Source organism: Elaeis guineensis, chromosome 11 (genome assembly GCF_000442705.2).
Source record: "Elaeis guineensis isolate ETL-2024a chromosome 11, EG11, whole genome shotgun sequence".
Classification (NCBI taxonomy): domain Eukaryota; kingdom Viridiplantae; phylum Streptophyta; class Magnoliopsida; order Arecales; family Arecaceae; genus Elaeis; species Elaeis guineensis.
The window spans coordinates 15,406,976-15,479,064 of record NC_026003.2 but is presented as its reverse complement, the minus strand read 5'-3'; the positions used below and the strand labels follow the sequence as shown (position 1 = coordinate 15,479,064).

At 40.0% G+C, this 72,089-nt stretch overlaps 3 protein-coding genes across 4 annotated transcripts; 1 reads left to right on the top strand and 2 right to left on the bottom strand.

Moving 5' to 3' along the window:
* Nucleotides 1–23,981: 23,981 nt before the first annotated feature.
* LOC105061547 (NAC domain-containing protein 22) lies at nt 23,982–26,317 on the top strand. The gene is made up of 3 exons (XM_010945631.4): nt 23,982–24,197; nt 24,633–24,916; nt 25,677–26,317. Exons 1-3 carry the CDS (start codon nt 23,999–24,001, stop codon nt 26,034–26,036), a joined length of 843 nt encoding a protein of 280 aa, XP_010943933.2. The 5' UTR covers nt 23,982–23,998; the 3' UTR covers nt 26,037–26,317.
* A 2,850-nt stretch (nt 26,318–29,167) lies between these two features.
* Nucleotides 29,168–30,037, bottom strand: LOC114912598 (uncharacterized). The gene has a single exon (XM_029260837.2). The coding sequence runs from the start codon at nt 30,035–30,037 to the stop codon at nt 29,444–29,446; it is 594 nt and encodes a 197-aa protein (XP_029116670.2). The 3' UTR covers nt 29,168–29,443.
* On the bottom strand, nt 29,618–35,190 carry LOC105061548 (josephin-like protein). 2 transcript variants are annotated; one of them, XM_010945635.4, is made up of 5 exons: nt 35,031–35,186; nt 34,355–34,403; nt 32,881–32,967; nt 31,153–31,238; nt 29,618–30,558 (listed from the first exon to the last, which is right to left on the bottom strand). In XM_010945635.4, exons 4-5 carry the CDS (start codon nt 31,228–31,230, stop codon nt 30,100–30,102), a joined length of 537 nt encoding a protein of 178 aa, XP_010943937.1. In that variant the 5' UTR covers nt 31,231–31,238; nt 32,881–32,967; nt 34,355–34,403; nt 35,031–35,186; the 3' UTR covers nt 29,618–30,099. The 2 variants fall into 2 exon arrangements, with proteins under 2 accessions (XP_010943937.1, XP_010943936.1); XM_010945634.4 differs by lacking the exon at nt 32,881–32,967 and having other exon boundaries at nt 35,031–35,190.
* Between the last annotated feature and the right edge of the window lie 36,899 nt (nt 35,191–72,089).

Here is a 72,089-nt window from a genome sequence, read left to right as displayed (position 1 = left end):
TTGGAGCGCAGTGGATACAGCTTCAGCAGTAGGGCTAGAAGCGGAGTACTGAACATCTCAATGGAGCTATGGTGGTGATGAGAGGCAGGAGGTTGGACAATAACCTCTATCGCATGGAGGGATCTGTGGTGACCGAGAGTCTGATGCAGCACTGCAGCACAGACCAGCAGAGAGCTTACAGGATGTGGCACTACCGCCTAGGCCACATGGGTGACAAGGGGCTGAAGGAGTTGAGCAGGAGAGGACTCATCTCTGATCTGGAGGATGGTGCTACAGGGGAGATATGTGAGCCTTGCCAGATGGGAAAGCAGAGGAGAGTTCAGTTTAACATCAGTACAGCCCGCAGTGCAGCCCCTCTGGAGTTAGTACACACGGATGTGTGGGGACCAGCTCCAGTTTCAGCTAGGAATGGGGCCAGATACTTCATGACCCTGATTGATGATTTCTCAAGAAAACTATGGATTTACTTCATGAGAGAGAAGTCAGAGGTCTTCACCAAGTTCAAGATCTGGAGAGCTGAGGTGGAGAAGGAGCAGGGGAAGAGCGTGAAGTGTCTGAGGTCAGACAATGTGGGGAGTACACCAGTAGAGAGTTTCAGGATTACTGTGAGGAGTGTGGGATCAGGAGATACTTCTCAGTTAAGGAGACTCCACAGCAGAATGGGGTGGCCGAGAGGATGAGCAGAACACTTTTGGAAAAGGCACGATGCATGAGGCTGCAGGTAGGGCTTCCAAAGGCGTTCTGGGTTGACACAGTTGACGCAGTAGGTTACTTGGTCAATCGGTCACCTCACACCAGATTGGATGGCAAGCTTCCAGAGGAGGTGTGGTTGGGAGGATAGTTGGGCTGGGCCATCTACGGGTATTTGGATGCACGGCCTATGTGCACATTGGAGCTGGTGAGCGGAGCAAGCTAACGCCAGATCATGCAAGATGGTGTTTCTAGCTATCCGCGAGAAGTTAAGGAATACAGGCTGTGGGATCCCTTGGAAAAGAAGGTCGTCATTAGTCGAGATATGACTTTTGACGAGGAGTCAGTCCTACGGAGGCGAGCAGGCATGGAGGAGCAGCAGGAGCAGGAGGAGGTCCAGCAGGGCGCTACTGGACAGCTTACCTCTTTGATTTTGCCTCTTGCAGGTACTACTGGAGGACATGAATTCAGGTGGAGCACCTACCTAAGGTGTCTCCACAGGTGGAGAGGACTCGGACAGATGATCGAGGCGAAGAGGTCCAGCAGGAGCGAGCTGGACGAGGACTGATATCGGTGTTGCCCTACACAAGGCCAAGAGGACCATCAGGCAACCGGACCGATATGGCTTCGAGGAGATGCTGTCATATGCCCTGGTGACAATGAATGGAGACCATATACGTATCAGGAGGCTATTGAGAGCCAGGACAGAGAGCGGTAGGTCCAGGTGATGTCCGAGGAGATGCAGTCTCTCCACCAGAACCAGACATGGTGATTGGTGCAGTTGCCACAGGGAAGAGGCCCATTGGCTGCAAATGGGTCTACAGTCGCAAAGAAGGGCCTTCAGAGCAGGGAGGTATCAGATTCAAGGTGAGGTTAGTGGCCAAGGGATACTCCCAAAAAGAAGGCATCGACTTCAGCGAGGTCTTCTCTCCCGTCGTCAGACATACTTCCATCAGAGTGTTGCTGAGCATTGTAGCAGCTCAGGATTTAGAGCTGGAGCAGATGGATGTCAAGACGGTATTCCTCCATGGGCATTTGGAGGAGAGGATTTACATGGAGCAGCCACCCGATTTCAGGATCCAGGATCAGAGGGAAAGGTTTGTTTATTGCAGAAGTCGCTGTACGGGCTGAAGCAGTCACCGAGGCAATGGTACAAGCGGTTTGACTCCTATGTGCGCAGCATTGGACTTTTCAGGTGCGAGTTTGATCCCTGTGTTTATGTTCAGTCTCTTGAGGATGGTTCTAGGGTGTTCCTACTCTTGTATGTGGATGACATGCTTATAGCATGCAAGAGTAGGAAGATTATGCAGGATCTGAAGGCATCTTTATCTCGAGAGTTTGAGATGAAGGATTTGGGCCCTGCAAGGAAGATCCTAGGCATGGAGATTTTCAGAGATCGAGCCCGGAGGTGCTGCATCTATCTCAGGGGGCTACATACAGAAGGTTTAGAGAGGTTCGAGATGAAGGGAGCAAAATCGATGGAGCTGCCACTTGCCGGTCACTTCAGACTCTCGAAGACCATGGCCCACAGACTGAGGTGGAGGCTCAGGAGATGGAGATGGTTCCTTATGCTTCAGGAGTAGGGAGCTTGATGTATGCGATGGTCTGTTGTAGGCCAGACATCGCTCATGCAGTGAGTCAGGTTAGCAGGTTCATGGCGCAGCCTGGTAGGGAGCACTAGAGAGCTCTAAAGTGGATATTCAGATATCTGACGGATCAGTTGGAGTTGGCATCTGCTACAGACAGCGAGGAGGTGCAGTGGGATACTCTGACATGTCTAGGGAGGCTCAGGGGCTGATTGGCAGTTATGTAGATGCAGACTTCGGTGGAGATGTGGATATCCGAAGGTCTACGACAGCTTCATCTTTAGCCTGTATGGAGGTCCTATTTCTTGGAGATTGAGTCTGCAACCTATCACGGCCCTATCCACTACAGAGGCAGAGTACATCGGGCTGACAGAAGTAGCTAAGGAGGTAATTTGGCTGAAGGATTTGTTGACGGAGATGGGCCTTACTCAGGAGGCCATTAGAGTGCATTGTGACGGCCAGAGTGCACTTCTATTAGCACAGAACTCAGTCTATCATGCAAGGACAAAGCACATCAACATTCGGTATCATCGGATCAGGGAGCTTGTGGAGGATGGCGAGGTGGAGCTGGTAAAGGTACACACCAAGGAGAACCCAGCTGATGCACTTACGAAGATACTTCCATGGGACAGCTTTCAGAGATGTGTTGAGCTGATTCGGCTGATGGACAGAGTGGAGCTGGTTGAGGCCTTGGGACACCAAAGTGGAGATTGTTGTGATTCAGGTGGTTCCCAAGGCCCAAGAGACCAAGCTAAGGCCAAGGTCCATCATTCATGAGAGCTTCATGGAGGCTCTAGGGCTAGTTGGGCCCTAGGTTGAAAGGCTGTGGCCTTTCGGGTTCTTGAGGTCTAGGTTATGTGGGCCTCAAGGGACCAACTCTTTATGGGCCAGGTCTGGGCCCAGGATAGGTGAGATTAGGTCGAGTCATGGGTGTACATGGGCTTGGGTTAACCTAATCTCTCATAGAGTTGGTCAAAGGAGTTTTGGGTTTGGGTCACTTGACCCTGTGTTTATATATACATGCACTGTATAGTTTGATTAAGCCAAAGGAATACAAACTCTTTCTTCCAAGTCTCTCTCTCTCTTCTCCCTCTCTCTCCAGTAATTCTCCATGCCCCAGGAGTAAGAAATCCTAGGGTTTCTTGCCGCCAGGTCCCAAAAAGGCAGGAAAGCAAGAGGAGGCGCTAGCCCCTCCCCCTTGTGCCGCCATCCCTTTTCCTCTCTCCCTCTCTTGCAGCCACCCAAACATCAGGTCCAGGACCTGGAATCTCTTGCGAAGAGGTTGATACAAGTTCTTCTCAATCTGGAGTTGATCTGAGGTCGTTTGAGTCACGGGTGAGATCTCCATCAACAGATCTACAGGAAAGGCTGTAGCAGGCAGATCTGCAAAGTCTGTCTCCATCTACCTTCTTCCCTATTTAGAAACCCCATTCGAGATCTATGAATTGAAAGACCTCGGTCCAGGCCTGATCTGATTGGGTACCAGATCTTGGATTTTTTAGAGGTGATTTAGAGGGTTCTTCATCTGGAACGAAAGGTGACGAAGAAGACAACAACCAGGCTGATTTCGTAAAGGGCCTTCAATCGAGTCCAGAAGTCTCAGATTTATTCGTTGCTGGTTCCGTGCACCCAAGGTCCGTGGGAGGAGCCGGGATCGTGCTCCAACAATGATGAGGTTTGACAATTTATCCATGACCTGCCATCAAGTTGGGACTCACATAGAGGGACTGAATCATATGTTAACTATATCTAGAGGTTCATTTCAGTTCTATGAGTTGCCATTACATACTGCTAGATGTCATTGGTAGATTGTGAGAACTCACTAGAATTATTTTGGATCAACAATTTTTGTTGAGTTAGAGTGGAATTGTTTCGACCTATTGAAAAGAGTTTTCATGATACTTTGATAGAGATCATTGTATATCTCACTACTAGATAGAATTGAATTATGGGGTCACACAATAAAGAATTAGATCTGGAATAAGCAATTGAGCTTATGAAGTATCAATTAGGTTTAGAAAATTCATTGGATTTATAATAACCTTGCTAGCACATGGTTGGATCCAATTTCTCTTTTATTGGGTATTTATTTGATAAAATAATTCTAACTTAATTATCTACTAATAACCTACATGAATAAGATTTATGAGACTCCAATTATTGGGTGTCTAAAGTTATAGATCATATAAATTAAAGGTGCAAGTCTTTAATTAAATTTTTTGATAGTTATTCTTGGGCGTCACCTTGATTTGATCAAGTTGGGCGTGTTCATTGATTAGAGGACCTTTAGTTCTCCTATGGGGTGTTTCTTGGGTGTCTAATTTTGAGTACAAGGGCTCCAATTGTTGGTGCCTAAAGGGTCTCCTAAAGTAAGTTGGATAACTTAAGTTAATAGGAAACTCAATACAAATAGGATTTATATTATGAGGTTGAATAGGATTCAATTCTCATGCTTATTTAAAGAGACCTCCCCTAAGGTCCCTAGAGCATCCAAACTAGCAGCCCCCAAGCCCATAGAAGGTCTCCACGCCTCTCTTCCTCCCTTTTTTCTTCTCTCTTGGGCGTTCTACATGCCTCTTCTCTTGGGGTGCGCATCCCAAGGTGTTCCACACCCAAGGCTGTTGCGTGCCTCTTCCTTGCTGGTTTCTAGCATCTGGTAAAGCACATAGCAAGGAAAAACTCTAGAGAAGAGGAAAAGAAGAAGATCAAAGAAAGAGATCAAGTATTGATCGCGATCCAGACTTCATTCAGATTCAGCAAGCTGAATTTTGGAGAAGAAAATTCAGATTAAAGAGGATTTTCAGACTGATCCTGAGTAGATACTCGTAGAAGTCAGACACTTGTGTGGCTAAGAGAGAACCTCTTCTTTCGAGATTTAGATTTGAAGAAAAAGATTGCGAAATAGGTATGTGATTTGATCACAATCTAAATTTCAGCATATATCAATTTCAGCATATGAGATAGATCTATGTGTTTTATATTTTCATACATGCATAATTCAGATTAAAATCATTTTAATCTTGTTCTCCACTATGATGTTTAAAAATAAAATATTGAAATATATATGCATGCACCAAACCCCGAATTCCAACAGTGCCAAGAAGAGATCTTGCCCACTTTTGAGAAAGTGCACAACCCATTATCGTGCTACCGTAAAGAACATCCTTGGGGCATTCTAACCGAAGGAAAGCTCATCGATAGTAGCTTTGGTCGGAGATTATACTTCGTATTAGCTATCGGAGGTGTCCCCACAACCCTCTTTGTTGGTTTTCAAAAGAAACAAAGTTGGAAGGCCAAGCGTGGCTCTTGAGGATGTTCAATAGGAGGCAGAAAATCCTTGATGAGATAAGATGGGATGGTATGGTCAAGGCAATAGGGATGGCCTCTTCCGGACACTCTATTTATGGCTCCCTCCTTTGATGATGGCATCAAGTGACCGACCCCTAGTCGGCTGATCCTTCATCAAACATTCTTCCAATCTCGCGGCCAACTCGCGATTGACCAACTACTTCTTCCTGAGCACCACAATCTAAAATCAATGGCCTGCCCAGTGACAGTTGGCACATGACAGTCCCACCTCCGGCAGTTCAATGCGCCACTGACTCCAATCGCTTCAGTGCCAGACAGAGGCTAGCTGCAATAGGGGCATACAATTTGGATCGGAAGAAGAAACAAGCTCCAAAAGATCTACATAAAACTTTCTAGTAAGGGGTTCTTAAGCCATCATTTTTTACTTTATTTTCTTTCCTTCTGGAAAAGACTGCAAGCCTATAAGCATCTAAATTAAGGTCGACGCCGAAGCAAAAATCCTCAACCAGATCTGAGATCACTTCGACAAGATCTGAGGTGCAACAGCAAAAATCTTCGACTATATCCGAGGTCACTTCGGATTAGTGCAATAGCAAAAACCCTCGACCAAATCCGAGATCACCTCGACAATATCCAAGGTGCAACAGCAAAAGTCCTCAACCAGATCTGAGGTGGGGTGCAGACAAAAGCCCCGACGAGATCTGAGGTTACCTCAATGAGATCCGAGGTGTGGCACAGATAAAAGTCCTAATGAGATTCGAGGTCACCTCGATGAGATCCGAGGTATAGCAACGACAAAAGCCACAACGAGATCCAAGGTCACCTCAATGAGATTCGAGATACAGCAATGACAAAAGCCATGATGAGATCTGAGGTCACCTCGATGAGGTCTAAGGTGCGCACAGACAAAAGCCTCGATGAGATCCGAGGTCGCCTCGACGAGATCTGAGATGCGGCAATGATAAAAGCCTCGACGAGATTTGAGGTCACCTTGATGAGATCTGAGATGTAGCAACAATAAAAGCCTCGACGAGATCCGAGGTCACCTCGACGAGATCTGAGGTGCGGCGCTGACCAAAATCTCGACGAGATTCGAGATCACCTCGATGAGAAAGCTCCTCCGAACAATGAATCGACTATGATCTCGACAAGATCGAGACTTCGAGGGATAGACGATTCGGAAAGCTCCTCCAAACGATGAATCGACCATGATCTCAATAGGATCGAGAATCCAGAGGGCAAATGATTCGAAAAGCTTCTCCAAACAATAAATCAACCATGATCTTAATAGGATCGAGACTACAGGGGGAAGATGACAAGAAAAGCTCCTTCAAATGATGACATCTTTATACTCGAAAACTTACCGAGCAACTTGGCCGTTTGACACCTGATCAAATAATTGCATTGTTAACTAATATCCGATAAAATATTATTCGGCTAACACCCATTTAACGTAGTCGTAAGGTTCGGCAACGCAAGTGTACATGCTACGGTCTAAGGATCGCAAGTATATAAACCACGGTTTGTATGCAGATCCAGATGAACAAAGTTGTGGTTAGTCGGCTTGCTACCAACTGATCAATGATCAATCAATCTGAAATAAATCAAAGTGATTAGTTGGCTTGCGACCAACTAATCAAGGATCAATCGGTCCAGAATAAATCAGAGTGGTTAGTTGGCTTGCTACTGACTGACCAAGGATCAAACGATCCAGAATAAATCAAAATTTTTTTTTTAAGATCGATTATATCCTAGCTTAATGGGATGATCTATGATGGAATGACCTACGACTATGTTCCGATTTGATGGAATGGTCTACGATTATACTACGCTTCAAAAATGATGACTTGTTCTACGAAATGATAAGGTGGCTGATCGTCGAAGAAGCAACTCGGATCCACACGGTGACTAACTCCCTTCGTCTGATCAAAATTGCAAAATCAGACTCGGGAGTCGGGAGATAAGTGTTGGGGTAGATCTTCGTCGCTAAGCCGATCTCATCGGGAGGCCGACCTCATCAGAAAGTCGAAGTCATGAGAAAGCTGATCTCATCGGGAGGCCAACTTCATCAGAAGGTCAAGATCATCAGAAGGTCGACCTCATCAGAGGATCGAGATCGTCAGAAAGCCAACCTCATCATAAGACCCCCTGTGGCTTAGTCACATCATCCCTGAGAAGCCTATGCCGTTCTTAGGGCCCTATCAGATGGCTCTTGCCCCTAACTACGACAGTCCCCCACGTGCTATGAAGTGATAATACTCAAAAAGTCAAAAGACCAGGTACGATGCTACTCAGAGAGATAATTAAGAGCAAAAAAATCTTTTACAGCCTCCCTCTTCTCCTCAAGGCTCCAATTTCACTTATAAAAGGTAATCTGAGGACTCCAAGAAAGGTATGCCTCCTCTTCTTCTTATAAACGCTCATTTTTTTCACCTATTATGAAAATCTGACTTAAGTGTCAGAGGATCCTCGTCAGAGCCAACTCCGATGGAAGCTTTTCTTACAGGTCTGGCCATGACCGACGTATCGGATGTCGCTCCACTCTAGCGCCTCTAATCCAGAATGGATCCCAGATGCAACACCACCAACTACTAGAATCCATTCTGTCGTCGGCCAAAAACAATCACCTCCGTTACTCTCAAGTAATCCTTTTCTCTCACCCTCTTCCACTTCCCCACAAATAGAGCCCAATCCCTCCGATCTTCAGTTGAGCAAGTACCAATTTCTTCATATTTTTATTTTGAGATTCGGCCATTCCTGTTGGCCATCACCACTGCTGGTTGCCTTGGCTAGCTTGTGACCCACCCCACCACCATAGTTTGGGGACAGTCAAGCCTCTCTCTTCTCTTTCTTCTCTGCTCTTACTTCTCTTCCTCCTCCCCTCTTCATTTTCTTCTTCTTAATTTTTTCTTCTAATTTTCTTCATTTTCTTCCTATTTACTTTATATATTATTTTCTATAATTTCTTGTTATTCTCTCATTTGACTCGTGCACCATATATTGTGGTCACCGATGGATCGAACCTTGACTTTGATGGAATCTAAGTGGAAACCCTGGATCGAACCTTGTCTTCGATGGAATCTAAGTGGAAACCCAGATCTAGTTAGTGAAGAGGTGTGATCACAACCTAATCCATTATATTAATTTGTTTTGATCGATGTTTCATGATTAATGAATTTCATGAAATTTTAGAACGAAAATTATATGTTATCTCTATCCCTAGCTAGTATATTTTATCATGCACATGGTCTGATTTAGCTATTGCAATGATATTTTATTTAAATTAAGTACTTTATATGCTCTATATGAAATTAACGTGTAAAATATTGGATCAAATATACATAATTTTTTTAGACATGAATTATATTTTATTGCATCAAAAATATATTGTGTTGGTTCTGCTGCTCTTTAATGTGACTATGATCACATAGATTTAGGATGTATTCTCTTTTCGAGCCTCCAGCAGGATGATCACTGGTGTATACCAGCTGACGGTATATTATAGTCAAAAGTTAATTTTCTTTTTGACCTAGTGAAGTGATGACGGTAGAAGCATATTTCTCTATGTGAAATCATAGGTAGTTTTCTTTTGGATCTCTAGTGGGACGATCACTTGTGCATACATGATCAATGAATAATATATTATAATTAGGATCTAGTCTCTTTCGAGGCTAGCCATGCACAGGACGATCATGGTCATAGTCGAGGGGATTAGGAGATAAGAGTGGATGGTTGACCTTTAATTATCTTAAAAAAATTATTTTAGCCCAATATATATTTTGAATTTATATTGATCGACATGATATATACATGTACTCATAGATATGTTTTTTAGAAAATCATAAAATATAAAAATTTATTTTTTATATATAAAATTTTTTATTGAACTAGAGGTTTTGGTAGTTTACTAGGTCTGTAAAGCTTATTACATCTTTTTTATTTTTTTTTAATACAGTAAAATAGATGGGGCTTGGGATCCCGCAGCGAGGATCTTAGGGAGTAGAAGATTTTTGATTAGCTGTTCTTTGGAAAAAAAAATTTGATTAGACTTATTCATTATTATTTAGTGGTTTTGATTAATTATTTCATTAAATTAGATTAATTATTTTTACCGCAGCTTAAGTTTGAAATGATGTAAATGTGTATGAGTGAAAAGACAGATCTTGCATATCCTGTGGGATCAAACTCTATAGATGTATGGCCATCCGTCGCATGTTCGGCTCAGACCATATAGTTGGGATGCGACAAATATTTTATTTTTTAATTTTCATGGATATATTTTTTTTCCTCGAGTATTATAAATCATCCAATTTACCCCCAAGAAAAAGAAAGATCGTCGGAGTCCATTGGTATGATGATTTACATGGTTGTCATCCCATCCGCTGATTGTGGTATCGACCAAGCTTAGTGACGTCAGTCAACAAGATGGACCAGAGCAATGAGGAGGTCACCATTGGAGACTTGGACATGGCATACAAATCATTATCGGAGGACTTGTATTTGTGATGCCTTCTGCTGTTACTAAGCAAATAGAATGTGAGGTCATGCCGAAATTTTTGGGCGCTGAGGCGGCTAGAAAGTTAAGAGAAGACGAGAAATTAAACTATTTTTTAGATGAGAAAAATTAAATGTTGAAGGGGTATTCCATGGGATGAATGTTGGAGACTGCTGGGTTTGGTCACTTGTAGAAAGTCTAGACTCCATTTCTGAAAGGAAGAGAGGTTTTTACCAGTTTGGGTCAAGACCAGGGGATGGGGGAGGGCCGGGTCCAAGCTTCTCATAGATTGAAAACAAGGTTAACTCCATTCTAAAGTTTGAACTTGGAGGAAACGACGAATGGTGGAATATTTTCCAAGTTATGTCATGGCTCTTCCAAGTACCGGTCAAAATATCCTGGCCCTTCATCTTTATTGCTCATGATAATATATCATCATATATATCCTTTATCTTATAATTTGTTCATGCACCAAGAACAGCAGTTTAAGAAATGTTATCTGCCTGCCTGCAGCTGCTATATTATTGTACGTTCTAATAAACTAGAGAGCAAAAGTTTTGTATTAAAAATGTCATAGGGCTTTGCAGAAATAAATCCACTTTATTTTCATTTTTTTCCTGCAAAGATGGATTACTAGTTTAATCTTCTTAAAATGGACTATGTTAGAATTTATCATGATTTTCCATCCTCAAAGGATGCTCAAATTTTGGTAATGCTTACACAATACAGGTTGTTGCACAAGTAAAAATGTTATTAAAGCAACCATGAGTGTGCGGGAATATGATAATCCAATAATTCATAACAGCTAATTAATGTGAAGAGAGAAGAGCAACTAAGTAAGTCCGCAGAGGCTCTCAGGATGGTCATTTTGTGAAACAATTGAGGTTTAATCAATATATGTTGCTTATATGTGTAAAGATTGGTTCTAACAGGAAGATTTTCTGGTTTGAGGCAGATTTGCTGTTATATGTGTAAGTCGAGTTAACTAGTTCCTCAATTTAAAAGTGAATGGACAGGAGTTCTTGCAAATCTATTCCATCAGTATTGGGTTGTTGTAAATTATTGCGACCCTACAGTCTTTTGAGATGGCGCATGCTTAGAGAAGAAAATACTATAGCTGATTGGAGTGCAGTTTATAGCCAATCATACAAGGACTTATTTGTGGACTTCCATGGCTCTCACTCAATTTTTGAATATTTTGCATACAAACTCGGATGAAATTTATTTGTGCAATCCTCCTCTAAAAAATATCTTTCCATATTTTCCTTTCTTTTTGTTGTTGTTTCCAAATTAAGCAAGAAGACAAAGGATGGTTTGTTTTGATTGCCATTTTTCTTTTACTCCTTATATGTTAGCATTTTACATTTAGTTTTTTGTACTCAGTTAATTAGACCTCTTCTTGCACATTGTTATGCCCATTTCTATAGGCAGGATTAACCGTGTTGTACATAAGCCACTACAGATTAATCATAAAATGGTTGTCCAAACAAGAAGAATAAAATTTTTAGTCAAATATAGATTAAACATCAAATGCCAATTACTCTAACTAATGGAACTTGTTGGGATATACCGACCGGTCATTCTCACGCCGACTCATCGTCGGGCTGGCCTAACCGGTTCCCGACTCTACCGACCGCACCGACTGCACCGGCCGACCGAAGGTATGTCGGTCGGGAAGGCCCTCTCCATCTCTGACTGGCCGAACGACACGGCCCAACCCCCGACTTTGGCAACGTATCAGACCGACCATCAGGGGTGGTGACCGACATCCGATCCCAGCGATGCGCCGCACCAGCCGACGGTGTCCCTGGGTCCTCACCCGACATCCTACGACCAAGTGCCAGCGTATGGTCGGTCGGCTCTTCCAAACGCTGTACGACTGCTGAAGGCCGTCGGTCCTGACAGAGGCGTGCGGCATAGCCGCCCTAGGATGCCGTCCTACCCTAGACAAGGATCAATCCTAATGATTTGACAGCCCCACGATGATTTGACAGTCCCACGGTGACTCTGACAGTCTTCGATGATCTGACAACTCTCCCATTGCCTGCGCCATTAATGACGGCGCCATGCCACGCTCTACTATAAAACGGGAAAGGCAACAGTGCTGGAAGAGATCTTTTCGAAACCCTTGGGCTTACTCTCTCTCTCTCTCGCTGAGCTCCTTGATTCTTTTCTACTGTTGCCTAGTCTCCTCTCTGACTTGACCGTCGGAGGGTCCCCGCCAGAGTCACCTCCGGTCAGTGCGGACTTCTTTTGTAGGCGCTCGTTCCCGGCGATCAGGCGCGAGGGGATTGGCTGCAACAGGTTTGGCGCGCCAGGAAGGGGGGCTGCGATGCAGGGATCATGACCCCCACAGAACTCGAAACATCCTTTCAAGATAATAAGAACCAGAGCTCAGCGATCTAGGGCGACTGGATCGGCGAGGCACTCTTCCGTCGGAAAGAGGCCTCTCCTCCACCCTCCACGGCGGAACCTAGCTCTCCGCATCCTGTGGTGACACGGAGGTGCAGATCGCGGCGATCATGCGACAAATGACCGTGCTGACGGATGCGGTCAAGAGCCTTCAACAACAACCAACCCGGTTGCTGCACTCACCGGCGGAGTAACCGACGGCACACCCGATGCCCTCCAGGAGCAGCCGTCGATGCCCGCGTTGGTCTCCATTTCCTCCTCGGGAGCAGCTGTCACAGCACTCCCATCGAGAGGAGGAGAGGCGACCGTGGCTTGATACCCATCGGTCTCGACGGCCGTCTCCTTCCCAGCTGGAACGAGCAAGGAAGGAGAAGCGGCCACGAACACCGTCCGCCTCCCTCTCAGATTCATCGGGAGATTCCACCTCCGGGGTCTCTTAGCACCGACGGGCCGACGACTACGAATGCAGGTTCGAAGAAATCGACCGTCGGCTAGCCCAGCTGCAGGTGGACAGACAGAAGTCCTCGAATAACGTTGACTTCCAGACCGCCCAACCTCTCTCCCGACTCATCCTCGACGAGCCGATCCCTAGTCAGTTCAAAATGCCTCATGTGGAGCCCTATGATGGCTCCACCGATCCAATTGACCACCTGGAGAGCTACAAGGCTCTCATGATGATCCAAGAGACGACCGATGCTCTTCTCTGCATCGGCTTCCCCGCTACACTTCGCAAGACTGCCAGGGCCTGGTACTCCATCCTTCGCTCAGGAAGTATTCACTCCTTTGGACAGCTTGAGCACTCTTTCGTGGCCCACTTCAGCACCAGTCGGAAGTCGCCACGAACCTCGGACAGCCTTTTTTCCCTCAAACAGGGAGACAATGAGATGCTCCGACACTTCGTGACGTAATTCAACACGGTCACGCTCGAGGTTTGGGATCTCAACGAAGATATGGCTATCTCAGCCATGAAGAGGGGGCTAAGGGGGTCCCGATTTATATACTCCTTGGACAAGACCCTCCCCCAAATGTACGTCGAACTGTTAGAGCCGCGTACAAATACATGCGTGTGGACGAAGGAGCTTTCGATCGACGTCTGACTGAGGCCAAGGGCTCGAAGGAGAAGCGAAGGAAGGGTCGGGCCCCTGCCGAGCCTAGCAGGCCTCCAACCGATAAACGGGTCTCACCCCTGCGACGGAGCCCGAGATCATCTCGATGGCAGAGTTCGAGGCCGACGCATCTTAGGTATGATTCCTATACCCCTCTCTCTGCTCCTCGTGCGCAGATTTTGATGGAGATCGAAGGGGAAGAATATCTGCGACGGCCCCCACCTTTAAAGGCAAAGGGCCTCGACAGGTGAAAGTACTATCGATTTTATCGGGACCATGGCCACAACATCGAGCAGTGCATCCAACTCAAGGATGAGATTGAGGCCCTCATACTTCGAGGGTATCTCGGCAAATTTTGGAGGAACCCACCGACTCGACCCGTAACCGATCGATGACCCCAGCCGACTGAAGAAGCAACGAATAACCAGCCCACGGTCGGGGTCATCAACATGATCTCCAAACGACTGGGCCCAGGGACGACTGCTGGAGGGGAGCCGACGAAGAAGCTGCGCCAAGACGATGTAATTACTTTTACAGATGAAGATGTTCGGGATATCCAAACTCCCAATGACGACGCTGTTGTTGTCTCAGCAACAATAGCCAATTATGATGTAAGAAGGATCTTTGTTGATAATGAAAGTTCGATGAATGTTTTGTTTTACTCAACCTTCTCCCGAATGCGACTGTCGGCTGACCGGCTCAAGAGAGTCTCTACACCTCTGATAGATTTTGCTAGAGATGCTGTCACGGTGGAAGGGGAAGTTACTTTGCTTGTGACGGCTGGAACCGAACTACGACAAAGCATAGTCTACTTGACCTTTGCGGTTGTCCAAGTATCTTCGGCCTACAACGCCATACTTGGAAGGCCCAGACTAAACACCCTCAGGGCGATAGTCTCGACGTATCATCTGCTAGTTCGGTTCCCAACAAAAAATGGAGTCGGAAAGATGCGCGGAGATTAACAGCTCGCTCGGTGATGCTTCCGATCTCTGCTCAAAGCAAGAATTGAAGGGCTCCCTGACGGTCGACAAGTTGGACCAACGGGAAGAGGAAGAACGGGATGAACCGGCCGAACAGCTTGTTCCCATCCCGATAACAGAGAATCCCGAACGAGTGGTCTGGGTCGGGTCTCAATTACCCGACCCCGAGCAATGGCAGCTAGTGGAGCTGCTGAAGGCCAATGCCGACGTATTCGCTTGGTCGGCAGCAGATATGTTTGGCATCCCCCTAGAGACGATGACTCACAGACTCAACATCGACCCAGCAATAAGGCCGGTGAGGCAAAAGAAGCGGTCTTTTGCTCTCGAAAGACAGAAGGCCATTGACGAGGAAGTGGATAAGCTACTCGAGGCAGGCTTCATCAGAGAAATTACATACCCCGATTGGCTCGCCAATGTTGTCAGGGTGAAAAAAGCCAACGGAAGCTGGAGGATCTGCATCGACTATACCGACCTAAACCGCGCCTGCCCGAAGGATAGCTTCCCACTCTCAAAAATCGACCAGCTGATAGACGCGACGTCCGGCCATCGACTGCTCAGCTTCATGGACGCTTTCGTTGGATACAATCAGATCCGGATGGCGCCCGAAGATGAGGAGCACACAACCTTCGTGATCGCCAAGGACCTTTACTACTACAGGGTAATGCCCTTCGGACTGAAGAACGTCGGAGCCACTTACCAGCGACTCGTCAATAAGGTCTTCAAAGATCAAATCGGGCGCAACATGGAGGTGTATGTAGACGACATACTGGTAAAGAGCGCGCAGACTACAGATCATGTTCGAGATCTCAAAAAAACTTTTCGCACTCTACGACAACACTAGATGAAGCTGAATCTGAATAAGTGCGCCTTCGGTGTGACTTCGGAGAAGTTCCTCGGGTTCCTCATTTCTCAACGAGAAATTGAGGCTAACCCTGAGAAAATAAAGGCAATCATCGACATGCAGCACTCAGACACCAAGAAGGAGGTCCAGCAGCTGAACGGAAGAATCATCACACTCAGCCGATTCATCTCTCGGTCGGCTGAAAGATGCCCCCCGTTCTTCAAAACCCTGAGACAGGTGAAGGACTTTTCTTGGACAGATGAGTGCCGGCAAGCCTTTGAGGACCTGAAAAGGTACCTGGCCTCCCCGCCACTACTTGTGAAGTCGAAAGTCGGAGAGATACTGTACCTCTTTTTGGCCACTTCTCCTGAGGCGGTTAGCTCAGTGCTCGTTCGAGAGAACGAGAGCCGAATCCATCAACCTATATACTACACCAGCAAAGTGCTCCATGGTGCTGAAGCTCGATACTCAAAGATGGAGAAGATGATATTCGCCCTGATCGTGTCTGCACAATGACTCCGTCCGTATTTTCAAGCTCATGCCATCGTGGTCCTCACCGACCAGCCCCTGAGGGTAATATTGCACCGCCCCAATACATCGGGACGACTGGTGAAATGGGCAATGAGGCTCAGTGAGTTCGACATTCAGTACCGACCGTGACCTGCTCTGAAAGCCCAGGTCCTGACTGACTTTATTGCAGAGTGCCCGACAACTGACCAAGGATCAGAAGGTAGGAGCCTCAGAGAAGTTGCAACCTCCGAACCTGACCCCGGGTCTACCTGGGTGTTGCACATCGACGAAGCTTCCAACGCTCGAGGGAGCGGGGCTGGGTTCCTGCTCACCAACTCGGAGGGAGTGGTCACCGTGTATGCCCTCCGATTCGACTTTAAAGCCTCCAATAATCAAGTCGAGTATGAAGCGCTCCTCGCTGGCTTGAGGGTAGTGGAGGAGCTTGGGATCAACAGCCTCAGAGTCTTCTCCAACTCCCAGCTGATCATGGGGCAAGTTAAAGGTGACTTTGAGGTGCGAGACCCGACCATGGCAAAATATCTCCAGAAGGTGAGAGATCTCGTGACACACCTCAAGTATTTCGAGATCTCCCACATTCTCAGGATAGAAAATGCTCGGGCCGACGCACTCTCCAGGCTCGCGACATCCGACTATGGTACTTTGGGCTAGACACTCATAGAAAGTCTCGAGCAACCAAGCATCGACAAGACTGGAGAGGTGCTGCAATTGGCGACCGAGCCGAACTGGATGAATCCGATCATTCAGTACCTGACCGACGGAACTAATCCCGAAGACCCCGCAAAAGCCAAACGACTCCGATGGACGGCCTCCCAATACGTAATAATGGATGACCGACTCTACAAAAGGTCGTTCTCCCTTCTCCTGCTCAGGTGTTTGGGACCGACTGACGCGGACTACGCGCTCAGAGAAGTACATGAAGGGATCTGCAGAAATCACTTGGGGGGCAAATCCTTGGCCTACAAAGTCCTACGGCAGGGTTACTACTGGCCTACTATGAGGAAGGATGCAGCTGAGTTGGTTCGGAGGTGTGAGCCGTGCCAGAGGTACGCCAACATATAACACCGACCAGCCAGGCAAATCACCCCTATTGTCGCCCCGTGGCCCTTCGCCCAGTGGGGGATCGACATACTCGGTTCTTTCCCTCCGACATCTAGCCAAAGGAAGTTCATAGTCGTCGCAATCGACTACTTCACTAAGTGGGTGGAAGCCAAACCTCTGGCGCAAATCATCGAGCAGAAGATGGAAGACTTCATCCAGAAGTCCATCATCTTCAGGTTCGGATTGCCGCACACCAGTATCACCGACAATGGACGATAATTTGACAACCAGGACTTCAGAGACTTCTGTGCGAGATTTCATATCGCGCACAGGCTGACCTCAGTCGGACATCCACAGTCTAATGGCGAAGTGGAAGTAACCAACCGAACCATTCTACATGGACTGAAGACCAAACTGAATGAAGCCAGGGGCCTCTGGGTTGAGAAACTGCCCTCTGTCCTGTGGGCATACCGAATGACGCCCCGTGTCCCAACCGGAGAATCCCCCTTCAACTTGGCCTACGAAACGGAAGCAATGATCCCGCTGGAGATCGGGCTACTGTCGACCAGAGTCGAGCAGTATCATGAGCCGGGCAACTCCGAGTATCAGAGAGCCGACTTGGACCTCTTGCCCGAACTTCGATGCAAGGCACAGCTCCGTATGGCTTCCTACCGACAAAAGGTGGCCCGGTACTACAATGCTAGGGTTAAGCCGAAGCTTTTTCGACCCGAAGACCTAGTCTTAAGGAAGGCAGAAGTCTCGAAGCCCCTGGATCAAGAAAAGTTATCCCCGAACTGGGAAGGACCTTACAAGATAGCCGACACCTACCGACCGGGAGCCTACCGACTAGAGACCCTAGAAGGAACGACCATCTTCCGGACTTGAAATGCCGACAATCTGAGGTTGTACTACCAGTGAACTTTGTATCCCCTCGTCCAAAATACAAATTCAGTTTCAAAATTTCAGAGTCTGAAATCTCGACTCTTCGACTGTGGGTCGGCGCTCGCCAGAAGTACAAGCCCCGACGCCCCAATTTGGGCCCAACGTTCCGTTGGGAATCAACGGCCCGATTGCCAATGACACATCAGGCACTTACGAGGATCGATATATCCATAACGACGGGAGTTGCACTCCTTCTACAGTCAAACTCTCGAGCAAAATGACCGACTAACTTGCCGACTTGGTCCCAGCCACGAAAGGCAAAGCGCCAACGCGACCAATGTCGCATTCGCAACTTACTGACTAACTTACTGACGTATGTACCCGACCTAGGTGTAGGTAATGGAAACTCGACTTGTCATCATATCCCGACTGAATGCGTCGGACGCCATCCGGCTGAACGCGTCGGACGCCATCCGACTAAACGCGTCGGATGCCATCCGATTGAATGCATCGGACGCCATCCGACTAAATGCATCGGACGACATTCGACTATCGGATCCTACGAAATGATCCGGCCATCAAGCTATGTCCGGAGGTCTGTCGACCTTCGACTCGACGAACGCACCCGACTCACGTCTGGATGATGGGCGTTCGACTTAAGCTCTCTACTGTCGGGACATACGATAGTCGGGAGGCTGACCTAAAGTCGGAGTTCGCTCTGCCTTTGCCATGGTGCGCACTACCGACTATTTCGGATCGTTACCTAGGATCCTATCGAACGTCCTAACTAATACGTTGGGCTTACGACTTATGCGTTTGAAAGCATTTCGACGAGTCACACAAGACACATCCCAGGATACATAGAGACAGAGAAAAAGTTAAAGTTAAAAAGATTTTGATTTCATTGAAGCTCGAGCTAAGTTTACAAAATTAGGCCGAAGCCCGATTACAAGTATACCGAACAAAAGTAAAAACAAAAGACCGACTAATCCCTGGAGTCGGCTTCCTCCATCGGGCGAAGATCGGGGGCGATCAACGCATCCACTCGGGCTTCAGGGGTCGAGGCCGCTTCGGGAGTCGGAGCCGCCTGGCCTTCAGCAGCCTGGTCCGCGTCGGCCTCCACTACGACGGTGCGGTCTCCCGACGATGGGTCGGCCGTCCCCTTCGCAGCTTGGGCCTCTGACTCTGGCGGGACGATGCTACAAAGATCGAGCTCCGTATACAGGCTCCGGACGGCCTCCCGAGCGTCCTCGAATCCCACTCAGTACGAGAGGAAGCCGCTCTCTAGAAGCTCTTCCCGGTATTCCTCGGAGTCGCGGAAGTCCTCCACGGCCTGACCCATGGCTTTTTTTGCCGACTCCGCCTCCACCCTTGCTATGTCCGTGTCGGCCTGAGCGGTGGACAGGTTCTCTTCAGCCTTGGCGAGGTTCCTTAAGCTCATTCGGAGCTGCTCGTGTTCAGCCTTGAGTTCCTTGGCGAAGTCATCCCGCTCATGACGCAGCCGGCGAACGGTACGGGACTTCCGCTTGGCGTCATCGGGCCGACTGCAGCTCGGTCCCCGAAGCTGCCAGAGCGCCGCTAAGTCAGGAGACCTCCTCGGAGAGGCGGGAGATCTCCTCCTCAAGTCGGGCCTCCCGATCGACCCACTGCTGCAGCTGGTCGACTAACACCGCCTTGTCGGCTTCAGCAGCCATGGCCTTGTCTTTTCAGGCCGTCCGAAGATCGTTGAATCTCCAATATCCGGCCTCCAATTCAGACATATTATAAATTAGCTGCAGACAACAAAACCGACCATCAGAAGATCGAACTTATGAAAGGCAACGACGAAAATGAAAGGTAAAGGGAGGAGACTTACCTGAATCACGGTCGGGTAAAAGGAGGACAGCATGTCAGACACCCTCTAGTTCTTCATGACCTCATGATCGGCTGGGAGGATAACTACCTGACATAGCCTCCTGGCCAAGTTGTGGTTGGCCAGGGCCAACGCCCCTTCGAAAAACAGGGAGTCGGTCGACGCTCCACCGTCGGCCGACCTCCTGTCGTCGTCGGATGCCATCGGGGCCTTCCCTCGTGCGGATACCTAGGCCCTGACGTCGAAAAGGAAGGGCATGTTTGAGCCTGACTGGGTCCCTTCGAAGGCGCGGCAGCTGCTGACGCAGGTTGTTCAGGATCGCGTGCCTCTGCCCGAACCTCTTCCGCCGGCTGAGTAGCCGGCACACCCTCGACCGATTCCTCGGCCGCTCGTCCCTCGGGCGAGGCTGCTCCCTCGATCGATGGTTCCTCGGATGGGACTTCAACGAGCACTGTCGGCACCGACAGTGCAATGACCGGCTCCCGGTCCAACGCCCGTTCGGAGCCGGACTCCGCCTCCGCCCCCACTGGCTCGCTCGACGGAGCTACCTGAGGCCTCTTGGGAGGCCGCAATGGTTCGGCCCCTTGCGCCGGTCTCTTCCGCACCACGTATTGCCGAACATCAGCTGCCGTCAATCTCATCCTCGACGGCATATCTGCAATGACGACAGAGGATCGGCATAAAAAAAAAACAAAAAAAAAAAATAACAAAAACACAGACCTAGGTGAGGAACCGTGCTGAGACCGACGTCATACAGGGCCTGCTCGGTGACGAGCTCCTTCTGCTTCGCACCGAGATGTCCTTCAGACGGTGGAAGTCTTTCCGGTCCCCGCCTCCACCCAACTGTTCTCGTTTGCTTGGGTTCGGGGGTCCTCCCAACGGGTAGGGAACCCCCAAGGAATGAAAAAGAGACGAAGAAGAACTGGTTCTTTCATCCATGAATCGACGATGGAAGACTAGTAATAAAGGAGAGACCCCTCGAGGGTTGAAATACCACCATCCTCGGACTTTAGGGTGGGTCAGAGAATGAAAAAAGCTCGAAAAAGTGAAAGGCGAGGGTTGGTCGGCAAAAACGACACAACAGAGCAAAGCTGACTACCAGCCGAACCAAGTTCGGCGCAAGCTGCGCCGAACACAGACCGTAGTAGTCTAGCACGTTCCGGACGAACTCCAAAATCGGAAAGCGAAGACTGGTCCAGAGGTCCTCGATGTAGAAGGCCACCTGGCCCGCAGGTGGGTTGTTAACCCAACCATTGGCTCCAGGGGGAACAGCTGAAATTGCTTCGGGATGCAGTACTGCTCCCGGAGCCGATCAACGTTCGGCCCCGAAAGTGAAGAGACCTCCACCTGGGGTTGATCGAAAATCATCAGTCGGGTTCTCCGACCGACTTCCTCGTGGAGATGTTGCCATAGCTGAACAGAAGTCAAAGAATAAGAAGAAGAAGGAAGAGAACTACGAGGAAGCAAGGAAGAAGACGAAGGACAACGATGAAGGCTCCTAGGGAAAAAGATTTCCTGAGAGGGGAAATGGGACGATTACCTGAGGCAAGGGACCACTCAACCGGAGTCTTGACAGCAAGTTAGGAAAGTGAAAATCCGGATGCAGTGACTCTATATATATAGTACCCCCGACGGCTGAGATAAAAGCGCGACCAGCGAGGATCTCCCAGATCGTGACATGTGGCGACATCTGGGCCCTCCTTCGGTCTGACGGTTCGATGCACCTGCCCTCAGATCGGGCCACGTCACCGCCATCGCTTGAGCGGATCCGGCCCAATGGCCCCCTGCCACACGGCGGAAAAACCGTGATGGTTCGTGTTCCCGAAGAGACAGCGAAAAGGCGATTTTCATTTCCGATAGGATGCCTGACACCGACGGGATGCCTGACACCGACGGAATGTTGACACCGACGAGATGCTTGACACCGACGGGATGCCTGACACCGACGGAATATCTGACACCGATGAGTCGCCTGACGCCTGACACCGACGGGATGCCTGACACCGACGGAACGTCTGACACCGACGAGTCGCCTGACGCCCGTGAGACGTCTGTGCCGGACTGAACATCGGTACGGTCGTCAGAGTCGGAACATAGTGCGATGCGTATCCACTCCTTTCGCCCGCCGCCGCCGCCTACGCAAGGATGTTGGCCAGCACGCCATCCGACTCAGAGTGGGGGGGCAACTGTTGGGATATGCCGACCAGTCACTCTCACGCCGACTCACCGTCGGGCCAGCCTAACCGGTGTCCGACTCTACCGACCGCACCGACTGCACCGGCCGACCGAAGGTATGTCGGTCGGGAAGGCCCTCTCCGTCCCCGACTGGCCGAACAACGCGGCCCGACCCCCGACTTTGGCAACGTATCAGACCGACCATCAGGGGTGGTGACCGACGTCCGATCCCCGCGATGCACCGCACCAACCGACGGTGTCCCTGGGTCCTCACCCGACATCCTACGACCAAGTGCCAGCGTATGGTCGGTCGGCTCTTCCAAATACCGTACGACTGCTGAAGACCGTCGGAACTGACAGAGGCGTGCGGCATAGCCGCCCTAGGATGCCGTCCTACCCTAGACAATGGTCAACCCTAGTGATTTGACAGTCCCACGGTGATTTGATAGCCCCATGGTGACTCTGACAGTCTTCGACGATCTGACAACTCTCTCATTGCCTGTGCCATTAATGACGGCGTCATACCGCGCTCTACTATAAAACGGGGAAGGCAACAGTGCTAGAAGAAATCTTTTCGAAACCCTTGGGCTTACTCTCTCTCTCTCGCTAAGCTCCTTGATTCTTTTCTACTGTTGCCTAGTCTCCTCTCTGATTTGACCGTTGGAGGGCCCCCGCCGGAGTCACCTCCGATCAGTGCGGACTTCTTTTGCAGGCGCTCGTTCCCGGCGACCAGGCGACGAGGGATTGGCCACAATAGAACTTAATTTAGTCTTCCATCTATTCTCCTATTTTATGCAGCAATTGATTGAATAAGAAAAATGACCATTCCCTCGTAATATTTGATCATAGAGAACTCATTGTACTATCACATGATGCAAAACACTGATTATCTATATATGATCTGAATTATGTCCAATTAGTTTCTTATAATTAATAGTATCTTGTTAACTTTTAGGTCAAGTTTAATTGAGGGAAGTTAGACTCTGGAGTGGTAATAGGAACGAATGACTCTCGTTCCAGCTATTTGGTTGGGAGAGTCCTATTCTCATTCCAATTCTAAAAAAGAATGGAAAAGCTTCGATCTCTTAAAATTTAATCCTTACTATCTCCTTGTATTCAAATCCTATTCAATCCTGATTTAAATTCTAGCCACAAAACCAAATACAAAGATATGGTTATTCCAATCCATTCCAATTTTGATTTCGATTGTGATCCCTAACCAAATGCACTTTTCATGCATATCTTTTTGAGAATCATTAACATCTCATATTAAATCCATTTAGAGATTTGCTCTTAAGCTTCTCCTACTTTTCTTTTCTGGTAGTTTCCCGCTGTTCTTCCTTACACAAACGAACAAATGATACAATTCACTGTCCAGGGAAAGCAGCAAGAGCCTTAGGGGATAAGCTTAGGGCTTGGGAGTGGCTTGGCCGACTGAGTCCACTTCCAGGAAGCTAGAATCCCTTTGAATCAGCAAATAAGATTGCCCAAGAATAATAACCTTGCTATGTACAAAAGAAAAAAAAAAGAATAATATATTTGCTCTCAATTAATTAAATCCCAACAGCCCATAAGTGCTGGTTTTAAAGCAACAGGCCAGCATGTACATTTGGACCTTGCACATCCCAATCCAAAGGCCACTGTCACCCTACATCATCCTTAATTTCCCTCTAGCAAACCCAGTCACCGTGCACCCCTACCCCCCCGAGTAAATAATGGCCCCAAATCTTCAGCCTTATCCTTACTCGGCAACTAATATAATTTAATGAACTAGAACTGATCCTATTCCTTTTGGCATTCTCCATGGTTTGAAAGAGTCAGTTCCTTGGGCTTAATAAAAACTAGAAAAAGAAAAAAAGGAAATAAATAAAAGGTGAGGAAAACTCCACAAGTCCTTCCTCCCATCACCTTTATCTTGTGGGGCTGCGAGTGCAATGACTCATTGGAGTCCATCACATTTGTTTTTTTTTTTTTTTTTTTTTTCTCTCCAAAACGCGTTGGTCCATGTACATGGCCCCACTAACCATTTTCCCCTACTCCTCACTGCAGACAGGCCCTCTTCTTCTTATATATGTAAGACCTAAACCTCTAAGAATATTGGATGCTGAGAAGTAGAAAGGAAAGAAGTGAAGGAATGGAGAGAAGCGGTTCAGAGATGGAGCTCCCGGGTTTCCGATTCCATCCAACTGAAGAGGAGCTCCTCGACTACTACCTCAAGCGGGTGGCCCTTGGAAAGAAGCTCAACTTCGATATCATCGGCACCCTCAACCTCTACCGCCACGACCCTTGGGAACTCCCAGGTATACATACATACTCTTATAATCATCCTATTTAAACATGGGATTCGGATTATATCTTCCATAGGACAGAATAATTAATCTTCTTTCACGATCTCAACCATTTTGGTTGTGTTTTCAAAGCACAACGAACCTCCTCTTCTATTCATTGTGAGTTGTGCTGTGGATGAAAGGAAGAGATTTGTTGTGCTTTGAAAACTGTGCAAAGTGCAATAGAACAATTGAGATTATGAAAGAGGATCAATCATTTTATCATGCCAAAGATGCAACCCGAACCCTAAACAAGATCTTTGGCTTTGTGTGCTCATGTGGCTGCTCAAAGGGCAGCAGCATGTAACTGAAAGATGTAAAAATTATTTTCTCCTCTAAACTTATATGGTATTAATATATAATTTTCTTTCTGCATAAAGTTATATATTTATTATATATGGGTGGCAGGGTTGGCGAGGATCGGGGAGAGGGAGTGGTATTTCTTTGTGCCGAGGGATAGGAAGAGCGGGAACGGAGGGAGGCCGAACCGGACGACGGAGCGGGGGTTCTGGAAGGCGACCGGATCGGACCGGCCGATACGGAGCGCGGCCGATCCGAGGCGGCTTATCGGGCTAAAGAAGACCCTGGTCTTCTACGAGGGGCGGGCCCCTCGCGGCACCAGGACCGACTGGGTTATGAACGAGTATCGCCTCCCCGACGCTCCTCCTTCCAACAACGCTGCTACTCCCAAGGTACTCAACAACAATGTTACAATAATAACAACGCTTGCATGCATGCATGCATGCATGCATACATGTATGTGTGTATGTATTCTATATGTAGTTACGTCATGGATGATGTTTTGGATTCTTTAGATCTTGACTAGAAGGCTAGAATGAGGTGATCATGCCATAGAACATGAATATCTCTTTTGGAACAAAAAAAAAAAAAAAAAAAGACGACTCATGATGTCCACCCCTCGTTGACGAGCAGGTCAACATGGGCAAACTTTTTACCAAACAACCTAACAAGGTTAGCCTGCCTGCCTGAAATTTCCTAGACATGGTGGTGGGGCTTTGTTACCTCTGGCGTCTTAGGACATGGGTTGGTCTCCTCCGACTCTACGGGCCAATCGCCATGCCGTGTGAAGGCACTGGGATGTCATAGGACCGTGAACATGTCACTCTCATTAGAATGTTTGTATTGCTTGCTCCTTGTTATGTCGTCATCCTTGAAAAGTATTAAGAAGGAAATGAAGCTTGACTCACTATATATATATATATAAGTCAAGCTCTTCTCCATTGAATTTTTCCTAAGATGCCTCCTAAATTATTCCCATAGGTCTATATGGTATACATCTGCAGAGAAACAATAGTAAAATTCCATATATAGAAAAAAAAAAGAGTATAATTGAATGCACTGTTTGCACGAGTCTTTATTAGCAACTGAAGAAACTATCAATGCGAAGATATAGTGATGGAACTAATCTGGTTATGTGCCCAAATTGTGCAGGAGGATATAGTACTGTGCAAAATATATAGGAAAGCTACATCATTAAAGGAGTTGGAGCAGAGAGCAGCCATGGGAGAAGACATGAGAGCACCACAAGCCTGCATGTCCATGGTGGATAATGCGTCGTCAGATGATCAGGAAAATTATCAAAGTTCATCGTTGCCTTTGGACAATGGAGATCCAAAGGAGATGAAAGAAGAGACCCAGAAGGAGGTAGAAGTCACATCCATATCCATTCGACAAGTGGATCTCCCACTCCCAGAACTTCAAGTTCCAAAGTATAGCTTGGACTGGATGCAGGATCCTTTCTCCACTCAGTTGCGTAGCCCATGGCTAGACCAATGGTTGCCCAACTTCTAAATAAAAACCGCTCACTGAGTTGTGCACAAAGAAGGACTGCATCTGCTCATAGCATCTGAGTGAGGACTGGCTAAACATATATATCATCATAGATCAAGAGAGTGGAATGCGCTGACGTCTGTTTTGATATTTCTTTCTTTTACTTTAAGAGATGGTTAGACTGCTGACAGCTCTTTCTCCTATTTCTTAGTGAAGAGGAGAAGAGATGAGAAAAGACTGAGATTTATCTTTTTGTTCTTGCGGTTATTTTGTGAATAAGGTCCTCGTTATAAGTGTTTAAATTTGTATTTTGGTAAAGGATTTTATGAAGTACTGCTTATAATTAAGAAAAAACTCGTCTAGCCATTTTGAACAAACTCTCTAATAGGAATAGGATGGATAATTATTTGATCAGGCAACAAAGTAACAAGTGGCCCCACCTCTCATGCACCTAATTATTACTCTATTCCATCCAACCTTTGCAGGATCAATCTCAATCACCATAATCAGGATCTCATCACGAAGGTATGGATGTCAAAAACGAGAAGAAAAAAAAAATCATCGGATAGACTTGCCCATGGCTGCAAAGCCTGCCCATTTTTTTTTCAAGACCAACCATAATGGTACTTGAAACAATGTCTCAGAACATGATCATCTAAATCCACGTCAGCTCCAACTGCAACTATTTACTCTACTTGTTACAGTTAAGAGCTCATAATTTGATACATGAGATATTATCTATTCTGATCTATGAGTTTTACAATTTTATCCCTCTAAATTTCAATCTAAAAAATGCTAGACATGAGATTATAGTCTCTTCCTATATAAGTCAAGTTTTCTTAACTCATAACCAATATGAACTAATATGCTTTCCTTCCTACACCATAAATATTTATATCATTGATTGTGGTTATCGGTTAATCGGGCTATATATCACGAAAGCTTGCTTAAGTATCTCATTGGAAAACAAACTGCTCGAATTGTAACCAAATTAGAAAGGTTTGATGAGCCAATGCCCCATAGCGACCGCAATTCTATTCTCGAAGGATCTTTAAGGCCTTATCTTAGAAAAAACAACTTCCTATTGTCTCTTGGTCCAATCCACCAAGGTCCAATTTCCATGGGGCTATCATTTTCGAGACCCCGTGTAAGTCTGTTATGTTTTCAAGGCACGGGTACGTTGCAATTGCATATTACCTTCTTGGTAGGGCATCTCATGCATTTCAAAGCATGTGTGGTTGTTGGATGATCAAAACGTCCACCATGTGTTGGAAACACCTTGAAAGCACTTTGTTTTAGGAACCCACCCTCTTGGGAATTTCTTGTCGAACTGATATAGCTTAATTTGCTACTCATTTTTTTCCCTCAGGAATGAATCCAGAAGAATAAAACAAGAAAAATAATTGTCTCCTCTCCTTGATTGTAGGAAGACACTCTAGTTCCCACAAGATTAGCCACAGAATTATTTGGCCATAAATTGATGGCTACTTGTACACATAACTGGCCTCACAAGATGAAAATGACATTTGCCAGCTGCTTGCAATCTTCTACATTAACATGTTCTAAAAAGCAATTAGCTTCTAGCACGCTCATATATCATTCATGATAGGTTGACATAAAAAACTAATTGTAATATCAAGTTTAATTGGCAACACCAATTTCCCAAGAAAAAATAGTCACCTATTAGTCAACAAATTGCAGGAACTATTATACTTCTTCCTATGATGTTCTGGCTGCGATTCTTTTGCAGATGAATCGTGATATCTTCTATTGATTTTCTTGCTCGAAAGGTTTTTATCACATTCTAGCAGGTTTCTAAATTAGCCTGGATTGTTTCAATTTGTATCAGTAAGCAAATATATACTTTGAAGATGATCTTTTAGATTTCAAGATTGACCATTTGATGCACAGCCGATCTTTTTTTCAGTTTAGGCAATGATAAAGTCACGGTAAAATGATATCAATCCCTGATTGCACCATCTTTATCTATGTACCAGACTAATTTTTGAGGCTTAACATAAGCATGTCTCTTGCCAAAGCTGCCTTGACAAAGAATTTGTCATGTTCCCAGACTTTGCTAATCACATCTTTTAGCTGCAAACCTAATCACATTTTTTCTGTATTGTTACCATATTCTCAATAATAGCAAGATGGTGTATCTATATGTGCATGAAGACATGTAATTACAATTATTTCGGTCTGCTGATTTTCTTAGCATGTTACTAGTTCTCATTTGTTTTTGTTTAATTCCACTTTTCAATAACCAGACTGTTCTTGCTTCTTTTGGCACCCATGTTTCTGGATATAAGAACCGGTATAAGAATTTCATCAAATACTTTCATGACACAGAAAATCAGGTATTTGGTGCTCCTATAATTGCTAAATTGCTTTTGTCCCTATAGTACTCATGTTCCAATGAGAATTTTCTCCCCTACACCTATGTGACTAACATGTCTGTATGTCATCATTAGCAGTGACTTCAAGATTCTTATAGCAATGTGGAGTGTTCAATTCATTTTTAAAAATTTACAATTAATATTGGAAGAAATTCTTTACCTTGATACCACAGCAAATGGCAGGCATGAGCATGGCTAGTTGAGCTTGAGAATGAGACATGGTCATTAATGTATAGACTTTGTAATTTTGGGGTTCACATAACCATCTCACCATCATTTGGAAAGGTGCAGCTCATGTGTAGCAGATAATAATACAGATTTGGAACCATGTCCAACTCATTTTCCAAGCTCCATCCTCAGACATCAACTAATTCCACCATGCTTAGGTGCTCATGTATATTAACTTATCTAAAAAATGGGTAGGAAACTTAGTTTCTGACTAAAATTAGAACCATGACATGAGCAACAAATTAAAAACATAAAGATCCAATAATACTTTGCAGTATGTCCTTGGCTGAAAATATTGATACCAGTTTTGAAGTGATTTTACTAAAGTAAAATTTTACATCTGCTAAAAAAACATCATAGAACAAAAGCAAAAAACACAAGCTTGGACGTCAAGCCACAAAACCATCACTCCACAACAAGGGAATTATTGTACTTATGCCAGATCTTTCCACAAATTGATGTAGCAATGCAAAAAAAAAAAAAAAAAAAAAGGATCAGATCACTAGCCTCATCTGCAGTTTAACCATATGATAGAACCCTCTGCTGTCATAGATGGAGTCATAAACAACTTTCAAGTTAAAAGGTTGTAATTTTTTCAGATTTACACTCCACCACTGCAAGGGAAATTGAAGTGATGATTGAATCATGTTTATTAGCAGAAAAGCACATACAAAACGTGACACCTGGACCGACGCATTTACCAGTAAAGGACCCATTTTACAAAGTTTAACATATTCAGAAGTATGCCAGATCCACCTCACTGAAAGCCATAGTGACAGAGTCAGCTAGCAGGATTGGATCATTTCAGTCATAATCAGAAGAAAATGACTGCTCAAACTCTGCATCCATAATCACCCCACTCATGATATGCGCAACAATCTCAGCTTTTCTGACATCAACACATACTGATCTGACACCATTAACAACCAGATTTCCTTTAACATCCTTCCAAGCATATAATCTAAATCCAGATATAGAATCAAAAGATTTTTCTTTGTGCAAAGGGACTGCTCCAGAAGGCAGATGTTGAGGAACTGCAGAAAAACCCATTATGCGAGAGATGGTGGCATATGTATCATTTATCTTCTGTTCAGTTAAGCTATCGCTGGCTCTCAGTTTTAGAACACGTTCAAATGCTTCTTCTGATGGGACAAAAATGGTGAAAGGAAGATCATTGGGCAGCATTGCAACCATCATCTCCCCAAGCTCCCCTAGTATCACCTCCTCTGAACTCTTCCAAGGTATTGAATTCTTAAAAGGTCTCTTGATGCTATTGTCCATATCAGGAAGGCCCAAAGTAATTAAAAGCAGCAGACACGAAACAGGGATGATTAAGCACAACAAACAGACCAATCTTTTCAGAAAGCCTCTTTTCATTCTCGTCTGAAATAATGCCATGACTTCAAAGATGTAACTGATAATAGGTTTGATCTCAACAACTGCAATTGCTAAAGTATTCCTCAGACTCTGTCATTCAACACAAGCAACAATTCTCCGCCCTGAATGATTACATTATCCAAGAACTGTTTTACTTCTTCCTCGTGCTGAAATGGCTTGGGTGCAGAAAGATCACTGTCGAGGTTATACCAGACACCACCAATGCTTCGCAATGCGACCCAGTGCCTACCCCTCCAAAGTCCAGCAAACTTCCTGACAGAAATGTTAAGCATGATTCCCATCAAAGATTCTCCAGAGAGGTTGATCGAAGAAGCTCCATTTCGACGATCATGCCAAACTACTCTTTTCCTTCTAGACTCCAGTGCCGTGATGAGTACATTCACATCATAGTTTCCAGTTAACACATTATGGTGGGGCTTAAAAATTATTGATAGAGGAGTCCATGAACCCCTGTTAGGATCTTCAAGAACAAGTTTATCAGCAATGGCATCCAACTCAACTCGAGTGAATGAGTCCTTTTCCTGATTCACAACAAAGCTGTCAAACTTTTATCAAACACAGAAAGATGAGTTAACCAAGATAATACTTAACAAATGATCCCAAAAACAGCATAAGGAATTATTAGTTCAGCTCATATCCAAAATTCAATGTCCACCAACTTAGAGAAAATCTGTTTTAGCTTATATACAGGTTTTAGTTATCTTTGAAAACAATTATAATGTGATTTCGTTTTTTTTAGTTCCTTTTCCCACTACTTATGCAAGTTCTCTCTTTGTACTCTGTACTTCTCTTTTCATTTCATGGCTTTCTTTCTTGCATAAGGGATAGTTCACTTGTTTGAATTGCTGAAAGAAAACTTTAAAAAATTTCACAAAAGCATACACATGATCATTTTCTTGAGTACATTTGTTCTACAAGTATTGATATCATTTTGCAAAGGAAAAAGAATAATTTTCAAGAAAAAATTGAGAAAAATAAAATGGCACATAAGGATTTTGCTCTTTTTCAATATCCATAAAGCAATATATAAAAGTGAGGGGAAATGCTTTCTAGAAATAAATTATTTATAAGAAAACACAGAAGGATAGGTATGTCAAAATTGTATAGAATCATACCTGAAGCAGGTTATTTAGCGCATGCAGCAGACAAAATTGTAACCTCTGCTTCTCATGATAGATTTGTTTCACCTCCATAGCCACCTCTAGGAAAATAAATAATAAATCTATATAAGCAATAGAAACAAAATTCAAAATCTATGGCAAGGCTGCACTGAGATGTCCCTCAACCATCATACTAGTTAACAAAAAATGGTATAACTGAAATAGAACAGAAAGAAGAACTGGAGCAACATGTTATATGCCAAATGAGTTCTTGGAGAAAATACATTCAAAGTATTCACTCATCTATTGAATCAAATTAATTGTATAGAACCTAAACAAAACATCCATTTTCACATACTTTACAACTTAAGATGAGAATGTTAATCACATTTTCATGGGGAAAAAAATATACTCCTTTGAAGCCAGATAAGGGGCAGTGTGGCAGTGGAAAGAAAAGGTTAAGGGATGGGGAAGGGCAGAAGGGCACTTTTAAAGGAGAGAAATTTCAACATGGAAAATGCTTTCTCATGCGATTCTTTAGGCACTATGGAGCAAGAGAGCTAAAGTGAAAAAAGAAAAATGTGGAGAGGACTAGGGTAAGAACAGTTCCTATATTGTTTTCTTTTATTTCCTTTCAATCCAACATTTTGCACTCCTGTACCTAAGTTTACACCAATCTAGGATCCACTCTTAGATATCCACAATCAGAAATCAAATTCTCTTCAATTTATCAGGCATCAAGATCAATCTAAGAGTATGGCGTGTCCATGATGATGATAGATTACTTGTAATTGGGCCTTAATTGTATAATCTGGGATTATACTAACATATAAAAAAATATGATGGCCTATAACCTATAGAAAAAACTTCTGTTTTCAATAGAACAGTGAGTCCAAACTTGACTCACATGACTCGAGGTACATGAGACAGTGGCATGATACAGAATCAACAGACCTATCTCTTAGACAAAATTGTAGACCCAGAAGCATCACTTATGTCCAAAGAATTCTTGTAGGCCTGGACATGACATGAGCCACTTCTAGTATTATGATTGTAGGATAAGTGAAAGAAAATGTCAATGGCTCACATAAAACCCAGAAATATTCTAAAATTAGCAAATTTGATGAATTTAGTTGGCACCAGCACATAAAGGGAAAGCATGTTCAGATATCTACTCACTTTTCAAACAGATATATTTAAACTAGATTCTCCCCTTATCCATCTCCAACACTAGGTGCCCTCATTATCTCATTCTACCAGAGAAGCTTCGGGAAAGCCAAAATAATATTGAAAGTTCAAGTGCCAATTGAATAGATTGACGTAATTAATTGCATACGAATGCACTTGGATATACATAGAAAGGACTGATTCATACTACCTTTGATTTTTCCTATAAAAAGATGAATTCCTGCTAGGTTTACCAATGATTTGGGACCAGCCCGGCTCGAACCACCCTAAATAAGTCATATGCAAGTATTCACATTATTATATTGCATTTGATCCGAATCCAACAAATTTTAGTTTTTTAATCAATTTGTATCAATAACTAACACTAGATTACTAAATAGGCATCATCCACATACTACGTTAAAAGCCTAAAACTTCTTGATATCAGCACGTTCCATACAGACGTAAGGTGATATTGATAACTATCAGTGCAAAGTCCACAAGGAAATAGGATCACAAAAATAAATTAAGAGATAGCATATCAACATATAATGGATTAGTCCTATAACATCTTACCCTAAGCCTGTCGAAAGCAATAACATGCTTTCACTCTTGACGCCCATCTGTTCATTTTGCATGCTATCTTTTTGATGATTTTGCTACCTGTGCATGGCATATCATAGGGTGAACCAATCTCAAACAGTGTTAACTAAATAATAATGCATCCCTCTTAATGTTTCATTTTGTAAATTTCATTTTTCTGGTTCTTGGATCCCTATTCCCTCATAACAAGGTCAAAGACAGATACGACAATTGGGAAAAAAAATAGAAATCAAGCATCCAGAACCACAAGAATCTTGCAATAAATTTGAATTGCAGCAATCAATAAAGACAATGACATCACATCAAAACTACGATTCCAGAGCCTATCGATTACCACCCAAAATCCAATCAACCCTCACATATAACTACTCAAATTGGGTTATCCGAAAACTTGCACATCCATTACAAAGATGGAATGGATGTGTGGCTACTTATATGCGTGGGTCGATTGGATTTTAGACGGTAATGCTCAGCCTCTTGAACTGTAGTTTTGATTTGAAGTCACTATCTTAATTGATTGCTGCATTTGATATTTGATTCATATGAATGCAATGATTCTTGACACTTGATTTCCTTTTTCTCCTAACAGTTATATTTGTGTTCGATCCTATTAGGAGGAAGCTGGGATCCAAGAAGCTGAAAAATGAACTTGGCTAGAAGAAATGTGAAGGAGGCATTATTAATCAGTAATACTGTTTGAGACTGGTCCACTGTATCAACAAGCTAGCATACAAAATGAATAGATGAGCTTCAAGAGTGAAAACACATCATTTGTTTTGACAATCTTAGGGGAAGATGTTATATAACTAATTCATTGTGTTGATGTGCTATCTTTCAACTTATTTTTATGATCCTATTTCCTTGTGGACTTCACACAAATAGTTATCCGTATCGCCTTGTCTGTGTGGAACATCATAATATCAAGTGATTGTAGGTTTAACGATGTAGCATCTAGATGATTCATATTGAGCAATCTACCATTAGTTATTGAGTAATCTCCAACATGTTTGCTTTGGTTCTGCACCGTTCAGAATCAGAAAAGGGTCCAAGTCACGAGTGCAGATTCAGGCCAACCCAGGTCAAACTAAGACAACATTAAGAAGTCATAAATATACTAATTAATTATATACAACATAAATAAGTTAGAGCTATAAATTTGTGTTTAAAAATCAAAATTTATTAGCATTTTCCCAGCAACTTTTGGACTTTCTAATCTTTTAAATAATGACTTTTACTAGTATCATCATATTTTATTCAAGTTCACAAACAACGATAACAATATTCGAAATAAACAGCACAAGATCCCAATCATCTACTCCAATTGTCTCATTTCTGTTGAACAAACACTGTAATAACTATAGAACATTCTCTTTAAAAAAAAAAAAAATACAGACTTCTATTTGTTTCTTGAGTAGATCTGGAATTTATAATGCCTGATGCCACGCACCTGCGGTATTTTAATTACTGGGACCATGCGCTTCACACCTAGCAGATCCCTGCAATGTTGCACCATTTTACCATTAGTAGCGAGCTTATATGGCTTATCAATTGAATCCTTGTACAAGCATAGATCTCCAAGAACTTGGACAAGAACATAAATTCGATACAACAGTTGAATTCTCTGGACAAGATGAGATCACTAGTAATTCATCATTTGCATCTAAAATAAAGTTATACAAGCAACTCGACAGGCCCCTAATATCATAGAATGACCTACCTTGTACTGAGAAAAAATTACTGTAGAAAGAATAACACCCAATCTCACCCGGATCAAATGGTAGCAGGATAGAAAAATCTATAGCTCCAGTAGCCAATCTAATTGCAAGTGGAATAACACCCAAATACGCACCCAGAACATTCATGGTAGAATAATAGAAAAATCGATCGCCCACAGCAGCCGATATAATTGAGAGCGAGCGAGCGAGAGAGGGTCAGGTTGCCGCTACCCTCCGGCCTGCCGCCAATCTCCGCAAGCAAGGTGGCGAGAGAGAAAGGAGAAAGAGAGAAAGCAGGAGGGGATGGTAAGGGCTCCCGCAGTCCAGCTATTGGGATTTGGCGACGGAGAGTGGGAGAGGGAGAGAGAGAAAGGAGGATAAAGGGAGGAAGAGAAAGAGGACGCTTACCTGGAATGGATGGTAGCAGGAGGCTCGCTGCTGCCCGTCTTCCGTTGGCGCCGACACGGAGATGTCGGAGAGGCGCGCCGAGGAGGCGACGAGGAATGAGGAATTATGGGAGAGGAGGGTCGAAACGAATCGTCGAATCCCTAATCCCCCCAGTGTGCGATCTTAGGAAATGCTACGGACAATTGACTTTCCCCATACATACGTGATCCCAGCCGTTCGTTTGAAAATGGACAGCTTAAGATGCATGATCGGACAACGAATGATAAAGATCAGTTTAACTAATTGCATCCAGATTTATTTATGAAAAAAATATTTTTGTACAATAAAATATGGGGATACTAATAATTGAGTGGTTCAAGTTTCATGTCTAATAATTTAGTTAATAACATGATAAGATTATTCAAAATTAGAAAAATAAATAAATAAAATTTAATGCCGTTTGTCCATTATCATCACGTGAGTGTTGACCCACTAAATAGCGATATGTGGGAACTTAAATTTGGAAACTTCGGTCGGTTAAAAGAAAAATTTTCTTTGATTTCTTCCTTCGCTCCCATTCTCCCTTCCATCATAAGTTCCAAACTAATTTTTCTCAAATATTCTTCCCCAACACTGACCACATCTTCATCCAGTAACTTGGTCGAGTAAATTGGCCACCTTCCTAGTCCCCCTTGGAATGCCACTATCGCCATTAAGAAAAGGACTATCAGGATACCTAACTCGAAGGTTCCACGATAGCTTGAGAGGTACGAATTTAAAAAAAAAAATTACGGTTAGGGGGCATCATAATTTTTGCATGAATCTTTACATTTGAGAATTTGTATTTTATTTATTCTAGAGGATTTTCATATGATATGTTTATCTTTTTATTTTTTTCCTAAGTCATGATTTAGGTCCCATTGTCTCGCTTGGGGATGCATAATGTCTGCTTCCACATGCCAAAGAAGGGGTGTGGAGAAGGAGGAAATATATTAATCAAAAGCTTGGCATGGAGATCCATTAGTGTGGGCATCCCCTCTCTCTTGGACGTCACCTAGCACTAGGCATCTCTCTCCTCTTGGCATCCTTCCTTCTTTGTGGTGGTGTGTAGGCTGTTTCAAAAGCTTGAGATCCGGTCTCAAGTATTCTTTTTCTTCCTCTCCGAAAAAAGAATTCATCCCTTTTTCCTACAGCATTTGAAGTGCATGCAAGTAGAGGATCCGTGCATCCGAATCTCGCGAAGCATATTGATCGAAAAGCTTCTTTAATTTTGATTATTTTTTACTGTAAATTAAGATAAGAATTTATAAGTATTATGAAAATTTTAATTGCTAATCTATTCTATCTTTCTGACTTTCGATACGATCGGACGAATTTTTTCTTTAATTGATATCAGAGTCAGACTTGTATGTCATGATCGCATAGTCAAATTTTAAGATTTTTTTTTATTTTTTTATCTGATTTTGAACTTAAATTTTTGATATAATTAAAACTTAGTTCTTCTAATATCTTTTGTATATTTTTTATCTAGTTTTGATCAAAGTATCAAATTGAAATCAGCTCCTGAATCCAAACTACTGAAAATCTATTTTAGAAAAATTTTCTATGCAGATTTTTATGCTGATTTAATACCTAATTATTCATAGATTTAAATCTATTTTGATAGATTTTTTATGATATAATTTAATTGAAGAATTGATGTTAGAATTAGGCTCAGATCTGAATTTGTTTGATAAAGTTTTAGATCTGATTTCAGTATAATATCGATGCATGTTTGATCACATCTCTAACCAAAATTTTTTTATATAATCATATATATATATATATTTATAATAAATTTTATATTATTTTATATCTAAATTAATTTTTTTATATACTATATAAATTTAGTTTCAGATCTAAAATAATGTATATGATGCCATGATCTAATAGGATTAGATGTATAACATGTATGATATGGTCATATTCATGTGCATACCTAGTTTGTTTGATAATTTACATAGTGATGTACTTATTTTTTGAAATTAAATTTTAAATCTTAATAGTCTAGTACTTGAATTGAGAAGATCATCAAGCCATCTGGTCATAAGAGCAAGTGGGGTTTAAAGGTCTTCTTTTTCTATTCACTGGGATGCCCTTATGACGTGTTAGAGTGCTATTGTGATCAAATTTCATGATGAAGAACAGCGAAAAGAATATTAAAATTATTTTGATCATGAATATGTTTAGATTAGATCTAAAATAATTTATGATTAATTATAATTTTAGCAAAATAAATTTAGATATAAAAATTGGATTTTATGATCCGAATTATATGTTACATATGATGTAGAAATATGAATTTTCTATGATATGTATGATGTATACATGAAATTGATACATATTTAATTGTTAAACATAGATTTAAAAATTAAATTTTGATTTAAAATATATGGTATGCTTCACTTGAAATTCTAGTAAAATAGTTTTACAAATTGAAACACATATTTCATACATTTAATTTAAAAATAAATTTTATCTAGATTTGAGAATTGAAGATCTTAAGATACCTCATAAAATGATAGGCAATGGGTTAGCACGAATTAGGTCAATTAGAGAAATTGATTATATCTAATCAAATGTTGAATTACATTAGATTAAGATTTTTTTAGATTAACTTCAATAGTTGTAGCTTGATCAAGTCCATATTTTTGATCATATCAATTAGACCATAATCATGGCTCAAAGGTTTAGCCCGAGTCTTTTGACTGATAGAATTAAAACTAATCGATCAATTGGTATCTAAGATATGTTTGGCAATATTGCAAGATAATTCGATCGATGATTTTTAATTCATAGTCTACTTATCTGACTATTTTGATGGTATCTAAGGCAAGTCGAGGCAAACCCTCCCACCAATCTCATTTATCTGGCTAATTCGGTAGATAATAGTTTGATTAGGTCACTGCTTAATTTGAGCTAACCATGCTATTAAGGTAAATCAGTGTGACTAATTTAGGTGTCTCTAGACCAGCTTGTATCAAGTCCTCTTCATGACTTGGTGAAGCCAGTGGGAGATTTATGACCATAGGTTAATTTTATTTCTTATTATCAAATCATTAAATAAAATCTTTTAAATTATTAGATCCTTAAAATGATACAGTTATGGGGATAACTAGTTCATAGTCTCCTATTAAGATGAATAATAATGCATCTAATATTTTAAAAAGGTATTGGAGGTATCACACGTCTGGTGTCTATTAGGTATTGAAATTATCATTCATCATATAACCACCTTATTGTACTCTTTAGATCAATGGTCAGGTTGATCGAGCCACACTCAGACCTGGATATTCATTTATTGGATGCACTTGGTGTAGTCATATTAATGGTTGGACCTAATCAGAATTTTCAGTGGAGGCACCACACACCTGCTGAAGAGATGCCTAGAGCAAAATCTTATTGCTAGAAATTATTTAGTAAAATAATTGGTTAAGAACCTATCTATGGATGCATTAAGGTTAGCCGAGCCACACTCGGATCCGAATGCAGTCTGTGTGGATTTTAGTACCCACTAAATTATTAATGTAATTCTTCGAATTGGAGGTAGAGGCTACCAATTCGTATAAAATAGTGAGAGAACCTTTAGACTAAAGTTCATGTCTTTTGGATTAAAATAATTCATATACTAAATAGGCTTTTGGTTTTCTTCTTTTCAGCTATGGCCAATACATAATCGTTCCGATCACTATTGGACAGTGACAAGCTTATTGGATCAAATTTTGATAGCTGGTATCAAAAGCTAAAGATCATTCTGAAGCACGAAAGATCTTGTACGTGCTTACAGATCCTATACCCGAAGAATCTACAGCCAATGCATCCTGTGCTGTGAGAGACACTTATATGAAGTGGCTCAGTAACCGCACTATAGTACGTTGCATCATGAGGGCAGCCATGAACGAAAAACGTAGCCATAAGTTTGAGGATGCGCAATCCGAGGAGATGATTCAATTGTTGAATGAGTCTTTCGGTACCCCTGAGGATGCTAAGAGACATAAGACCTCTTGCATTGTGTTCAATGCCCGTATGCGAGAAAGAGCGTCAGTCACAAATCATGTATTATACATGATCGAGTAGATTGAATGTTTGAGCAAACTTAACTTTTCATTACATGAATAGTTGGGTAAGGATGCTATCCTAAACTCGCTACCGAAGTCCTACCTATCCTTCTTGAGTCATTATATAATGATCAAGCCTGCAATAAATTACCATGATTTGCTAGGATTGCTGCAGACAATCGAGAAGGACCATCAGCTCTAGAAAAAGCCGATGCATGTTGTGGTAGGATCATCTGCAAGTTGTCATTCCTTCAAGAGAGGAAAGAAGAAGAAGGTGCAAAAGATTCGTGCCACCAATCCAAAGTCGAAATAAGACAAAAAGTCGAAGGTCGATAAGAGCCAAGTAGAATGCTTCTTCTGCAAGAAGCTGGATCATTGGAAGAGGAACTATCCTACATATATAGCTTTTCTTGATCCAAACAGGCCAAATAATAAGAAAAGTAAGCAATCTGTTGCTTCACAAGATATTTATATGATAACTCCTTATAATTTTTTTATCTATGATATAACTATCCGAGTATTAGGTATCAAAAATTTAATTAATATTTACAATTCATTACAGGGACTATAGGTCAGTAGGAAGTTTATAGAAGATGAGTGGTTCCTGAACATTGAAGATGAAAGCCTTGTTCCAATTCTAACTTTAGAAATTATGTAGTTTGTTTTCAAGTCTAGTAGTGTCATGTTAGATGAGTGTCATTATTGTTCTTCTTTTATTATGAATGTTATTTCTGTAGGCTTTTTACCCAAACTTAGTTTTAAATTTTGAATAAAGGATGATTTTTGTAATATCATTATGAATGATATTAAAATCATACGTGGATAACTGAAATATGGCATATACTTACTATCACAGTCTATTGGTGTAAAGTACATATCGAACAAACATCTTAGGATAGATAATATCAGCAATTTCTATCTTTGATATTGTAGGCTGAGTCATGTGAACAAGAACAGAATAGACATGTTAATCAAGAAGGATGTTCTTGAAATTAATGATTGTGAATCATTACCGATCTGTGATCCTGTCTACTTAGTAAAATGATCAAGTCATATTTTAAGAAAAAAGATGAGCGAGCCAGTGATGTTCTAGTCCTAGTACATAGTGATGTATATGGACTTATGAATATAGGTGCCAGAGGAGGATATTATTACTATTAAAAATTGTGTTCCAAAATCAATCGTCAGTCTATTGATATTTGAGCTTATTATTATAATTATATATGAATTATTAAATTAATAAATATTATTTAATTTTTTCATCACTGTGTACATCTTATTTTGAACTCCTGTTATGTGATGAAGTCCTTAAGACTATTTGATTTGATATAGGAGGATATATCATTTAGTCCTTAAACCTTAAGTTCATGATCAAATGATATACTATTATTAGGATGATAGTTATATCAAGTATAGGTCGTTGTGTGCCATGTACGTTGATTTCTTCTTAACCAAGGAGTGTGGAGACACTAGTATGGCATGCAAATGAAATGTAGGAGCACATCTCACTGAACGTGATCAATTACTGAGCACTTTGCTGTCAAGAGTAGCTCGCGAAGGATATGGATATAAGTGTTCCTCCGACTTGAGATCACTACGATGACTTGCAAGCAACTCACTGTGCTTTGATATCGGACTATTTGAATTTTTAATTCAATGATGTAAGATTTTTGGGCACAGTCAAGTACATGCGAAGTCGGTATGTGAGTCAAGATGAAATTGATCCCTCCGAATAAGTAAGAGTTAATATATCAGTGTGTTTCAATTCAGTAAAACTTGATCGGGATAATCCATGTGATGGATTTTGAAAATTGAAATACAGTGTGGATGACCATACCAGGGTTGACAGTTAAACCCTAGGTCATCTTGAGCATTTGGATCAAAGGGATGAATTATATGGTAACCATATAACAATAGGTTCTTGAGTGATGCTTTGCAATCTTTCGACTTATCCGGATGTCGGGTATCATTGCTAGATGGTCACTTTGATTAGTATAGAAAGATTATTCTTATACTACCAACTTAGGTTCGAACCTATGAGGTCATACTCAAAAGAAGTTTCTGACTGATCATATGGCTAATCAACGATTAAAAATTATTCTAGGGTAAAATAGTCAATTCGATTGATGATTAACCCTATGCAAAAGTTATAATAAATCAATTTGTTAATTGTTGATGAATTGTAGGAGGATTGATTAGTAATTAGATTGCTAATTAGTTCAATTTGATTGAGCATTGAGTTTTGGATCAAATCTAATTAAATTAGATTCAATTTGGTTTGACTTGATTAGGTTATGAGATAACCTAATCGCTAAGGGTGTTCAATTTCTGATATGATCAAGATTTGAGCTTGATTAATTTTTAATTTAATTAAAATTTAATCAAATCTATTTACTACCTAATTAGATTAGATTTAGCAGTCTAATTGGGTTTAACCTAATTTAGTTGGATTAAGAATCTAATTGGATAAGAAAATAATTCGAATTCGAATCCCTTGCACCTCCTTTCCTGTGCCCTCTTATTCTTCACGTGAGAAATATTTTTATGTGATTTTTCTCATACCCAGAAGTCTTTTCCATATCTTCATCTAATTCTTTTTGAATTAGAATTGGTTGGTTTAAATTTGAGTTCAAATGAATTTGAACTTGAATGAAAACTTAGAGTCCAAATTGAGTTGGACTCTCCTCTTCATGCTACCACCTTTCTCCAAGCATAAAGTGTATTTGCATGAGAATTTTTGCACCATTCTGATGTTGGTCGACCCTCTCTAAGTTTATAAGATGATGATATAGTTGAGTTCAAAATTTAATTCAAATTTGATTTGAATTAGTGATAAGGATCAATCAACGTTTGAATTTGAACTGAAACTACCTCTTTCTTATCCTTATCTTTCATGGAATGCCAATCTTAAAAGGGGATCAGTTTTATGTGAAATTAAGAGTGATTTTTGGTATGAGAAACCTGAAGGTGGGGACATGAAAAGTTAAGAGTGGGTTGGGCTTCCATGTGTGAGAAACAGAGGAAGTGTTCTTCCTGTTGGGCATGAGCTGTGGGTTCTAGGATCTCAACTCTAGGTTTTGTGAGAAGAAAATACAAGAGTGAGTCTTATCCAATCTTTCACACCACCATCTCTTCTTAAAGCTTCATTTTCTGATCCAGTGGAGTTTGGGAGATCCGAAGAAAAGATCTTGGATCATCCACCCAGAGCCTTCGATGCAAGCTAGCACTCCCACGAAGGAAGATATGATCAGGACTTCGAGTGGATGATCTGTAGAGGTCTAATGACCTATACAACTGCTCGACTTCAGTGAGAGCTTCGTATCATATCTACCAGTAGTGGAGATCATTGACCTACAAAAAGGTGATGAGTTCTGAACTCAACCAATATGATCTAAAGGTTAGATTAAATTCAGAGCATTGATGTGATCGATGTAGTTTTTTATTTTATATCATATTTTATATATAAATTTTTTATATCATAGATCTTTAATAGTAGTTTAGATCTGATCTAAGATATATTTAGAACATTAAAGTATTTAATCTTTTGTTATTCTGCTATAAAATTTTAAAAATACATGCTTTAAACTATCCATTTTTCTTCAGATGGTATCAGAGTAAGGTTTTTTATGACATGAACTTTTTATATATAATCTAATTTTAATTATTTAGATTAGATTTAAATAATTAATTTTAAATCTATGTAGTATAGTAATCTGATTGGATAGATCCTCATAGCCATCCAGTCATAGGAGAAATCAGGATTTCACAATCATATTTATCCATTCGATGGGATCTCCTATAGTGTGTAGGAGTGCTGTGTGATCTTTTCCATGATGATGAATAATAAAAAAAATTTAAAATTTATTTTAAATCTGAAATAATATATATTAGATCTAAAATTAGAGTCTTGATCATTAGATGATTGATTATAAAAAATATTTTATAAAATTAAAAATTATTTTCAAATACTGAACCTAAACCTACATCAGTCCAAAATTTAATTGAGAATTAAATGATCTAGATTTGAGAATCAAAGATCTAAGATATTAATTTCATAATTCATGGGTTAATGGGTTAGCTCGAGTCAATCCATTTAATTGGGTTAGACCTAGGGTTAGAAATCATTGATAATGGATCATGTTAGTAATTGATCAAATCTAATTAAAAGTTAATTCTGATTGGGTCAATTTCTTATCTTGATCAATTTCAATAGTTGTAGTTGGTCAAGTCCATGTCTTTGATTAGATTTTAATCGTAACTCCGTGGTCAAATCCAAATCTATAAGTTGATCAAATTAAAAATGACTAACCAGTTGGTATCTAAGATAAGTATGACAGCTTTGATCGGTGGTCATTAATTGAGAGCTACTCGCATAGATTGAGTCTATGTCGAGTTAATGGCATATTTCTCCCATCGATCTCACTTACCTGACCAACATGATAAATCATATTTTGATTAGATCACTTAATGATTGGAGTTGACCCATGCTAACTAAAAAATCAGTATGACTGATTTAGGTGCCCTTAGTTCAACTTGTCTTGAGTCCTCTTCATAACTTGATGAAATCAATGGAAGGATTTATGATGATTGGCTGGACCAGCTTTTGCCTAATCTTCTTTAATCTAACTTGGTAAAGTCAGTGGGAGGATTAAGATTAACTAGTCAAGTTTTTTTTTTCTCTCAATTCAACTAATTAAATCCTCTAAAATTGTTAGGTCTCTAAAAATGAAATAGATATGGTGATAACTAGATCATAGCCTCCCATTAAGTTGGGTGATAATGAGTCCAATAATTTAGATGATCATTAGAGGTACCACACATCTGGTGCTCATCTGGCTATCGAAATTATCATTCATAATATGTTGATTTAATTATGTCTTTCTGATAATGGTCAGGCTGGTCGAGTCATAGTTGGTCTGGTCACTCGTTTGTTAGATGCATTAAATTCTAGTATATTAATGGTTGGACCTAACTAGAACTTTCAATGGAGACGCCACACGCCTACTGAAGAGGTATCTAGGATAAAATTGAATACTAAAAATTATTTGATAAAATAATTGGTTAAGAACCTACCCATGGGTGCATAAGGATTGGTCGAGCCACACTCGGGCCCATGTGCAGTCCATGTGGATTCTAGTATCCATTAAGAAATTAGTATAATTTTTCAAATTGAAGGTAGAAGTTATCAATTCGAATAAAATAATGAGAGAATCTTTAGACTAAAATCCATGTCTTTAGACTTAATCAATTCATATACTAATTGGATTCTGATTTTTTTTTGCAGCTATGGCCACCACCTTGTCACTCCAATCACTATTAGATAGTGATAAACTGATGGGACTAAATTTTGATAGCTGATATCGGAAGCTTAAAATTATCCTGAAGTACGAATGGATCTTGTATGTGTTGACAGATCCAACATCCGAGGAGCCAACTCCAAACGCATGTAGCACGATCAGAGACACTTATCAAAAGTGGCTCAGTGATCAAACTATGGTTCATTGTATTATGCTGGCGATAATGAATGATGAGTTCAGTCATTGTTTCGAGAATGCTCTGTCACAGGATATGTTACAAATATTGAACGAGTCCTTTGGCACACCCGACGACATTGAGAGATACAAGACTAGTTGTGCCATCTTCAATGCTTGAATGAGGAAAGGAGCATCAGTTACTAATCATGTATTGTATATGATCGAGATGATTGAGCGCCTAAGCAAGCTCGACTTTCCTTTGCATAAGCAGTTGGGGAAAGATGCTATTCTAAACTCTCTACCCAAGTCCTACCTCCCTTTTCTTACTCATTTTTGAATGACAAAGCCTGCAGTCAACTACTAAGGTTTGCTGGGGTTGCTACAGAACTTTGAGAAGGATCACCAGCTCCACAAGGAGTCAGTAAATATTGTTGGAGGATCTTCTTCTGAACATCAACTTTTTAAGAAAGGAAAGAAGAACAAGAAAAGGATGCAAAGTGTTAGGGCACCCAAGCCTTGTAGACCAAGCAACCCAAATCCGACCAAAGTCAAGCAGAATGCTTCAACTGTAAGAAGTAGAGGCACTAGAAGAGAAATTATCCTCAATACATTGCCTCTCTAGATCCGAATAGATCGAGAAAGAAGCAAGTTATTGTTAGATAAGATAATTATATGATAACATCTTGTAATTTTTCAATTTATAATTTTACTACCTGGGTATTATATATCGAAAGCCTTTTTAATATTTGAAATTCATTGTAGGGTCTGCAGGTCAGTAGGAGATTTGAAGAAGGCGAAAGGTTCCTTAATATTGGAGATAAAAAATCAGTTTCAGTTCTAGCGTTAGGGACTATTAAGCTTGTATTTAAGTCTAATATAATTGTTCTAAGTGAATGTCACTTTTGTCCTTCCTTTTTATTGAATATTATTTCTGTAGGCCTTTTAGCCATATATGGCTATGAAATTTTAATAAAAAAAATAATTTTAATATCATTATGAATGGTGTTAATATGATGAATGGACAGCTAAATAATGGTATTTACATATTGTCACAATCTGTTAGTAAAATGTACACGTCCAGCAAATATCTTAAAATTAGTGATGTCTCTGATATCTATCTTTGACATTGTAGGTTAGGTCATGTTAACAAGAACAGAATAAACAGATTGACACAAGAGAGAATCCTCAAAGTCAGTGATTATGAATCACTCCCAACCTATGAGTCCTGTCTTCTTGAAAAAATGATCAAATTACCTTTTACTGAAAAAGATGAGCGAGCCAGTGAAATTCTGGATCTGATACATACTGATGTATATGGATCGATGAATACTAGTGCCAGAGGTGAATATTATTATTTTATTATATTTACAGATGATCTATCAAGGTATGGGCACGTCTACTTAATGACACATAAGTCAAAATCGTTTGAAATGTTCAAACGATTTCGTAATAAAGTAGAGAAATAAACTGAAAAGAGTATTAAAACTCTTTGGTTTGATTGAAGAGGAGAATATCTCTCCAGTGAGTTTCTGATATACTTAAAAGAGAATGTGATTTTCTCATAATAGATCCTTCCTAGAACACCACAGCATAATGGTGTATCGAAAAGGAGGAATTGAATCCTGTTAAACATGGTTCGATCCATGATGGACTTTGTAAGTCTATCGATCTTCTTTTGGAGATATGCACTCGAGTCAGCTTGTTATATTTTAAATAAAATTTCAAGTAAGTCTGTAAGTAAAACACCATATGAGATGCAGACAGGGCATAAGCCAGCACTCTCTCACCTTAGAGTTTGGGGATATCCGACTTATGTCAAATATTTGAAAACTGACAAGCTAAGACTTAGGTCTGACAAGTGTCTATTTGTAGCATGCCCAAAAGAGACCAAAGGATATTACTTCTACCTTGCTGACGAATAGAAGGTGTTCGTCAGTAATAGGGCAGTCTTTTTAGAAAAGAAGTTCCTTGATGAAGAACTAATGCCTCAAAAATTTAACTTGATGAAGTTCGATCGATAGAAGGACCGACACAATCTAGTAAACCCATAGAGTCGGACTTGATTAGATCAAATTTGAAATCTATTGTGGAAATATCCTTAAGAAGATCTAGTAGAGTACCACGTCAACCAGATAGAAACTATGGTTTCTTAGTCCGGGATGAGAATCCAGTTGAACTCGATGAGAACAATGAGGATCCGATCACCTATATGGATGCGATATAGAGGTCTGACTCCGATAAGTGGTTGGAAGTCATGAAATCCAAAATGAAGTCCATGAAAGTCTATAATATATGGACATTGGTTGATCCACCTGAAGGGATAAAATTCATAGGGTATAAGTGAATCTTCAAAAGGAAGAGGGACACAGACGGAAAGGTGGAGACCTATAAAGCCCGTTTGGTTGCCAAGGATTACCGTCAACAATATGGTATTGACTATGATGAGACATTTTCTTCTATAGTAATGCTCAAGTTCATTCGGATCATGCTTGCGATAGCAGTATATCTGGACTATGAAATCTGGTAAATAGATATAAAAATAGCCTTCCTAAAAAGAGAGCTAGAAGAAGAGGTGTATATGATACAACCTGAAAGTTTTATATCCACAGATGAGTCTAATGTTGGGAATAGTGTCCCAAAGCCAATCGTCAGTCTGTTGACGGTTGTGCTCCTTTTTGTATTAGTACATAAATTATAAATAAATAAAAGTTATTTTGATATTTTTTCATCACAAATATTTCATCTTCTAATGAACTCCTGTGTTGTGGTGAAGTCCTTAGGACTATTTAGACTCGACAAAGGAGGATTTGTCGCTTAGTCCTTAAACATGTTCGCGATCAAATGATACGTTGTTACCAAGGACGACAACGTTTATCGAGCATAGGTCGTTGTGTACCATATGGGTTGGTTGTCCTCATAACCAAAGAGTGTGGAGACACTGGTATGGCATACAGGTGAGATGTAATGGTACATCTGCACTGAACGTGACCAACTCTGGAGCTATTTCTGCTGTCAAGATTTGCTCCGATGGGATATGGGTATAAATGTCCTTCCGATCTTGAGACCGCCACGGTGACTTGCAAGCAACTCACTGCACTTAGGCACTGGACTACCTGAATTTCTAATTCAGTGACGGAAGGTTGCTGGGTGTAGTCAAGTACTTGACTTGTCGATGCGTGTGTCAAGATGGGATTGACCACTCCAGTTTAGGAGCTGTGTACAGTCGTGTTTCAATTTAACAAAATCTTGACCAGGGTAGTCCTAGTGAGGAGTCACAGGACTAATTGAGTTGAGCACGATTCGGATGATATCATCAGGGTTGACAGTTTAATCCTGAGTCGTCTTAAACACAGGGGTCAAAAGGGATGAATTATACGGTAACCATATTCACGTAGGTTCTGAATGTTGCGATTGTGATTATTCGACCTATCCGATCATCGGGTACCATTGCTAGATGGTCACTTCGATTAGTACAGGAATTGGTTCCTGTGCTACCGCTTAGGTTTGAACCTGCGGGGTCACACACATTAGAGATTCCTTTCTGATCTGATGGCTGATTATGAGCCTTATCTATCTGAGACTCTATGATTGAGAATTAGGATTCTCTAATCATGAGTTCCACATATTTTGGGTACCGGGGTCAAAATTTTGAATTTCAAATTTTGAATTTGAAATTTGAACTCTTTGATCAGGGTTTCATATCGATGGTCTCTGATGCCTGATTGCCCATCAGATTTGGACTCAATATTTATGAGAGATTTAATTAATGATTTAATCACTAATTAACTCAATTTGATTGAGTAATTATTTTTGGATCAAGTCCAATTGAATTGGATTCAGTTTGGATTGACCCGATTAGGTTAAATATTGACCTAATCGCTAAGGTGGTTTAGTCCCTGATTTGATCAGGGGTTAGGTTTAGTTAATTCCTAATTTGATTAGGATTTTATTGAGCCTAATTAAGCCTAATTATATTGGGTTTAATCTGGTCTAATTATGCTTAACCTATTTTAAACTAGGTTGGCTCAATTTGAATCAAACCACCTTGTTTTAAATTCCCTGCGACACCCAACTTCCTTGAACCCATTTGAATTCACGAGAAGAAACTTCTCGTAAAATTTTTCTAATGCAAAACCCTTCCCCACGCCCTCATTTGTGCACCATATGGATGGATAAAATAATTAGTTAGCCATTCAAATTCAAAGCATGTTTGAATTTGAATGGATAACTTATCACTTGCCCTTTCATCCTTATCCATTTTGTGCGCCACATTACTTACACGAGAAAAGGTTTCTCGTGAAAATTTTTCATGCACAAAGAGCCACGCCCCTTCTCTTCTCACGCCCAAAAGGATAGGGATAAGTTGGTTTTCGTTTGAATTCAAATTTGATTTGAATTCAAATGTGTAACCTCTTGTCTTTATCCTCTCACGCGGATAAGACATGTTCGATGTTGTTTTAAAAAAAGAGAAAGGTGGGACGTGCGTAGAAATTTTAGGAGAGAACTTTGGGGCGTGAGGAAGACTTCTGCGCAAGGTGAAGGTCCAAAACCTTCCGAGAGAAAAAGAAAGAAAAGAGAGAAAATTGGGCACAGGGTTTTTGGTGTGTACCCTAGGGTTTCTACCTAGGGTTCGGGAAGTGAGATTGGTGTGCCACGAGTGTCGTGAGTCTACCAAATTTCAGAGAGAAATCCATCAGCCTCTCAAGCAACTGTGCAGATGATCCAGAGCATCCGAGAAGTCGGCACACATCGATCGAAGAAGTTCGATCAACATCTGCCATCAAAAGGGTGAAATCACGAACTAGCATTTGTGAGGAGCTGATCAGATAGGAGCTTCGTGTAGACGATCTGTAGAGGTCAGACATTTGTGTGGCTGTGACGTGACTATTGGGAAATATATCCCAAAAAGCCAATCGTCAAGCTATTGACGGTTGAGCAACCAAGTATTGTAATTGATTTGTTAATAAATAAAATATATTTGGCATCTTCATCATAAGCTTTCATCTTCTAATGAACTCCGTTGTTATGATGAAGTTCTTAAGACTATTTAGGTTTGATAAAGAGAGGATTTATCGATTAGTCCTTAAAACTGTTCACGACCAAATGATAGGCTGTTAATAAGGACGACAGCTTCTATCGAGCATAGGTCGCTGTAGGCCATATGGGTTGGTTGTCCTCTTAACCAAGGAGTGTGGAGACACTGGTATGGCATACAGGTGAGATGTAAGGGTACATCATCATTGAACGTGACCAACTCCAGAGTATTCTACTGTCGAGAATATCTCTGATGGGATATAGGTATAAGTGTCCCTTAGATCTGAGATCGCCTCAGTGACTTACAAGCAACTCACTGTGCTTTGGTACTGGACTAACTGAATTTCTAATTCAGGGATGGAAGGCTTCTGGGCATAGTCAAGTACTTGTGAGTCAGAGTGTGATCGAGATGGGATTGACCACTCCAAGAGTTGGAGAAGAATGAGTCGCTGTATTTCAATTTAGCAAAATCTTGGTCAGGGTAATCCATCAGATGGATTTGATATTTTGAAATACAATGTGGACAACCTGATCAGAGTTGACAGTTGAACTCTGGGGTGTCCTATGATCATTTTGGTCAAGGGGATGAATTATATGAAAACTATATCCGCATGGGTTCTAAGGATGTTGTTCTACACATTCGACCTATCCGGTCGTCGGGTATCATTGCTAGATGGTCACTTCGATTGGTATAGAAATTTATTTCTATGCTACCGGCTTAGATTTGGACCTATGAGGTCACACACATTAGAGTTCATGATCCGATCGGATGGTTGATCAATGATTAAGAATCATTCTAGGGTTAGATGATCAATACGATTGATATTTAACCCAGTGCAAGTGTTGCAGGAGGATCGATTAGCAATTCGATTGCTAATTGACTTAATTTGATTAAGCCAATGGGCTGAGATTAAGTCTAATTAAATATGATTTAATTAGATTTGGTTTGGCTTGATTGGATCAAGTCCAATTGGTTTATTGGATAAGCCAAGTGCAAGAAAAAACTAGTCCTAGTTCAACTAGGACTTGGGTCAATCTAATTTCTAATTTGATTAGAAAATTAAATCAGATTTAAATCTAATTTAATCTAATTAAATTAGGTTTTTAATTGGGTTAAGACCAATTTTAATTTGATTGATTTAATTTTGATTTGATTTGGTTTGGAAAATAAATTAAAACAAGTCATAAGACAGAATCCTAGTAAGACTAGGATTCCACCTTGTGCCACATAAGCCTTCTCCATGCCCTCTCTCTTAATTCAACGCCAATCTCCACTTATTTTGTGTGACAAAAGCCCTCTCCCTGATCTCTCCCACATTCACAAAAGGTCTCCTCTCTTCTTTCTTACATGGAAGGTGGTTTGGATCAAATCTAAAAGGAATAAGTTTGGATTTCGAATTCTATGAGATAGAGTTTTAGAAATCCAAAACTCCTTCAATTTTGCACCGAATTTATCCAAATTTTTTTTAAAATTTTATGGATTTTAGGGTTTACATTATACACCCTTTGCTAGTGATCTATGCACGAAAATATGGAGGAGGTGCTCAAGAGTTGGGCGTCCCTTTAATTGCCATGTTTGGATAAGCCTTGACTAGGTGTTTGACCTAGACAATGACTCTATCATATCTCTCTATATAAGATGAGTTTCTTCATGAAATTTTAGAAAAAATTAGAGATTTGAGAGTTCTTTGTGACATCCAAAAATCAGAGAGAAATACCTTTGGGTTATGGATATATAAAAGACGCAAATTTGGTGTCTAGAAAAAAAAAATGTGAAGAAGAAGAGGGTCTTCTTCTAGGATTTTTATTTTCATATCTTTCCTCCTTCCATCTTGAGTTTCCTGAGAGCGTCTCAGATCTGAAACTCCTCCTTCTATTTTTCATCTTTGGAAGAGTCCAAATCAAGAAGAAGGAGGCACCTGATCAACCATCAAAGAAGGATCAGCGCAGTACTAGCATACTGTGCTGATTTCCTGAAGCAGGACTTCTGATCGAGATTCGTGGGCTCGTGTGGATGACTCCTAGAGGCCGGACGCGTGTGCAGCTTGCAACATCATCCTCAAGCCCGGATCAGCGAGGTTAGAGCATCTAACTTGCAAGGTAATAGATCTGATCTATTGTTTAATACGTACATTAGATGTGGTATAAAAATATGTTGATATGATCAACATGTAGTTCATGCTATATTTATATATTTTAATTTCTGATTTAATACCATGTAATAATCATGTAATAGGATCTTAGATCTAGAGATTTTCTGATCTTAGAAAATAAATTTTGATTTATTTTAGTCTTTCGCTGTATGATCTTGAAAAAGTTTCAAGATCTAACCTTGAAACCCTAGATCTGGTTCCTACAATTGGTATCAAAGCCTAGGTTCTTTATTACATGATTATTTATACATGCTTAGATTTTTTTTTAGATTAGATCTAATTTATAATCTGATTATTAAATCTAAAATTAAAATTTTAGATCAATCACAAACTGCAAGGTTGTCCTGCTGTAAGGTTTACCCCTTACAGTGCAAAGGTTGTCCTAGTTTGTGTAGATCTATCTTTAATCATAAATTTATTAGATATGATCTAGATTAAATTTATAATTTATTAGATTTAAAAGATATTTAAATCTAAATAAAATCTCTTTGTTAATAATTTTTGTGCAAAGAAATTGTTTAAAGTTGAAATTGTTTCAATTACATGAACCTGTTTAGATTAGATCTAAAGTAGTTTCATGTTTATTTCACTTGCATCTTGATTATGAATCAAACATGCAATATGGCTGGTAGAATCATATTGTAAAATTATTTTACCAATATGAAAATTATTTTTTGAAAAGCCGAACCCAACCCTCAGCCCAAAACTTAATTAAGAATTAAGAAGTTGTTTGATTAGGTTTTAGGATTGTGAATTGAAGAACCTAAGACACAAATCATAACACATTGGGTTAATGGGTTAGTGGGAATTAGGTCCATTAATTGGGTTAGACCTATGGTTAGATTAAAGATGGACTTAATTAGAGAATTGACTAAATCTAATCAATTGTTGTCTTAGATTAGGTCAAAGATTCTCTAGATCAATTACAATAGTTGTAGTTGGTCAAGTCCATGTCTTTAACGAGAACCAAATGGACTTGATTCTTGGCTAAGTGGTCTAGCACGAACTGTTAGGTTGATCTAATCGAAACTAATTAAACCAGTTGGTGTCTAAGGTAAACTAGACCGGTGGTTTTTAATTGGGAGCCCGCTTACCTGGCCATTTCTGATGGTGTCTAAGGCAAGCTTTGGCAGACCCTCCCACTGATCGAACTTACCTAGCCTCTTGATGAAATTATGTTTTGATCGGATCACTTGACTATTCGAGCTGACCCATGTCAGCTAGGTAAATCAGTGTGACTGATTTAGGTGCTCCTAGACCAGCCCTGGTCTCCCTTAAGCTGACTTGGTGAAGCCAGTGGGAGGATCATGATAAGCTGGTTCATCTGACCTCATCCTCTAAATTATTTAAATCTTCTAAAATTATTAGGTCCTTAAAATGATAAATTTATGGAGATAACTGAGTCATAGCCTCCCATTAAGGTGTTTGATAATGAGTCCATTAACTCAATAATCATTGCTGACCCAAAGGTCTGGTGCTTGTTGACTAATGGAATTATCACTCATCATATGATGACTTGAAAGTGTCTCTCTAATGGTGGTTAGGTGAGCCAACCAAAATTGGGCTTAATCATTCATTGGTTAGATACACCAAGTATGATCATGTTAATGGTTGGACCTAACCGGATCCTTACAGTGGAGGCCAAAGCCTACTGATTAGGTTTCTGGGGAAAAATTAAAATTACTAGAAATTGTTTAGAGAAACAATTGGTTATGAACCTACCCTTAGATGTACATGGGTTGACCAACCAAAGTTGGGCTTGTGTGCAGTCTAAGTGGATTCTAGTACCCGCTAAGGAATTAGGGTAATTCCTCGAATTGGAGGTAGAGGCTACCAATTCGAATAAAATAGTGGGAGAAACCTTTTGATTAAAGTCCAAATCTTTAGGTTTAATGAATCAATTACTAATTAGGTTATGGTTCTTCTTTATGCAAATATGGCCACTTCCCTATCGCTCCGATCATTGTTGGACAATGATAAGTTGGTGGGACCCAACTTCGATAGCTGGTATCGAAAGTTGAAGATAGTCCTGGAGCATGAACAGATCCTATATGTGATAATGGACCCTGCACCTGAGGAGCCAGCTGTCAATGCACGTGGAACAGTCAGAGACACTTACCAGAAGTGGCTCAGTGACCGGACCATGGTGCGCTGTATCATGCTAGCTACCATGAGTGATGAGTTCAGACGCAGATTCAAGATGGCTCAGCCAAAGGACATGCTTCAAGTGTTGGAGGATGCCTTTGGCACATCCGATGACGTCGAGAGGCACAAGACTAGTTGTGCCATCTTCAACGCCAAAATACAGGATGGTGCCTCTGTCACTGATCATGTATTGTACATGATCGAGCTGATGGAACGATTAAGCAAGCTCGACTTTCCCTTGCATAAGCAGCTTGGGAAAGATGCAATACTAAACTCGCTGCCCAAGTCTTATCTCCCATTCTTCACTCATTATAGAATGACGAAGCCTGAAGAGAACTACCATGGGTTACTGGGGTTGCTTCAGAACTTTGAGAAGGATCACCAACTTCACAAGAGTCGGTGAATTTAGTGGGAGGTTCGTCTTCTGGTTCTCGACCTTTTGAGAAAGGGAAGAAGAACAAGAAGAAGAAAGTAAAGAAGGTGCAAGTTCAGGCTAGGACATCAGTGCAGAGCCAGACCAAAAAGGTCAAGCCTGATAAGAGTCTATTCTACTGGCAAGCACCCTAGATTAGATAGTGTGTCAGATATCTACTTATGGCACTGTAGGCTAGGTCATATAAACAAGAACAGAATAAACAGGTTGACTCAAGAGGGAATCTCGAAGTTAGTGATTGTGAATCACTTCCAACCTGTGAGTCCTGTCTTCTTGGTAAAATGATCAAGTCACCTTTTACTGGAAAAGATGAGAGAGCTACTGAGCTCTTGAGCCTAGTACATACTGATATATGTGGGCCCATGAGCACCAGTGCTAGAGGTGGATATTTCTACTTCATAACTTTCACGGATGACCTATCCTGATATGGATATGTCTATCTGATGAAACATAAGTCGGATTCATTTGAAATGTTCAAACGATTCTGAAGTGAAGTAGAAAAATAAACTGGGAAGAGTATTAAAACTCTTCGATCTGATCGAGGAGGAGAATACCTTTCTAGTGAGTTTCTCATATATCTAGGAGAGAATGGGATTCTCTCCCAATGGACTCCTCCAGGAACACCACAGCATAATGGTGTGTCTGAAAGGAGAAATCGGACTCTGTTAGACATGGTCCGATCCATGATGGGTTTTGCTAGCTTGCCGATATCTTTCTAGGGATATGCACTCGAATCGGCCTGTTATCTGTTAAATAAGGTTCCAAGTAAGTCTGTAATTAAGACTCCATATGAGATATGGACGGGACGTAAGCCAGCACTTTACACCTTAGGGTCTGGGGGTGCCTGGCCTATGTCAAACGATTAGTCACAGACAATCTTGGACCTAGGTCTGACAAATGCTCATTCATAGGGTACCCCAAAGAGACAAAATGATATTTTTTCTACCATACTGATGAACAAAAGGTGTTCGTCAGCCTTAAGGCAATCTTTTTAGAAAAGGAGTTCCTTGGTGAAGGAACCGTTGCCTCTAAGGTTGAACTTGACGAAGTTCAACAGGTAGAAGGACCGACACCAATAGCTGAACCTGAGTTGGATATGATTAGATCAGATCCGAAGCCCAATATACCTATACCATTAAGGCGATCCGGTAGAGTATCGCATCAGCCGGACAGATACTACGGTTTCTTGATCCGGAACGGTGATCCCATCGAACTTGATGAGAATAATGAGGATCCGATCACCTATATGGATGCTATGCAGAGACCTGATTCTGAGAAATGGCTTGAAGCCATGAAATCCGAAATGGAGTCCATGAAGGTCAACGATGTATGGACATTGGTTGACCCACCTGAAGGGGTTAAACCCATTGGGTGTAAATGGGTCTTCAAAAGGAAGAGGGGCGCAGACGGAAAGGTGGAGACCTATAAAGTCCGTCTGGTCGCCAAGGGGTATCGTCAACGTTATGGTATTGACTATGACGAGACATTTTTCTCTGTGGCAATGCTCAAATCCATTCGGATAATGCTTGCAATAGCTGCCCATCTGGATTATGAGATCTGCAGATGGATGTAAAGACAGCCTTCCTGAATGAAGAGCTGACCGAAGATGTGTATATGATACAACCTGAGGGGTTTACATCCACAGAAGAGTCCAAGGTGTGCAAGCTTCAGAGATCCATTTATGGATTGAAGCAAGCTTCTCGGAGTTGGAACATGCGTTTTGATAAGGTGATCAAAACGTATGGCTTCATTAAGAATGGAGAAGAGCCCTGCATCTATAAATGGGCAAATGGTCCAGTTGTGGTATTCTTTATCTTGTACGTAGATGACATTCTCTTAATCGAGAATGACATCCCCGCACTACAGGGAATAAAAGTTTGGTTGTCATCACAGTTCTCCATGGAGGACTTGGGTGAAGCATCCTACATCCTATGGATGAAGATCTATAGGGATAGATCTAAAAGGATGCTTGGGTTATCCCAGTCCATGTACATAGACACTGTGCTGAAGAGGTTCAGCATGGAGAATTCTAAGAAGGGCTATCTACCGATAGGCCAAGGAATTTCTCTCTCTAAGAAGAATTGTCCGACAACTCCTGAAGAGAGAGAGCATATGAGTAGAGTCCCATATGCTTCAGCCGTGGGATCTATCATATACGCCATGACATGTACAAGGCCAGATGTGGCATACTCACTAGGAGTAGTGAGTAGATACCAATCTGATCCTGGAGAAAATCACTGAAAAGTGGTTAAAGCCATCCTTAAGTATTTGAGAAATACTAAGGACCAATAGTTGGTGTATGGCGAGTCAGATCTGAAACTTGTAGGTTCACAGACTCTAGCTTTCAATCTGACCATGATGACAGCAGGAGCGTGTCGGGTTATATCTTTACTCTGAATGGTGGAGCCATCTGCTGGAAGAATTCCAAGCAGCATACTGTGGCGGACTCTGTTTGTAAAGCGGAGTACATCGCAGCATCGGATGCCGCGAAGGAAGCTGTGTGGCTGAGAAAATCCATCACTGAGCTCGGAGTAGCACCCTCCCTCGATGGTCCAGTCCTGCTCTACTGCGACAGCACTGGTGCCATAGCTCAGGTGAAGGAACCCAAAGCACATTAGCAGACGAAGCACATCTTGCGCCGCTTCCACTGATCCTAGAGATCGTGGATCGAGGTGACGTCGACCTTCAGAAGATCGACGAAAGGAGAACCTAGCCGACCCCTTCACTAAAGCCCTGGCAATAAAGGAGTTCGACAACCACAAGTCGAAGATGGGTATTAGATACTGTTCCGAGTGGCTTTAGGACAAGTGAGAGTTGTTGGGAAATGTGTCCCAAAAAGCCAATCGTCAAGCTGTTGACAGTTGAGCAACCAAGTATTGTAATTGATTTGTTAATAAATAAAATATATTTGGCATCTTCATCATAAGCTTTCATCTTCTAATGAACTCCGTTGTTATGATGAAGTCCTAGGATTATTTAGGTTCGATAAAGAGAGGATTTATCGATTAGTCCTTAAAACTGTTCACGACCAAATGATAGGCTGTTAATAAGGACGACAGCTTCTATCGAGCATAGGTCGCTGTAGGCCATATGGGTTGGTTGTCCTCTTAACCAAGGAGTGTGGAGACACTGGTATGGCACACAGGTGAGATGTAAGGGTACATCATCATTGAATGTGACCAACTCCAGAGTATTCTACTGTCGAGAATATCTCTGATGGGATATAGGTATAAGTGTCCCTTAGACCTGAGATCGCCTCAGTGACTTGCAAGCAACTCACTGTGCTTTGGTACTGGACTAACTGAATTTTAATTCAGAGATGGAAGGCTTCTGGGCACAGTCAAGTACTTGTGAAGTCAGAGTGTGATCGAGATGGGATTGACCACTCCAAAAGTTGGAGAAGAATGAGTCGCTGTATTTCAATTTAGCAAAACCTTGGCCAGGGTAATCCATCAGATGGATTTGATATTTTGAAATACAATGTGGACAACCTGATCAGAGTTGACAGTTGAACTCTGGGGTGTCCTATGATCATTTTGGTCAAGGGGATGAATTATATGAAAACTATATCCGTATGGGTTCTAAGGATGTTGTTCTACACATTCGACCTATCCGGTCGTCGGATACCATTGCTAGATGGTCACTTCGATTGGTATAAAAATTTGTTCCTATGCTATTGGCTTAGGTTCGGACCTATGAGGTCACACACATTAGAGTTCATGATCCGATCGGATGGTTGATCAATGATTAAGAATCGTTCTAGGGTTAGATGATCAATACGATTGATATTTAACCCAGTGCAAGTGTTGCAGGAGGATCGATTAGCAATTCGATTGCTAATTGGCTTAATTTGATTAAGCCAATGGGTTGAGATTAAGTCTAATTAAATATAATTTAATTAGATTTAGTTTGGGCTTGATTGGATCAAGTCCAATTGGTTTATTGGATAAGTCAAGTGCAAGGAAAAACTAGTCCTAGTTCAACTAGGACTTGGGTCAATCTAATTTCTAATTTGATTAGAAAATTAAATCAGATTTAAATCTAATTTAATCTAATTAAATTAGATTTTAATTGGGTTAAGACCTATTTTAATTTGATTGATCTAATTTTGATTTGATTTGGTTTGGGAAACCAAATTAAAACAAGTCATAAGACAGAATCCTAGTAAGACTAGGATTCCACCTTGCGCCACATAAGCCTTCTCCACGCCCTCTCTCTTAATTCAATGCCAATCTCTACTTATTTTATGCAACAAAAGTCCTCTCCCTGATCTCTCCCACATTCACAAAAGGTCTCCTCTCTTCTTTCTTACATGGAAGGTGGTTTGGATCAAATCTAAAAGGAATAAGTTTGGATTTCGAATTCTATGAGATAGATTTTAGAAATCCAAAACTCCTTCAATTTTGCACCGAATTTATCCAAATTTTTTTTAGAATTTTTGTGGCTTTTAGGGTTTACATTGTACACCCTTTTTTGATGATCCATGTATGAAAATATGGAGGAGGTGCTCAAGAGTTGGGCATCCCTTTAATTGCCATGTTTGGATAAGCCTTGACTAGGTGTTTGACCTAGACAAGGACTCTATCATATCTTTCTATATAAGATGAGTTTCTTCGTGAAATTTTAGGAGAAGTTAGAGATTTGAGAGACCTTTGTGCCATCCAAAAATAAGAGAGAAATAACTTTGGGTCGTGGAGATATAAAAGATGCAAATTTGGGTGTCTAGAGAAAAAAATGTGAAGAAGAAGAGGATCTTCTTCTAGGGTTTTTATTTTCATATCTTTCCTCCTTCCATCTTAAGTTTCCTGAGAGCGTCTCAGATCTGAAACTCCTCCTTCTACTTTTCATCTTTGGAAGAGTCCAAATCAAGAAGAAGGAGGCACCTGATCAACTATCAAAGAAGAATCAGCGCAGTACTAGCATACTGTGCTGATTTCCTGAAGCAGGACTTCTGATCGAGATTCGTGGGCTCGTGTGGACGACTCCTAGAGGTCGGATGTGTGTGCGGCTTGCAACATCATCCTCAAGCCCGGATCAGCGAGGTTAGAGCATCTAACTTGCAAGGTAATAGATCTGATCTATTGTTTAATACGTACATTAGTTATGGTATAAAAACATGTTGATATGATCAACATGTAGTTCATGCTATATTTATATATTTTAATTTTTGATTTAATACCATATAATAATCATGTAATAGGATCTTAGATCTAGGAATTTTCTGATCTTAGAAAATAAATTTTGATTTATTTTAGTCTTCCGCTGTATGATCTTGAAAAAGTTTCAAGATCTAACCCTGAAACCCTAGATCTGGTTCCTACAGTGACGATCAGAGCCCCCCGACGGTGATCAGATTGCGGTGATCGACTACCCACAAAAGGTGATGTGTTCTGAATACAGTACTGTAAAACATTTTCTGATTCATATTTGAATTTCAAATTTAAATGCATGCTGTTGTATCTATTTAGATCCTAGTGTAGGGTTAATTAGTATTAATTAATGAGATTAATTAATAATTTCACTGTAAAATAGTAATTTTGAAAAAGTTTTAAAATTACCATTTTGCCCCTGCACTAAATTTTCGCTTCATCTAAAGTATGCAAACTTCAGAGATCCGTCTATGGACTTAAGCAGGCATCTCGGAGTTGGAACATACATTTTGATAAAGTGATTAGAACGTGTGATTTTGTTAAGAATGAAGAGGAACCTGCATATACAAGTGGATTAATAACTCTGTGATAGTATTTTTATTTTGTATATCGATGACATTCTCTTAATCAGAAATGACATCCTTATATTACAGAGAATAAAAATTTGGCTGTCATCATAGTTCTCCATGAAGGACTTGAAAGAAGCATCCTTCATCCTTGGGATGAAGATCCATAGAAATAGATCTAAAAGGTTGCTAGAATTTTTCTAGTCGACGTATATTGATACTGTACTGAAAAAGTTCAGCATGGAGAATTTCAAGAAAGGCTATCTTTTGATAGGCCAAAGAATTTTTTTCTCGAAGAGTGATTGTCTAACAATTTCTTAAAAGAGAGCGTATGAGTAGAATTCCATATGCTTCGACAGTGAAATCTATTATGTATGCCATCACATATATGCAATCGGACGTGGCATATTTACTAGAAGTAGTGAGCAGATACCAGTCCGATCCAGATGAGAATTACTGGAAGGTCGTAAAGATCATCCTTAAGTATTGAAAAAATACTAAGGATCAGTGGCTTATCTATGGAGAATCTGACTTAAAACTTATGGGGTTTACAAACTTCAGTTTTCAGTCGGATCATGATGACAGCAAAAGCATGTCGGGATATATTTATATCCTGAACAATAGAGCAATCTGCTAAAAAAATTTCAAGCAGCAAATTGTGACCGACTCTACTTACGAGGCAGAATATATCACGGCATTCGATACTGCAAAGGAAGCTGTATGGTTACAAAAATTTATCAATGAGCTCGGAGTGGCATCCTCTCTTGATGGCCCCATCTTGTTGTACTATGATAGCACTAGTGCCATTGCTTAAGCAAAGGAACCGAAGTCACATCAGCAGACCAAGTACATTCTACACCGCTACCACCTGGTCTGGAAGATCGTAGATCGAGATGATGTCGAGCTTCAGAAGATCGACAAAAAGAAGAACCTGACTGACCCATTTACTAAAGCCCTCGGTGTCAAGGAGTTCGAAGACTACAAATCAAAGATAGGTATACGATACTGTACCGATTAGATTTAGTCCAAGTGGGAGTTGTTGGGATTGTATCTCAAAGTCAATCATCAATCTGTTGATGATTGAGCTTATTATTATAATTGTATATAAATTATTAAATTAATAAATATTATTTGATTTTTTCATCACTGTATATATCTTATTTTGAACTCCTGTTATGTGATGAAGTCTTTAGAACTATTTGATTCGATATAGAAGGATATATCATTTAGTCCTTAAACCTTAAGTTCACGATCAAATGATATACTATTATTAGGATGATAGCTATATCAAGTATAGGTCGTTGTGTGCCATGTACATTAGTTATCTTCTTAACCAAAGAGTGTGGAGACACTGGCATGGCATGCAAGTAAGACGTAAGAGTACATCTCACTGAATGTGATCAATTACTGAGCATTCTACTGTCAAGAGTAGCTCACGAAGGAAATGGGTATAAGTATCCTTCGATTTGAGATTACTATGGTGACTTGCTAGCAACTCACTATGCTTTAGTAATGGACTACTTGAATTTCTAATTCAATGATAAAAAATTTCTGGGCACAGTCAAGTACTTGCAAAGTCGGTGTGTGAGTCAAGATAGAATTGACCCCTTCGAATAAGTAAAAGTTAATATATCAGTGTGTTTCAATTCAGTAAAATCTTGATCGAGATAATCCATGTGATGGATTTTAAAAATTAAAATACAATATGAATGACCATACCTAGGTTGACAGTTAAACCCTATATCACATTGAGCATTTGGATCAAAGAGATGAATTATACGGTAACCATATGCTAATAGGTTCTTGAATGATGCTTTACAATCTTTCGATCTATCCGAACGTCGGATATCATTGCTAGATAGTTACTTTGATTGGTATAGGAAGATTGTTCTTATACTACTGACTTAGATTTGAACCTTGAAGTCACACTCAAAAGAAGTTTCAAACTGATCATATGGCTGATCAACGATTAAGAATCATTCTAGGGTAAAACAGTCAATTCGATTGATGATTAATCCTATGCAAAAATTGTAATAAATCAATTCATTAAAAATTGATAAATTAAAGGAGGATTAATTAGTAATTAGATTACTAATTAACTTAATTTAATTGAGCATTAAGTTTTGGATCAAATCTAATTGAATTGGATTCAATTTGGTTTGATCCGATTAGATTATGAGATGACCTAATCGCTAAGGATGTTCGATTTCTGATATGATCAGGACTTGAGCTTGATTAATTTTTAATTTGATTAAGATTTAATTAAATCTATTTACTATCTAATTAGATTAAGTTTAGTGGTCCAATTGGGTTTAACCAAATTTGGTTGGGTTAAGAATCTAATTAGATGAGAAAATAATTCGAATTCGAATCTCTTGCACCTCCTTTCTCTACGCCCTCTTATTCTTCACATGAAAAATATTTTTATATAATTTTTATCATGTCCAGAAGCCTTTTCCACATCTTTATCTAATTTTTTTTGAATTAAAAATTGATTGATTTAAATTTGAGTTCAAATGGGTTTGAATTTGAATGAAAACTTAGAGTCCAAATTGAGTTGGACTCTCCTCTTCACGCCACCAACTTTCTTCATGCATAAAGTATTTTTGCATGAGATTTTTTATATCATTTTGATATTGGTTGACCCCTCTCTGAGTTCATAAGATAAAGATAAAATTTGGTTCAAAATTTAATTCAAATTTGATTTGAATTGATGATAAAGATCAACCAACATTTGAATTTGAACCGAAACTACCTCTTTCTTATCCTTATCTTTCATGAGATGCCAACCTTAAAAGGGGATCAATTTTGTATAAGATTAAGAGTGATTTTTGGCATGAGAAATCTGAGAGTGGGGATGTGAAAAGTTGAGAGTGGGTTGGGCTTCCATGTGTGAGAAATAAAGGAAGTGTTCTTCCTCTCGGGCGTGAGCTGTGGGTTCTAGCGTCTCAACTCTAGGTTTTGTAGAAGACATACAAGAGTGAGTCTTGTCCAATCTTTCACACCACCACCTCCTTGTAAAGCTTCATCTTTTGATTTAGAAAAATTCAGGAGATCCAAAGAAAGGAGCTTAGATCAGCCATCTAGAGCCTTCGAGTGAGCTAGCACTCCTACGAAGGAAGATCTGATCAAGGCTTCGAGTGGACATCTGTAGAGGCTGGACGACCTATGTGACTACTCAGTTTCAGCGAGAGCTTCGTACTATACTTACTAGTAGTGGAGATCATCGATTTGTGAAAAAGTAATGAGTTTTGAACTTAACCAATATGATCTAAAGGTTAGATCAGATTCAGGACATCGATGTGATCGATGTAGTTTTTTATTTTATATCATATTTTATATGTAAATTTTTTATGTCATAAATCTTTAATAGTAATTTAGATCTGATCTAAGGTATGTTTAGAAGATTAAAGTGTTTAATCTTTTATTATTTTACTGTAAAATTTTAAAAATACATGCTTTGAACTATCCATTTTTCTTTCAATTACTTCATTATATTTACTGATGATCTATCGAGGTATAGATATGTCTACCTTATGAAGTATAAATCTAAATTATTTAAAATATTTAAATGATTTTGTAATGAAGTAAAAAAATAGACTAAAAAGAATATTAAAACTCTTCGATCAGATCGAGGAGGTGAATATCTCATCAATGATTTTTTGATATATTTTAAAAAAAATAGGATTCTCTCACAATGGATCCTTCCTGAAATACCACAACATAATGGGGTGTCAGAAAGAAGAAATCAAACACTGTTAGATATGGTTCAGTCCATGATGGGCTTTGCAACTTTGCCAATCTTCTTTTAGGGATATGCTCTTAAAACTGCTTTCTATATACTTAATAAGGTCCTAAGTAAATCTGTAAATAAAACATCATATGAGATATGGTCAGGGCTTAAGCTAGTGCTCTCACACCTTAGGATTTGGAGATGTCCAGCTTATATCAAATATTTAAAAATAGACAAACTTGGACCTAGATCTGGTAAATGCTTATTTGTAGGGTATCTAAAGAAAATTAAAGGGTACTACTTCTACCTCGCTAAAGAATAAAAGGTGTTCGTTAGCAACAGGACAGTCTTTTCAGAAAAAAAGTTTCTTGGAGAAAGAACTAATGCCACTAAAATCAAACTTAGTGAAGTTCGTGAGGTAAAAATACCAACACATACAGAATCAGATTGGATTAGAGAATCAAATCCAGAGCCTGTAGAGGCATCATTAAGGAGATCCAGTAGAGTATCGCATCAACCGAATAAATACTATAATTTTTTAGTCGGAGATAGTGATCATATCGAACTAGATAAGAATGATGAGGATCCGATCATCTATATGGATGCTATGCAAAGGTCCGACTCCTAAAACTAGCTTGATGCCATGAAATCTGAGATGGAGTCCATGGAGATCAATGGTGTATGGACACTAGTTGATCTATCTGAAGGAATTAAACTCATAGGGTATAAATAGATTTTCAAAAGAAAAAAAGTAAACGGAAAGGTGAAGACCTATAAAGTCCATCTTGTTATCAAGAGATACTGTCAACATTATGGTATAGACTATGATGAGATATTCTCTCTTGTGGTAATGCTTAAGTTCATCCAAATCATGCTTGCGATAGCGATACACTTAGCTTTTGAGATCTGATAAATGGATGTTAAAACTGTTTTCCTAAATGAAAAGCTGAAAGAAGATGTGTATATGATACAGCCTGAAGGGTTCACATCCTTAGATGAATCTAAAGTATGCAAACTAAATAGATCCATCTATAGATTGAAACAAGCATCTAGAAGTTGGAATATGTATTTTGATAAGATGATTCAAATGTATGGCTTCGTAAGAAATGGAGAAGAGCCTTGTATCTACAAGTGGACTAACGATTTTATGGTCATCTTCTTTGTACTGTATGTAGATGATATACTGTTAATAGAAAATGACATCCCAGCTTTGCAACATGTAAAGCTGTGGCTATCATCATAATTTTTCATGAAAGATTTGGAAGAAGCATCCTACATCCTAGGGATGAAGATTTATAGAGATAGATCTAGAAGATTGCTTGGATTGTCCTAATCCACGTACATCAATATCATACTGAAACGGTTCAGCATGAAAAATTTTAAAAGGACATCTACCTATAGATCAAGAAATTTTTCTCTCCAAAAAAGATTGTCTGCAACCCCTCAGGAAAGAGAGCATATGAGTAAAATCTCATATACTTTGACAGTAAGATCTATCATGTATGCCATAATGTGTACGAGACTAGATGTGGCCTATTCACTAGGAGTAGTGAGTAGGTACTAGTCTGATCTGAAAAAGAATCATTGGAAGGTTGTGAAGATAATTATTAAGTATTTGAGAAATACTAAGGATTAATGGCTTATCTATAGAGATATTAACTTGAAACTTACGGGATATACTAATTTTAGTTTTCAGTCAAATCATGATGACAGTAAAAATATGTCGGACTACGTGTTCACCGTGAATAGAGAAGTGATTTGTTCAAAGAGTTCCAAGCAACATACAGTGGCTGACTCAATATGCGAAGTGAAATATATTGCGGTATCTGATGCTTCAAAAGAGGCTATTTAATTGAAGAAGTTCATCACTGAACTTGGAGTGATTCCTTCTATTGATGGTCCAATTTTATTATATTGCGATAGTACTGGAGCCATAGTACAAACAAAGGAGCCCAAGTCCCACCACAGGCAGAACCAAACACATTCTGTGATGCTATTATTTTATCTGTGAAATCATGGATCGAGATGATGTCAAGCTAAAAAAGATTGATGAAAAAGAGAACCTGACCGACCCCTTCACTAAAACTCTCAGAATCAAAGAGTTCGATGATTATAAGTGAAAGATGGGTATAAAATACTATCCCGATTGACTTTAGTCCAAGTGAAAGTTATTGAAAATTATATCCTAAAGTCAATTGACTTATTATAAATAATTAGATTTTATATATGAATTATTGATCAATGAATAAAAGATTTTAATTTTTTCATGACAAGGTATACATCTTCTTTAATAGAGCTCTTGTGTTGTGATGAAGTCCTTAGAACCATATAATAATCAATAAAGAAAGATTTATCGAATAGTTCTTAAACATATTTGTGATTAAATGATACATCATTAATAGGATGACGATGCTTATCGAGTGTAGATCATTGTGTGCTATATAGGTTGGTTGTCTTCATAACCAAGGAGTGTAGAGACACTGGTATAGTATATAGATGAGATATGGAATACATCGTTACTGAATAAGTGACTCACTTGCTAAGCGCTCTACTGTCAGGAGCAGCTTGTAAAATATATGGACATAAGTATCTCTCAGATCTGAGATCACCATAGTGATTTACAAATAATTCACTATGCTTAGGTACTAGACTACCTACATTTCTAATGTGGTGACTGAAGGCTACTGGGTACAATTAAGTATTTGTGAAGTCTGTGTATGGATCAAGATGAGATTGATCTCTTTGAATTATAAGAGTTAATGTATCACTGTATTTTAATTTAACAAAATTTTGATCAAGATAATCCATGTGATGGATTTGAAAGATTAAAATACGATGCAGATGACTGTTTCAGGATTGACAGTTAAACCTTACGTCACCTTGAGCATTAGGGTCAAAGAGATGAATTATACGATAATCATATGTTGAAGTTTTTAAATATTGCTTTACAAATATTTGACCAATCCAGATATCAGGTATTATTGCTAGATGGTTACTTCGATTAGTATAGAAAGGAGTTCCTATGCTACCGACTTAGTATTCGAATCTATGGAGTCACACACAAAAATCAAATAATGTAGAAAAAAATTGATCAAATATTTATATGTTCGATTTAAAATTATGAGACTTGATTAAATATATAGATTAATTTGATTAAAAATTAAGTTATAAGTTATATAAAATTAAATACTGACTATGTTCAGCTAGCACTGTGCATAAGATGTGGGTTTGATTCTGAAGATGATTAAATCAAATCAATGATCCAAGTGATTATGGAGGAATGGATTGAGTTCTAATTATTTTAGATCAGATCTAATCTAATTAGATTTAATTTTATTAAGACTTGATTGGGTTAATTAATCAAGTTGGACTTGAACAAGAATCTTAATTGGATTAGGATCAGCAGTCTTTTCAAAATTGATTCGAATTGGATTCACATTGGATTTAAATTGATCCAAATCTAAACCAAATCTAATTTGATGCACTTAACTATTTTTTTAGACATTCTCTCTCCTTGTGGGCCGGCCTAGGTAGATAGAAAGGGGCTGAAAATAGCCCCATCCCTTTTGGACATGCATCATAATGGTAGGAGATACATCTCCTACTCGCATTAGAAATCCTTGTGCTTTATAGAGTTTCAATTTGATTCAAACATGGAGAGTCCTTTTTCTAGCATCCAAAGAAGTTTGATTTAATTTAGGACCTCTTGCCTATATAAAGAGAGATGTGGAGAAGGAGGAAATAAATCAATCAAAGGCTTGGCGTGGAGATCCATTGGTGTGGGTGTCATCTCTTTCTTAGGTGTCACCTAGCACTAGGCATCTCTCTCCTCTTGGCATCCTCCCTCCTTTGTCGAGGCATGTGGGCTGTTCCAAAAGCTTGAGATCAGATCTTAAGTGTTCTTCTCTTTTCTCTCTGAAAAAAGAGTTCATCTCTCTCTCCTACAGTGTTTGGCATGCACGCAAAGTAGAGTATCCATGCATCTGGATCTCATGAAGCATATTGATCGAGAACCTTCTTCAACCTTGATTATTCTTTGCTGTAAATCAAGATAAAAATTCATAAGTATTATCAAAATTTTAATTACTAATCTATTCTATCTTTCTAGCTTTCGATGTAATCAGACAAATTTTTTCTTCAGAAAAGACTAAGAGTCCTTCTGACATGAGATTAAGATGCATGTGACACCTCCTCATTATTATCCACACACCAATAGGTTAGAGTCCCAAGTCCCTGGGTCTTATCCGAAGTTAGCACCATATTTTTGGAGCGCAACTTATGTTTGGCATGCAAAAAGACAAAGAGTCCTTCTGCTTTGGGTCTCTGACCCATATGGCACCTCTTAGCATTTTCTCTCTCCCTTTCCACGGTATATGGTAGCCATTTGACCTTGTCTATATTGGGATGCGTAGGTGATTTCATGCATGTATTTTAAAATTTTTTCAAAAAAATTATAGTGAAAGATAATTAAATTAATCAAATTAATCTAATATGCATATGATCTAATCATCAAATTAATCTACTCTAAGATCTATGATATGTTATGTTGCATATAAAATCTGAAAGATACTGAAGATAAAATCAGCATGCATGTATATGAGCAGTAGATCACATCTACTTCTAATCTGAGTTCAGAATTCGATATTTGAGAGTGAGTCGATGATCACTGCTGTTGAAAATATGATAGAGAAGTCCTTGCTGGTTGTTCGCAGCCGCTCACGCATCTGACCTCTACAGAAAATTCACTCAAAGTCCGATCTGATTGATCTTCTCGAGAGTGCTAGCTCGCGTGAAGATCTTCTTCTTAGCTAATCTGGATTCTTTCTTCAAATTTTTAAAATTTTTTCAGAGGTTGAAGATAAACTTCTGAGGGAGATAAAGAGGTTGAATAAAGATGAAGAAGAAAATAATTTTTTTCTAATTTATTCTCTCTTTCCAAACTCTTAGAACCAAAAATCTAAAATACAGGTTTTTGCGCACATCCCAAGAGAGAGGACCCTCCTCCCTATTTTTCAAGTCATGAACCATGCCCAAACTTTCACCACATGAAGATCTCTCTTCTGGTATCTTACACACATAAAAAAAACCACAAAATCCCATTTTATAGGCATGTAAGGAGGTGGGGTGAAGAGTCCTAGTGATCTTGGACTCTTATAGAATTCCACCTTGCTTCACAATTTCACATCTCAAAATATGTCAAAAAAAGATGAGACATCCCTTCCATATTTTTTCATAATAAATCAATTCTCTCATGAAAAATCTCCTCAAAATGTCATACATATAAGGAAAAAAAAATTATTGGCATAAAGAGGTTGATCTGGATGAGAACAAATTCACCCGATAAGGAATATTTTGAAATCCAATTTTATAATCTTTCTTTTATCAAAACTAAATCAGATTTGGATATGAGATAGATAAGGGAAAGAACTCTTTGGTGTGAAAAAATATCACACAAAATAATTTTGTGTGCGGAGACATATGGCGTGCAAACTGGATTGACGCAAGGGAGAAGAGTCCTATTCCAATAAGGACTCTTAATTTTTTTATTTGAATCTAAACCAAATCACATCTGGTTTAGTCTAAATAAAATATATAAAATTTAATTTAATTAGGTTCATAAATTTTTAATCAAATCTTAATTAAATTAAAAATTGATTGAACCAAAGTTCTAATCAAATCAGGAATAATTCTCCCTTAGCGGTTAGGTCATCTCATAACCTAATCGGGTCAAACCTAATTGAATTCAATTCAATTAGATTTTATTTAATATTTTTTATTCAATCAAATTGAATTAATTAGTAATTTAATTATTAATTAATCTTTCATTAATTTACTAACACTTAGTGAATTAATTTATTATAATTTTTATATAAGGTTAACCATCAATCGAATTGATGATTAAGCCCTTGAACGATTTTTAATCTTTGATTAGCTACATGATCAGTCAGAAATTTTTTTTAAGTATAATTTATAGATTAAATTTAAGTCCGTAGCACAGGAATACCTTCTAAAATCAATCAATATAACCATCCAGCAATGATGATCCGATGTCTGGATAGGTCGAATGAAGGTGAAGCAACATTCAAGAACCTATTGACGTATGGTTATTGTATAATTCATCTTTTTGATTCTAATACTTGAGAATAACCTAGAATTTAACTATCAATTCTAGATAAGTCATCTACATTATATTTTAATCTTTTTTAAATCCATCACATGGATTACTCGGGCTCAGATTTTGTTAAATTGAAATACACTGATGTATATCTCCTACTAATTCGGAGGGATCAATTCCATCTTGACTCACACATCGATTTGATAAGTACTTGACTATACCCAAAAATATTTTATCATTAAATTAAAAACTCAGTTAGTCGGTATAAAAATACAGTGAGTTTCTTGTAAGTCACCATGGTGATCTCAGGTCAGAAGGATGCTTATACCCATACCCTTCGCGAGCTATTCTTGATAGCAGAGTGCTCCATAGTTGGTCACGTTCAGTGACGATGTACCCCCATATCTCGTCTGCATGCTATACTAGTATCTCTATACCATTTTGTTACAAGGACAACCAATGCATATAGCACACAATAATCTACACTTGATATCGCTATCATCTTAGTAATAGCATATCGTTTGGTCGCAAACTAATTTAAAGACTATGTGATAAATCCTTCTTTATCGATCAAAGTAGTCCTAAAGAATTCATCACAACATAGGAGTTCGTTAGAAGATATAGCCTTATGATGAAAAATATCATATAATTTTTATTATTGATCAATTATATACATTTATAATCAGCACAATCATCAAATGATTGACTTTAGGACACAATTCCCAACAGTCCATGCCCCTTAGGTGGTGTGGAGTAGATCTGTTGTAAAGAGACATGGTGAAAAATTCTCAAAGGTGGTGTCAAGAGTCCTTTTACCTTGGACAAGTTGGTTGGCACCCCTTCTCTTCTTCTCATGCCTATCTGATAGGTTTAGATTAGGTTGAATGCCACATGGCATGGCATGAAAGGCTTATCAGCAAGAGAAAGATGTATAGACATCCTTCTACTAATTGTAATTTTTGAAACAATATATCTTTGATTTCTTCGAGAGAAACATCACACCTGTTGACCCTTGGAGAAGTCCTTCTGCTTGAAGGCACCTATTTGATTTTTATGGAAATAGATTTGGGGTACAAGGACTAGGGATGCATTGCTTTGGGTGGCACATCCTCTCTTCCTATAAATAGGATGCATCCAATGAGTCCAAGATAATCCAATCCAAAAATCAATTCTCTTCTTTCTCTTATTAAGACAAGTCTTCTTTAGTTAACATAAGTTTTTTCTAGTTAAGACAAATCAAGTGTCTTTAAAACAAGCATAGGGAAGAGAATAGGAAGAGGATTAGAGAGAGGCAAGGGATAATTAAGCAAGGAGGAGTGTTCTAGGAGATCCTTTAGGAGGGTTTGATCCTAGAGAGACTAAAGAAATTTTTTAAGAAAGAATTCAGCAATAAGGTTCCTTGAAGGAGTGTCTTTGATTGCATACAGTGTGGATCACTATTGAAGGGCAAACACTTAGATGCCTTGTGAAAATCGATCGACTTACACAAGTATGCTTCTAAATAAAATATTTAAATTCAGCTTTGATAATGATTGTCAAGGGGTTTCTGGGTTCTAGGATTTGGTTGTCATGATGTTCATTAAAGAAAAATTTTTAAACATCATCCTTCTACTGCCATATCGCAACCCTACAGATCCCAAAAAATAATTTTGATGATTACAAAATATTAGAGCATAAAATTTAAACTAATAATTTTTAAAGTGTCTTAAAAATATTTTTGTAGGAACACAATAGCTAAAGTAGGCCTTACATCCACTTGGAAGGTTTTTGAATAAAGAAAAGGTTATTTGCAGTTAAATTTTTTGAGAAAAACTAAGTTCAGATCAATGAGTCGACCATGGGTTGAAGAAGTCGACTCTAGCATGCTTTAGCATCAGCACACTGCTTTGGAATGTAGGCGAGTTGACTCATTTATAGATCAAGTTGACTCTCTCAGAGAGATAGAAAGTAGAATTTTTGGAACAAGCCATTAAGTCGACTCATGGATAGAATCGAGTCGACTCAAATTTGGTGAGATGGCTCTCTAAAGGAGAAATAGAAGATTGATTTGAAGATCTGTAGGTGAGTCGACTTATTGACTAGACAAGTCGACTAATGTGTCATTTCGAATCGACTCATGTACTACCAAGTTGACTCCTAAGTGTTTGACAGTTCAAACAGCTAGTTTTGCAGTAAGATCT

Bases quoted from the DNA above. Each gene is read 5' to 3' on its own strand.
- LOC105061547 (XM_010945631.4), top strand. From the start codon at position 23,999: ATGCTGAGAAGTAGAAAGGAAAGAAGTGAAGGAATGGAGAGAAGCGGT. The intron at 24,198-24,632 runs GTATACATACAT...TATGGGTGGCAG, and splicing joins CGACCCTTGGGAACTCCCAG to GGTTGGCGAGGATCGGGGAG. The intron at 24,917-25,676 runs GTACTCAACAAC...CAAATTGTGCAG, and splicing joins ACAACGCTGCTACTCCCAAG to GAGGATATAGTACTGTGCAA.
- LOC114912598 (XM_029260837.2), bottom strand. From the start codon at position 30,037: ATGGCATTATTTCAGACGAGAATGAAAAGAGGCTTTCTGAAAAGATTG.
- LOC105061548 (XM_010945634.4), bottom strand. From the start codon at position 31,230: ATGGAGGTGAAACAAATCTATCATGAGAAGCAGAGGTTACAATTTTGT. The intron at 30,559-31,152 runs GTATGATTCTAT...GTTGTGAATCAG, and splicing joins CGCTAAATAACCTGCTTCAG to GAAAAGGACTCATTCACTCG.